This window comes from Carassius carassius, chromosome 6, assembly GCF_963082965.1.
Source record: "Carassius carassius chromosome 6, fCarCar2.1, whole genome shotgun sequence".
Classification (NCBI taxonomy): Eukaryota; Metazoa; Chordata; class Actinopteri; order Cypriniformes; family Cyprinidae; genus Carassius; species Carassius carassius.
Window position 1 is genome coordinate 25,256,707 of NC_081760.1, and position 71,492 is coordinate 25,328,198.

The 71,492-nt window shown below is 36.8% G+C and overlaps 5 protein-coding genes and 5 non-coding genes across 14 annotated transcripts; 2 read left to right on the forward strand and 8 right to left on the reverse strand.

Moving 5' to 3' along the window:
• The first annotated feature begins 313 nt into the window (after positions 1–313).
• LOC132142533 (general transcription factor IIF subunit 2-like) lies at positions 314–6,039 on the forward strand. 2 transcript variants are annotated; one of them, XM_059552474.1, is made up of 9 exons: positions 314–508; positions 677–750; positions 852–870; positions 962–1,106; positions 4,179–4,220; positions 4,523–4,604; positions 4,968–5,067; positions 5,171–5,314; positions 5,495–6,039. In XM_059552474.1, the coding sequence occupies exons 1-9, from the start codon at positions 443–445 to the stop codon at positions 5,612–5,614; spliced, it is 792 nt and encodes a 263-aa protein (XP_059408457.1). In that variant the 5' UTR covers positions 314–442; the 3' UTR covers positions 5,615–6,039. The 2 variants fall into 2 exon arrangements, with proteins under 2 accessions (XP_059408457.1, XP_059408458.1); XM_059552475.1 differs by lacking the exon at positions 4,179–4,220.
• A 1,232-nt stretch (positions 6,040–7,271) lies between these two features.
• On the reverse strand, positions 7,272–11,669 carry LOC132142534 (translationally-controlled tumor protein homolog). Its single transcript, XM_059552476.1, has 6 exons — positions 11,513–11,669; positions 9,965–10,038; positions 9,436–9,623; positions 9,018–9,123; positions 8,132–8,248; positions 7,272–7,726 (listed from the first exon to the last, which is right to left on the reverse strand). Exons 1-6 carry the CDS (start codon positions 11,538–11,540, stop codon positions 7,724–7,726), a joined length of 516 nt encoding a protein of 171 aa, XP_059408459.1. The 5' UTR covers positions 11,541–11,669; the 3' UTR covers positions 7,272–7,723.
• On the reverse strand, positions 7,876–8,007 carry LOC132142937 (small nucleolar RNA SNORA31). The gene has a single exon (XR_009434129.1). It is a non-coding gene; the product is annotated as a small nucleolar RNA SNORA31 (small nucleolar RNA).
• On the reverse strand, positions 8,514–8,584 carry LOC132142933 (small nucleolar RNA SNORD58). Its single transcript, XR_009434125.1, has one exon. It is a non-coding gene; the product is annotated as a small nucleolar RNA SNORD58 (small nucleolar RNA).
• On the reverse strand, positions 9,214–9,347 carry LOC132142938 (small nucleolar RNA SNORA31). Its single transcript, XR_009434130.1, has one exon. It is a non-coding gene; the product is annotated as a small nucleolar RNA SNORA31 (small nucleolar RNA).
• Positions 9,810–9,880, reverse strand: LOC132142935 (small nucleolar RNA SNORD58). Its single transcript, XR_009434127.1, has one exon. It is a non-coding gene; the product is annotated as a small nucleolar RNA SNORD58 (small nucleolar RNA).
• Positions 10,390–10,460, reverse strand: LOC132142934 (small nucleolar RNA SNORD58). The gene has a single exon (XR_009434126.1). It is a non-coding gene; the product is annotated as a small nucleolar RNA SNORD58 (small nucleolar RNA).
• An 8,548-nt stretch (positions 11,670–20,217) lies between the features above and the next one.
• Positions 20,218–32,264, forward strand: LOC132142535 (OX-2 membrane glycoprotein-like). Of its 4 annotated transcripts, XM_059552479.1 has the most exons (8): positions 20,218–20,385; positions 20,888–20,951; positions 21,411–21,486; positions 22,399–22,731; positions 23,469–23,798; positions 27,205–27,486; positions 27,605–27,710; positions 31,627–32,264. In XM_059552479.1, exons 2-7 carry the CDS (start codon positions 20,913–20,915, stop codon positions 27,691–27,693), a joined length of 1,149 nt encoding a protein of 382 aa, XP_059408462.1. In that variant the 5' UTR covers positions 20,218–20,385; positions 20,888–20,912; the 3' UTR covers positions 27,694–27,710; positions 31,627–32,264. The 4 variants fall into 4 exon arrangements, with proteins under 4 accessions (XP_059408462.1, XP_059408461.1, XP_059408463.1 ...); XM_059552478.1 differs by lacking the exon at positions 20,888–20,951; XM_059552480.1 differs by lacking the exons at positions 20,218–20,385; positions 20,888–20,951 and adding an exon at positions 21,266–21,336.
• An 801-nt stretch (positions 32,265–33,065) lies between these two features.
• On the reverse strand, positions 33,066–35,105 carry LOC132141943 (B- and T-lymphocyte attenuator-like). Its single transcript, XM_059551587.1, has 7 exons — positions 35,024–35,105; positions 34,821–34,878; positions 33,762–34,091; positions 33,630–33,671; positions 33,366–33,494; positions 33,236–33,276; positions 33,066–33,155 (listed from the first exon to the last, which is right to left on the reverse strand). Exons 1-7 carry the CDS (start codon positions 35,024–35,026, stop codon positions 33,066–33,068), a joined length of 693 nt encoding a protein of 230 aa, XP_059407570.1. The 5' UTR covers positions 35,027–35,105.
• Positions 35,106–48,895: 13,790 nt separating this feature from the next.
• Positions 48,896–51,656, reverse strand: LOC132141944 (B- and T-lymphocyte attenuator-like). The gene is made up of 6 exons (XM_059551588.1): positions 51,201–51,656; positions 50,014–50,340; positions 49,882–49,923; positions 49,614–49,739; positions 49,472–49,512; positions 48,896–49,384 (listed from the first exon to the last, which is right to left on the reverse strand). Exons 1-6 carry the CDS (start codon positions 51,283–51,285, stop codon positions 49,118–49,120), a joined length of 888 nt encoding a protein of 295 aa, XP_059407571.1. The 5' UTR covers positions 51,286–51,656; the 3' UTR covers positions 48,896–49,117.
• Positions 51,657–71,492: the final 19,836 nt, after the last annotated feature.

Consider the following 71,492-nt stretch of genomic DNA (forward strand, 5'->3'; position numbering starts at 1 on the left):
TTATTAATATTTATTTATACGTTTTTATGCTATCAAAATGTAAAGTGTCTTAATTCCTGTGAATAAATATCTCTAAAAAATAACTTCTAAATAAGTCGGTTGAATTTACCAGAAATAGCAGTGATCCAAAAAAAAGGCAAATAGACGTAGAGAAAATATCTCCTTAATATCTTAACATTTCCTACTCTAATTATACAATTACTGGATGAGCTAACAAAAAGAAAATACTTTTTTATTTATTGACTGCTCCGCTAAATCGCGGATTTTGTAACTACGTCACATCTGCATTAACCAACGCGCGTTTTATATTTTTTCCTAACGGGCCACCGTACAACCGGCTCTGCTGTTGATAGTGCGTAAGCTAACGAGTTTGTCGCGTGGAAGAGGTGCACTAAATCCACATGAAATAGCTAGAATATAAATATTTAAACTATTAATAATCATGTCAGACAAAGGTGAGGTGGATTTAACCGGGGCAAAGCAGAACACAGGTGTATGGCTGGTCAAAGTAAGTGCTCTAAACAGCTCAATGATGAACAGCTACAGTCAGTTGTACATGACTTTAGCATCTACAAACACTTCGCATGGCAATATGGTTTATATGTCCTGCAGTGTAATTATTAAAACCATATTAAATGCATTGTTTTAAAGCTATGTTTGCATACACTTTATAAAGGTCCCAAAGTATTTGTCCCAGCAGTGGACCAAAGCCACAGGGAGAGGAGAAGTTGGAAAGCTCCGGATATGCAAGTATGTGGCAAAAACAGGTCTCAGCTACATGTGATCGAGTACTACAAGCACAGCGTTAATTCAAAACATTAATATTCATACAATTGTTGTTGTTTGTGCAGGAATCAAGGCAAAGCGGAGGTAACTATTATGTATTTAGACATTCAGTGTTTTATATTTGAGACTGGTGTACAAAAAGTGGATTCAGTGTTGTTCTGATTTTGATTGACAGGTGTCTTTCACACTCAATGAGGAGCTGACCACCGTGGACACCATCGGGGAGAAATCGTCCATGGTACGAGCCCCTAGAGAGCACCCATTCACTCTGCAGACGGTCGGTGGACAGACTCTGGCTGTTTTCACTGAAAACTCTTCAGGTGAGAAGCAGGATGTCAATCAATACATGCAATGCTGTGATCTGCTGTGCTTTTAAATGATGTGAAGATAAAGTACTACAATTTGTTGTTAGTTGATGAGTACATTAGATAACCATTTTTAATAATACATAGTAATATCTTTCTTTATATTAAGTCAGCTTACAAAAAATGCTGACTAACTATTTGATTATTACTTTTATTTAATATTATGTTAATATCTTAAGATTTTGATTTTAAGAGCATTTTTACTTTTTTATGATAAAGAGTTTTAGTTCTTTTTGGGGACATCATTTGATGTCCAAGGTGAAATTATTTCAGAACCGCTCGATTATAATAGATAGAAGATGGTCACTTAAGAACAGTGAGCATTTACTTGAAATTGTAACGTATGTTTAGAACGTGCAGGATGAAGATGCAACAGACAGTGTGTAATAATAAGTAAATAGAATACATTTAGTTGTTATAGCACAAAATGTTAAATATTTAATAAAATGTTAAGGATCCCTTTCTGTGTAATCTTTTACAGAATTTATAAATGTCTTTTGATATTTTTATCTCTATCTTTCTTAATATAAAGAATCAGCTGTTCTATTTAGAATTGTATTTGGAGAGTTCAGTTGAATAATTAAATTACCGATGACAGATAAGGCAGAATTCATTTGAAAAAATGAATTTATTATACGACTTATGCACAGAATATGAATATACACATATTTAATTGCCCATATTTTAATTGAAAATATTAATAATAGCAACAACACTACGAAGTGAATGATTACACTCAACCTATATATGTTAATGAAAAGCAGAGATGTCTGAAATAGAAGACTATAATGTTAGTTATTTACATATTAATAAAAGTTATTATAAAGTTGTTGTTTTTTCCTGTTAACCGAACTTTTGCTTTCAAACAGCTCATTTGGTAAGTCATTCTGTGCCTTCTCTGGGATTTTCTGTACACACTTCAGTTTCCTCCAGTTCTGTTTAATTTCTCTTGGTACTCTTAGTCTGCTGTGTGTGAGATGAATCAGATATTAGGTTGTGATAGCTTTCATCTGGTCTCTCAAGCTTTTGCAGTTGCTAACCTCTGCCTCTCAATCAGTGTATGTGATTGTGGTGTTTTAATGGTTGAAGACATTAGAATGGGCCTTCAGATATCACTGATTTTGGAAACCTAATCTCCTGACTGCTTTAATTATTCCTTGATTAACGTGGAGTTGTGTTGTGAAGCTTGGGTGTCTGTGCATGATCAGCTCTGTATAGTTTCCATGCTAATTCTTGTTTTTCTGTTGTGAAAGTGAGGATTTCTTTAGGTGTTGTAAAGGTGCTTGAGTTCCACAGCCTGGTCACTTCTTCTGTTAAGTGACCAGTTGTTCAAAAATGGGGCTCAATGAAATATTTTTTTTTAGTCCTAATAAATTTATATATATATATATATATATATATATATATATATATATATATATATATATATATATAGTGAAATATTATACAATCTTTTTTTTATTAACTTTTATAATTTAATACATTTTAAATCGTATTTTATTCATTTGATGGCAAAGCTTAATTGTAGCTTATTTTATTTTTTATTTTTTTTTGTTCAAACAGTTATGATTTTTTGTTGTTGACTCTGGCTTCCTACACAGTTTGGAAAAGTATGGAATTTGATTTGAATAATTTGCAGGTCTGGAAGAGTATTGAAAAAAGAAGGCAGAATATGGAAAATTATAAATTGAATTTAAATAAATGTATTATACAGGAAGCGTGTTATCATGACAGCTGTTAACTCCTTCTTTAGTGACTGTCAAATACGACTGAATGAATTCAAGGTGCACTTCAATCATTATGCAAAAATACAGGTTGTATTGCAGTTTTTTTTTTTCTCTGGATATTCTTGGCACCATATTATAGAGCCTCTGAAAGGACCAAAAATTAAAAAAAAAAAACATACAGACTTTAATGTGTGCATGGTACACCATTAAACGTAGCATATAGGACAATGCACACTGATCCATCTATTGCACCATCAGTCCATTTTGCGGTGTGGTTTGGCTGCCACAGAAAAGGCTATGCATTATAGCAGAACTAAGGCCTTGAAATATGACGTACTGCCAGATTTGTAACACTTTTTTTTACACATGTACAATACCAGTGTTTTTATAGACCATTGAACTTGGCAAATAGGACAATGCACACAGCCATATTATCAGCTCATTTTGTGTCATGGTTTCCTCCTTGATATCACAGAGGATGCTAAAGTGCACATTGTCTTGCTATTAGAGGTTCTGCCCTAAGGAAAGCAAATAGATCTCTATTAATACATGTTCATCCATGCTTTCGTTTTATTCACAGTAAGATTTATAATTTATAAAACAAAACAAATGCAAGCAAGCAAAATATTCCAGTGTGCGTATGAATAGTTTCTCGAGGGCATGGAAAAATGTATTGTGTGCATGCAAGTCTGTATGCTTGTATGCTTGCAATAAAATCAATGAGAAAAAAAGAAGTAATATTTAAGACTACTATATGCAAAATATAAAGCTCAAATAATGCTCTATAAACTGTAAAATATGGTCTGAAAATCTATTGAGAGGTTTGGAAATTTGTATTATGAAATGGAAAATGTGTAGGAACCCTGTGTTGTTGTTTTCAGGATAATGAATATTTTTTTTTGTTTTTTTTATTACTGTCACTTTTGATTGCTTTAATGCATCCTTAAATAGTATTAATATTATTAGTATTAGTAAAAAATCCTGAGCCCAAACTATTTGGTAGTGAACAGAAGTTTGTACGTAATGATAAATCCACTGTTTTATATGAATCTCCACATCTTTGAAGACAAGGTAGGGACCTTTGGTTTGTGGTTTTTGGGTTAATTTAGATCAATTTCCTCAGTGGTTTCAGACTGATCAGAGGTTCTGTGTGGCTTATTGGTAACATCTGCGTTGTTTGTGTCTATTTGTGCGTTTGCTTTCGCTGACTGCTATATAAGAAGCTGCCGTGAGGCTTGGCCTGCCGTGATTATTTTGGCATGTACTCCCCCTCGTTCTCATGTTGCCATCCCTCTTGTAGGGCAGTCAGATGCCGAGGCCGGCGGCTCAGGTACAGGCCCAGGTGAGTGCTCACCGTCGCCCCCTGCTTGAGTGGAGGTCCAGGATATAATGATCTAATGGCCTTTGATTTGACAATCAGCCCAAAAAAAATAATAAAATCAATTTGAAATGCTTTCTGTGACTTAATTTAAATAATTGGTGTATTGAATATTTCACAGCCTGGAGCAGCGAATGTACAGAATGCACTGTTGGCCTCTCACTGCTGATGTAATGACTGAGCAGTAATGGGCTGTGTTGCAGCAGCGAGTGCATAGTTGCAACTGTCACAACTGTGAGTATTAATGTCTCTCATCTCTCACAAAGATAAAATTTCACTGGAAGGAGTGGTGGTGCAGAGAGCTGAATGCAGACCGGCCGTCAATGAAAACTACATGAAACTAAAGAAGTATGTTTAGAATATGCACACACTAGTTCTGTTTATTTAGTGAAATGCCTACACAGAAAGCATGATCAATTCTCATAGAAACTCATAAGGGATTCATTTATGGGCCAAAAGCTCTATATGTGCAGCCAAACAAATATACTGAACTCACAACACTAGCAAATGAGCACTAACCTAACTCTAAACCTTAAAGGACAACTTTTTTTGCATCCTTAAAAAGAGAAAGAAAATAGATTTCATTCATAAGTTTTTCATTAGGTCTATACAGGTCCACACACGATATATTTCAAGGCCTGTGATGTCTGATACATAAACTGCATTAGGTTAATGGCCAGAACTCATAAAGGATATTGTGTTATTTTGCAGACTGCAGATCGAGGAGTTATCCAAACCCATGAGGTTCTCTCAACAGCTCGACAAAGCAGTCACCACCAACTACAAACCGGTGGCTAATCACGCCTATAATGTACGGGAAGCTTTTGCATCATCCAAAAGATGTGGGAAGTATCTGATATGCAGTTGATTGTTGATGCACACTCTGTTTGTTCCTTTTTTTTTCCCTTTCTCAGCTGGACTATGAAAAGAAGAAGAAAGAAGAAGGGAAGAGGGCCCGAGCAGATAAACAGCAGGTGCTGGACATGTTGTTCTCTGCTTTTGAGAAGCATCAGTATTATAACATTAAGGATCTGGTGGACATCACAAAACAGCCAGTGGTGAGTTACATTACAGTAACACTACGCAACAGACTACTGTGCAGATGTTTGGGGTTGGTCATTGTATTTTTTAATTTTCTGCAAGTATTTACTGTAATTTTTTTTTATTTAATGCATGCTTGATGAACCTTAGTGTTCATTACAAGGCTGCCTATTAAGACTTACTTTCTTGTTCTCTAGATTTATTTGAAGGAGATTCTTCGAGACATTGGTATATACAATATCAAAGGCACCCACAAGAACACCTGGGAGCTCAAACCAGAGTACCGACACTACCAGAACGAAGAGAAGAGCGACTGATTACCATTGGACTCTGGGTGGCTATGAAAACCTGAAAAGCCATCTTCCCCAATAAGTTCAAAATGTTGTTTCTGGATAATTTCTTTAAGGATGATTCGGTTGTTTTTAGAGGTGCATCAGAAAACTAGGTGGCATTTTATAATGCTGAGCAGTTTTTTTAATGCTCGTTATATTGACTGATTCCCATGAAGAAAAAAAAAAAAATAGTAAGAGTTGTTCAAGTCTTCAGTCATCTGAAAATGAAAAGTCATCTTAATGTTGTCTATAAAAGGGTGATGTTGGATTTTTTCTTATTTAAAGAAACTGATAGAATAATGATAAACAATTGTTTTATTCAGATTTAGTTTTCTGATTGAAACACTTATTTTAGATAGTATTTTGTGTTCTTAAATGCTCTTGAAATAAAGGTTTTTGTACAAATAAATCATTTGTTTCATGTATGATTTTTTTATTCTTACAATTCACACAGAAGGACTGGGGCTAAATCTTTAAATAAAACATTTAAATGGTTAAGTGTAAATTATTTAAGTTCAGATAAACTATTTAATATCAGAAACACTTTAGTTTAAAAATGAAGTGTGACCATTGTTAAAGAAAAATTTATGGCAATTCGTTAATGAAAAAAAAAAAAAAAAAAAGCAGCTCATCAAAATTGGGGTCATTATTAAGGCTTTGCAGCCACAAGAACCAATTATATTTTGCACCAACAAATCTACTATATCTTAGAAAAGTATGTAGGTAGCTGATTGAGACCACTAATGATACCAACAATCTGGATAGGCATTATCCAGGAACGTCTGCAGGACATTAAAAATAAGCCTGAATAATTTCAAGCATAACACTACACTGCATTGTTATGGATTTGGCATTCTCTATACTGATGCTAAAGACACTTTAATGTGCTTATCAGTGACTTTAAAAGACAATTCACAACCACTTTCATATGGAAATGTCAGACACCCATCTTCACCCAAAAACCAGGGGCATTTGTGCTTTTAATACACATCTGAATAAGCCCCAACGGTTTGCTCGCACAAATGCACTCCTATCATAATCTGTAACTTAGCATAGCGTTTGCCTTAACTCCTAATTGTGGCATTTAAACATTTGCTTTTGTTGCAAAGTTTGGAATTACATTACTCCTGACAATTCAAAGGGCTATCTGAACATCAGACCTAAATCATAAAACTAGGTCTACATATAGACATAGCTTTCATAACTCTTGAGTCTACAACTACAGCAGAACGCCGTTTTTAAAACTTTTTCCAGGTTCAAAATACAACATGCAGCCATTCATGGTGATGGTGCTGATTTTGCCCACCATGCCATATAACTAGGTGAGAAAATTGGGGTGAAACTTTTCTAATCCATATTTTCTTATCTTTGTTTTTGTATTTAAAGTGGTTTTTATTTTCATTATTTCAAATTTAGTTTTTTTTTTTGTATAATTCATTGTACAGATATTTCAGTGAATTTGATTAAAACATCTTAAGTTGGGAGGAAATGTAAATATTTGGGAACCTCTGATGTAAGGCCTTCCAATTCACCCGGAAAAGAGGCTCATCTCCTCTACCCTTGATTGGAATGGTATGGTTTCCTTTATCACAGTTCAGGTTGATGACACAAGGTAAGTTACACAGTTAACACAAGCAAAAACTTCAATTTGCCAGCAGCTTGACTTTATTCAAATAATGGTGCCAAGAAATCCTATACAATCCTGTGATTCAATATGGAACGGGGAAAATTACAACTGTACATATGCTGAAACAGTAGCCGACATGCACAGCAAATGAGAAGCCTGCAGTCAACTTCACCTCAATGACGAAGAAATAACAGAAAACTCCGAAGTTACTGATTCTTTTACCACAACCTTTTAACATTGTGGCTTGGCTTGCTAAAAGTCCTGTTTTTAATTTCATGAAAGGAGAGTTCACATCTTCTCGTCGCAGACATAAGCCAATCAAGAAATAAAAACAGTGGCCTTGTGAAGTTAAAAGAGCCTCTGGTCCTGATGGAAAGGATGAGGAGGAATGATTGGTTTAATCCAGGGGCCCGATCCACCAAACAGAGGCCAGAGTTGGAGGAGTAACTTGTAGACACTTGGGAAGTTTACTATGGCGAGAAAGAGAAAAGCAAAACAATCAGTTTTGTTTCAAACTAATACCATCAAACACTTCAGCAAATCCTTAGAAAAAAGCTTGAAGATAACATTTAGCAAGTCACCAGATTTTGTTAGATGCTTTCAAAAGCAACTGAAATTGTCCTTTTCTCCTCAATTTAGTCTTTTCCAACCACCTTCCAGATGGCCAGACATTATGAGGAATATTACTGTTGCATCCTTGTGCAAACCCAGAGGCCACCAAGTATGGCAACAGGCCTATCAGTGGATGCTTTACGAGATGATTCTAGAAACACTATTTCTAAGCAATAATTTGAGCAAGACATACTAATCTTTATTATACAAGGCAACTCAATGCAAAAATAACACTTAAAAGAGACAAGACTTCATAAACTTACACATTTCTCAATCTCTAAGCCATCCTTAAAGAAAAGCATGAATGGGGTGACGCCATCCTCACGGAAGTCAAGGAGACCAATTACGCCATCTGGGTTCATGGATTCGCCAGTGAAAAACTGTAGGAGGTGGAGAATAGAAATACCCATTTAGCATTACATTTGATTGGTTCAGACCCCTAACTAAGAGTCCTGTTTTTAATTTCACAGACATTACAGTTTAGAAGTTTATGGCATTGACTTTAGCGGACCAATCACTCTTAGCACTAACATATTGAGTGGCAGCTGTATAAACAATGCTAAAATCTACAGAACGGACTAGAAAATTTGGTGTTGAAAGACAAATTTAGGTCTCAAATCAGTTTACTGAAGCCCATCCAGGGTATGTACTCAGAACATGGTTTGTTTTCATAGGTCGTAACCTACAAAGGTGTCCTAAGTTGGTCATCATTGTACACCCTTAACAGAGCTTTCACTTTAATGTTCAAATATTTGGAGTCAGTAAGAAAGAAATTACTCCTTTCGTTCAGAAAGGACGCATTTAATACTACTCTTTCGATTTTTGTATTCTTCAAAGGATCCGGAATTTTTTTTTCTTCAATTTCCACAAAAATATGAAACCACAGTTTAATGCATATTACAAAATGTTTCTTGAGCAGCAAATCAGCATATTGGAATGTTTTTGGAAGGATCAGGTGAATACTGAAGACTTTGCATCACAGGAATAAATTAAATTTTAAACTACATTAAAACTTTGTCGCAATATTTTATAATATCAGCATATTTTCAAGTAAAGAGACTTTTCAAAAACAATAATTTTACCAATCCCAAACTTTTGAGCCTATACAAATATGACAGAATGACCGTATCAGCCGTTACTGTATCCCACCTGATAGTTTTTGATGTTGCCTAAAATTTTCTTGACCTCAGCTGGTGCGTTAGCCATGAAGGGGTCTACCCTGTCAGGTGAAACTTCCTGTAGCTTGGCTTTCACTCTGTTATAAAAAAAAATAGCAATTATTAGCAAAATAATCAGGTTTCATTTAGTCTTGCAAACTGCCAAGTACAGCTGTTTTAGGTAAAAGATGTGTAGTCCCCAATTCAATCTTACATGCCACTCATAGGGCAGGCAGAAAGCGCAGGGACATTTAATTTTGCATCTCAAAATATTAAAACCCAGGTGGCCACAATGCAAGACTCTGAGCTGTCAATGATGCATAAACTCAAGTCAATACAATAGGAAAATTAACCTTCACATTGATATTTACAGTACTACATGCACATCTCAATGGTGATTTCAGACTTACGCCTTCATGTAGTCCTTGATGTAGGCTGTGTAAGACTTCTTGTCATAGGAGGTCTCCTGAAGTTTGTGGTTGAGGACGATATCTACACCGCTGACAGTGGTAGAATCACAGCCTTCATCCTGAACTTCGGCTGACGCATTGCCACCAATCAGTGAATCATCTATGTCTCCCTCCGACCTGCTGATCATCTGCAAAACAGAGACAATGACTGGACCTGATACCACACCAATCACTAAAGCTAAAAACCTCACTACCAAGAATGATTGGGAACTATTGTACAACTATTGTAAATATCTACAAAACTGATTTCAAATATATTCAGACTAATTTTGGTCTCAAAACTAATTTAGACTGATTTTCGCCCATCAAAGACATGTACTCGGAACATGGTTTGTTTTCATAGGTCTTAACCTACAAAGGTGTCCTAAGTTGGTCATCATTGTACATCCATGAGAGGGCTTTCACTTATAAAATCTATTTAGAAAAAGTTTTTGAAAAAGAAAAATTTGGTGTAAAATAACCCACATACCTTTCCCTCAACTTCAATCATCATTCCATTCTCAGACTCTTTGATTTTGTAGATGTCGGAGAACATCTCATCCCCTGTGAAAATAAAATGGATAAAAATGAGACCAAATAACATTCAGAATAACTGGAACCATCACAATAGGTCCCGGCTATTTTGGCTTGGAGAGAGTGATGCAAAAATGTTTTAAGTTACAATAGAAATACCCATTTAGCATTATATTTCATTGTTTAAGACCCCAATTAAAAGTTTGAGTCATTATGACATTGACCATAGCGGACCAATCACTCAGGGTAAAAATTTCAGCATTAACATATTGAGTGGCAGCTGTATAAACAATGCTAAAAATCTACAGAACTGACTAGAAAATTTGGTGTTGACAGACAAATTTAGGTCTCAATTCAGTTTGCCGAAGCCCATCCAGGGTATGTACTCAGAACATGGTTTGTTTTCATAGGTCGTAACCTACAAAGGTGTCCTAAGTTGGTCATCATTGTACACCCTTAAGAGAGGCTTACAGTACAAAAGTTTGGCGTCAGTGAGATTTTTCTTGGGTTAATGTAATCACATAAGACTAAAAATTACTTTAAGGCAGGGTACAACAACTAAATATATACCCCCGCCCCATTTTTTTTAGGGTTTTCAGATCGGGGTTAATTAACATAGAATGAACCGTTCCCTAAACGGCACCAACAATCTCTGGTTTACTCGCGAAAAACTCATTCACCTCTTTACGGTTTCCTCCTCCCTCTTTTCACATGGAAGCTTTAAAACTTAACGCATTTTCACTTCTAATCTCTGTTAGCAGTGTTCACTGGAATGTTCTGAGTCGAACATTCTTAAATGCGTTCCATCAGAACGACGGAGAGCTTCGAAATATCCGTCACTGTTCGAGATGATGGTTAACGTCCCACGTTTATTTAACGTTACACGAGCGTTTATGACATTTAAAGGGCGTGAGGAAAGCTGACGAAGTGAAGTAACGCCAAAGTTAAAGTGAAGTGACTCGACTAATAACACGCCCTGTTTGCGCTCATTTCATCATCTCGGAGATTTGTGAAATAAATTAGAAAAAAAACCTAATTTTCATACATTGCTTCCGATTTTGTCGTGAAAAAATATATATCAATAAAAAATACTTTTTCAACACAAACATTAATTGAAGATTATGGGTGTTAAAGTAACCAACAGCACAACTTCTATCGAGAACAAACTGGCTAACCGGCGTTTTTGTTCAGCTTCTAACACTCCCATAAACCGCCTGATTCGCGTGAATATAAACCCAACACTTTCATAAACTGAAGTAGTGTTGGCGTAACATAATTCGCAATAGTAAGGTTGGTAAAGTTATTTAGGAGCTCAGCAATGAAACGCGCGCCTACGCGGTATTGTAGCATGGTTAGCCACGAGGCTAACCGTTTGAGAGTTAGGCCGCAGGGAGTCGAGAGAGATCACCGGCTCTTTTTAACATGTTAACATCATCGGACGACAAAAATACTGGTAAAACCGTAAGATTCTGGACTGCGACGAGGTGTTAAACACTGTTCTTACCGGTGATGATGTCCTTATAGATGATCATTTTGTTGGATTGTATTTGGGGGTGTCAGGGAGCAGCGCTGGCCGTGATCTGATCGTGGACTCAGCTGAAAAGGCCGGCGCGTGGATTGAGCGTGTTATATATGCAGTGAAAAACACGGGCGCCCTCTAACGGTGAAACACCAAATCAACCGACAACACGTCATGAGAGTTTCACAGGCTAACATAACTTTTAGCATATTAGCATGTTTTGTCATACTTCTTTGGGATCATACTGATTTTCTTTTTCTCGATTGTGTTTAAGATGTTCCATTGAACAAAACAATGACATTTAAATACATATGTTTATTCATATGTCAGTTCTGTCTCTGTCTGGAAATATTCAAATTAGTCAAAAAGTACAGCCATTTCTGTCTTTAGTTGGTGTTGGATGAGTGGGGAGTTGGCAGAGGTGTAAAAAGTACTAAAAGATTTTACTAAAGTAAAAGTACAAGTATCTGGCCAAAAACAAACTTGAGTAAAAGTAAAAAAAAAAAAAAAAAGTACAACTCTAAATTGTACTCAAGAATTTAAAAAAGCAAAGTACTTTTTTTTCTTTCTAACTGATATACAGAAGTTTTGTTAAAGGGATAAAACTAAACAAAATGCACAGGTCAAACACATACATCTAGTGCAACAACAACATTTAAAATGCATCACAGTGGAACACACACACACACACTCACATACAGGGAAGGGGATTAAAATAAAAATCTATCCTTTCCATCCTCATGCCATCCAATATATATATATATATATATATATATATATATATATATATATATATATATATATATATATATATATAACTTTAATTTATCAGATGAACACAAACTAAGAGTTTTAGGGAAAAATGTTCAATGCAAGGGAATGGGACGTCCAAAAATGAATATGACAGACAGTAACTCATTCAACCCGTTAATAATTTTGTGTATTCTTAAGTTAAAGGATAAATACAAATAATAAAAACCAATATTTTAAACTTGACTGTCATGTTCACTTTGTGTGGTTTCTGAAGTGGTCCTGTCCCCTTGTAAATGCACAGACACTATGATGACATCACTGAATTCAATGATGAACTGCCTTTAACTGTCATTTTGCATTATTGACACACTGTTTTCTTAATTAATGTTGTTCAGTTGCTTTGACGCAATGTATTTTGTTTAAAGCACTATATAAATAAAGGTGACTTGACTTCACTTGACATAAGGGTGAGTCAGGGACGTAGACCATAGACATATATGTCTATGGCGTAGACAGGGGCGTAGATTACGCGGGGGACGTGTCCCCCCCACTTTTAATATCACGGAAAATCGTCCCCCGCACTTTTTCAGTCAAATGTGATCGCATAGAAGTTTTCAAGAAGTGGTGTGAATAAATAAAGATTTAAACTCAAAGAAACAGGATAGTCATGACCTGATATTTTATTCGGACCCAGAAGGCGAGATGAACATCACGGAGCGCTAAACTCTCCTGCAGTGTGTGTTTCATTCATACTCAAAGCCAGAGGGAGCTCTCGCGCAAAAAAGTCATAACAGGAAACTCCTAATATGGGCAACAGCGTCCAGCTATCGCTGTATGAAAACAGTTGTTTTGACAGAAGAACGTACTCGGTTACTAACGTAACCTCGGTTCTCTCTAGAAGAGGGAACGAGTACTGCGTCTTAGCTAAGACGCTACGGGAAAAGTCTCTTTTCACGAAATACTGAAGCAAAAAATTATCCTTAATTTTGAATTGTTGTAAAGCGCATTTGCAGCAGCACGCAGCCATAGGCGAGACGGCTCGCTCGCTCCGTACCCTCCATGCCACTTCCCGCCGAAATGGGTGTGGCCTAGCCCTATAAAGGGAGCTCGAAAAGGCTGACTCACCTGATTTATTTCATCGCCGAAGCGAACCAGAGTGAATCTTGCACACGGCAGAGAACGCAGTACTCGTTCCCTCTTCTAGAGAGAACCGAGGTTACGTTAGTAACTGAGTACGTTCTCTTACGAGAGTTCTCTCGTACTGCGTCTTAGCTAAGGCGCTACGGGAACCCCATGTAAAGCGCCGTGCGCACAGGGATCACACACCAATAAACCTGGAAGCAACGCCCAGGATTTACAGTGCACAGTCACCTGAGGGACTCACAGAGAGTCCAGAACAGGAGGGGGGGGGGGGACTCTGTCCCATATCTAGCAGCGTCCGTAGGCACGGCAATATGACATCACACAGTCAAGGCAAGGCCTGACCCATGTGGTAACGCGGGTCTTACGCAATACTGCCCATATAACAGTCGGCAGCGCATAGCGCTTGCGACCTCAGAGTTCCAATCAGGGCCCTGATTCGGCTATACCTTCAGCAGCCCTGCTTGGCGGGAACCTCCAGGTTATAGAACCTGATAAATGTAGACGGTGAGGCCCATCCTGCCGCCATACATATATCCTGTAAGGGGATCCCACTAGACCACGCCCACGACGAGGCGACGCCTCTTGTGGAGTGTGCTCTGACTCCCAGTGGGCACTGAAGGCCCCTGGAAGCGTAAGCTAACGCTATGGCGTCAACTATCCATCTGGACAGGCTCTGTTTCGAAACAGCCATTCCCTTGGAACGTCCACTGAACGAGACAAACAGCTGCTCAGTCTGTCTAAAGACAGCGGAGCGAGACACATAAGCTCTTAAAGCCCTAACAGGGCAAAGAAGACTCGAGTCTCCATCCTCTCCTGACACCGAAAGGGCAGACAGGGCAATAACCTGAGCCCGAAATGGCGTGTTGAGGGATTTTGGCACATAACCGTGCCTAGGTTTGAGTATGACCCCTCAGTCATTAGGCCCAAACTCCAAGCACATCGGGCTCACTGAGAGCGCGTGCAGGTCACCCACACGCTTCACTGAAGCGAGAGCCAACAAGAACACTGTCTTGAATGACAGATGCTTGAGGCTAATGGTTCGGATAGGCTCGAAAGGGGAACCTTTCATGGCCTCCAAAACCGTCGAGAGGTCCCATACAGGGACTGACGGAGGTCTGGGAGGATTCAGCCTCCTAGCTCCTCTAAGGAAGCAGATGACCAAATCGTTCCTTCTTATGGACTGACCGAGCGTTGTCTCAGAAAACGCTGCGATAGCCGCCACGTAAACTTTGAGCGTGGAGGGGGCTCTGCCCTTATCCAACAGCTCCTGTAGGAAGCAGAGAATCTCCGTCACCTCACAACTAAGGGGTGAACATCCCCGAGCTGTGCACCAGCTGGAGGACACCGACCACTTCGAGGCATACAGCCGTCGTGTCGACGGAGCTTTAGCCTGAGTGATGGTATTTAGCACTCCCACTGAGAGATCAGCGGGTAACTGTTGAGCGCCCACACATGGAGGGACCACAACTCCGGTTGAGGGTGCCAAATCGAGAAACTGGCCTGCAACAGGAGATCCCTCCTCAGCGGCACTGGCCACGGGGCAGTGTCTGCTAGCTGCATCAAATCTGGAAACCATGGTTGGTTCTTCCAAAGTGGTGCTACAAGCAGTACTGAGCATCTCGTTTCCCTCACCCGTTCTACCACCTGCGGAAGTAGGGAGACGGGGGGGGGGAGCATAGAGCGGGCAGCACGGCCACCTCCGTGACAGCGCGCTTTCGTTCTTGGAAAAGAACGCGGGGAAGTGAGCGTTTTCGTGGGACACGAAGAGGTCCACTTCCGCCCTGCCAAATCTCTCCTACAACAGCTGGACTGTCTGCGGGTGTAGAGACCATTCGCCCGTGGGAATGTTGCTTCTGGACAGCCTGTCTGGACCCAGATTCTGTAGCCCAGGCACATGAACTGCTCTCAGCGAGCGCAAGTTGCGCTGAGCCCAAACCAGGAGGCGTTCCGCCAACCTGTACAGGTTTCGGGACCTGAGACCGCCCTGGCGATTTATGTAGGACACTACAGACATTTTGTCCGAACGGACTAAGACGTGGTTGCCCTAGATTCGGGGACAAAAGCGCGTCAGCGCGTTCTCTACTGCCAGTATTTCCAGACAATTGATATGTTGGAGCTTTTCCCGTTCTGCCCACAGGCCAAAGAACGGTCTGCCCTCGAGCAGTGCTCCCCATCCCGAAGTGGAGGCGTCCGTCGACACCATTTTCACTTTCGAGGAAGTCCCCAGGCTTACACCTGATCGGTACCAGTCGTTCGCTGTCCAGGGTTTCAAGGCTGTAACACAGCTCTGATTGACCATGAGACGCAACTGACCGGATATCCACGCTCTGCGCGGTACTCGCGCTTTCAGCCAGAACTGCAAGGGGTGCATGCGGAGCAGGCCCAACTGAAGAACTGGTGATGCTGAGGCCATGAGACCTAGCATCTTCTGAAATTCTCTGAGCGAGAATGTCGCGCCGCAGCGGAGAGCGCCGTCATGGAGCGTGAGTCCAGAGCTATATCCAAAACCAGTATCGTCTGACTGGGGTTCAGCGAACCCTTCGTCCAGTTGACACTGAGACCAAGTTTCTCGAGGTGATCGAGTAAAATGGTCCTGTGCTCCACGAGCTCTGATCGTGACTGAGCCAGAATCAGCCAGTCGTCCAATTAGTTCAGCACTCGCATGCCTCTGAGTCTGAGAGGAGCGAGCGCTGCGTCCATGCACTTCGTAAACGTACGAGGAGCCATGGACAAGCCGAACGGCAGGACTGTATACTGGTATGTCTGGCCCTCGAAGGCGAATCTCAAGTATCGCCTGAGACGTGACGCTATCTGTATTTGAAAATACGTGTCCTTCAGATCTATCGACATGAACCAGTCTCCTCTGCGAATATGCGCGAGGAGTCTCCTGGTTGTAAGCATTTTGAAACTGCGTTTCGCTAATGCTTTGTTCAGCTGTCTTAGATCCAGTATGGGTCTGAGACCCCCGTCTTTCTTGGGCACTAGAAAGTATTTGCTGTACAGCCCCCCTTCGCTTTGAGCTTGAGATACAGGCTCCACAGCCCCTCTGCTCAACAGTTTTGATATTTCGGCTCGAAGTAGGTGTGCTACTTCTGTTTTGACCGTAGTTTCGACGCGTGCTAAAAGGTGCGGAGGGCGTCGAAAAAACTGTAGCAAGTAGCCTCCCTTTATAATGTCTAGCACCCAATCCGAAACCCCTGGAAGCGCTGACCATGCGTCTGCATGAATGGCTAGGGGTTGGATGCGAAGCGCGCTCTGTTGGCTGGGCAACGGCAGCGCTTCGATGTGCTCTAACATGGGCCTTAGCCTGTGACATTTGAGGTGGGGAGCCAGCTGATCACAGCGGGCAGATCGCTCGTCCTCGACCCCTCCACGGTGCTTAACCGAGTGAGGGAGGGCTGAGCGGGTCCCGTGGGACTCGTGCTGTCTGTGAGTAATTGTGGGCTGTAAGCGTGCACATTTACTGCCTTAGACTCGCTGTGTGCCTGGGCAGAACGAACGTGCACGGGTTTCGTTTTTACAGAAACCACATGACGTGTGTGACGTAGTGATTGTGGGCACTGAGGAGTGGGCACGTTTACTATGTAGTGCACGCGATCGACTTGAGTCGCTTTTATGGGCGCGAGCCCTATGTGAAGGGCTGTGCTTATATGTGGAGATGGGCACTGAGCAGTGGGCATCGTCACTACATTTATAGCACCATCGGCCGTGGCCGGGACACCAGAAATTACACCTTTTTCAGGAAATATCTGGGTAGCCGTGATAACGTTTTTTTTGTGTGCAGGCAAGCGGGCAACCGTACAGGCTTGCGCATTGCAAAAGACGCTGAGACAGTCACAATCCCTGGAACTGAAACAGCGGCGCGCTTGGGTGAGAGTTTGGCCGCGGCGACTCGTACACCGGCGCTTTCCTAGGAATGCTAGGATGGCTTCGGGGCTTCCGGCCTCACCGTAATCCTCTGCCGTGGTCCCCGCGACGCGGGGCGACGGCCGGTAGAGCGAGAACGGGGTCTCGAGCTGCGTTGCTGACGCTGCTGTGATAACGGCTTTTGTGTGCAGGCAAACGGGCAACTGTGCAGGCTTGCGCGTTGCAGAAAACGCTGAGACAGTCACAATTCCTGGAACTGAAACAGGGGCGCACTTGGGTGAGAGCTCAGCCACAGCGGAACTCGTACACCGGCGCTTCGATGAAGCAGCAGGAGGCGGGGGGTGTGGCTGAGAGCTTTGCGGGGCCGGTCTAGCACGACTCGCTGCAGAACCGGAGCGCTTGCCATGTCTGAGAGCGTCAGCCCTAGATGCCTCTCAGCCACCGTAGCGGAAGCCATAGCTCGTCCCATGGCCTGTGCAGCGGATCTAGTAGCGAAGCACTCCTAAAATCCGTGAGACAGATAGCCTCAGGTCCCATCTGTAGTGCAGACACAGCCTGCCCAGCAGCAGAAAGATTCGCGCGAGCAGAGATGACGTCATGCGGCAGGCTTTAGATGGCAACACCGCTTTCGTCCGCCGTCCAGCAGAGGGCGGGCAAAGGTGCGTCGCTATCGCCTGTTCCACCGGCGGAAGTGACTGGTAGTTCCTGTTTTTGATCACAGAAATACATAACATTTTAAAATATATTCAAATAGAAAATAGTCATTTAAAATAGTTAAACTATTTAAAAATTTTACTGCTTTTGTTGTACTTTGGATCAAATAAATGCAGGCTTGGTGAGCAGAAGAGACTTCTTTAAAATCATTAAAAATCTTACTGTTCAAAAACTGTTGACTGGTAGGCTATAGATTAGAGAAATGTTCTATTGTAATGTTTTATATTATATTGTAATGTTTAATATATATATAATTTCTGTCCCCCTCACTTATGAAAAGATGGCTACGTCCCTGGGGTGAGTAAATAATCTTTGGGTGAACTATTCCTTTGAGTAGCAAGATATGATGCAGAGGTTAAACATATTCCAGACAGAATACAAGAATGTGTTGCATTAATGAGGAGAGTCATAGAAATAAAACATATATTAACATTAACATTTTTAAAATGTCACTTTTTTGTGTCTATTCAACATCACTAAGGATAAGGTCTAAGGTCTAAGGATAATGAAACTTGAAATTTTTTATTTGGGGTATTTACAGTTTCTTTCTCGGCAAGTGACAAATAATTATTTGTGACTAATTAAATTAATTAATAAGCAAAACATATGATTATTAAGGATTAAAAAATACTCATTGACAGTCTTAATTGCTACTCAAAGTGTCATATAATGACATAATATCCACTACCTGGTAAGAACATCACTAAACATAAATTACAATTAATTTAACATAAAATGTTAATTTAAACACAACTTTGCTTCCTCAATATGCTTCCTCAGATTAGATAGTAAACTTCAAAGGCAGACGTTATCCTGATGTACCGGTAAGTCTCCACTGTGGGCTTGGTGCCTGAAAACAATTATCATTGTTTCTCACGTAAAGCACACATTGGACTTCTGTTTTCACTATTTATTGTGCATAAGTTAAAATAAAATTGTAATGTACTTTTTAAGATGAAATAAAATTGTAAGGAGTAAAAAGTACAGTTTTTTTCTCCCGACATGTAATCAAGTAAAAGTACAAGTAACCAGTTTAAATTGTACATGAATAAAGTACAAATCCCCCCAAATAATATTTAAGTAATCAAGTAAAATTACTCAAGTATTTTACACCGCTGGGAGTTTGGGAATATTATAATATTCACATATTAGTCATATTATTATGTCATATTAGTATAAGAAAAATGAAGATTCAGGTTTAGGCAACTTTTGGTATATGATGTAACCTAAAAATAAAATAAAGTTTTATTCCCAAAATACTTATTTTTCTTTGCCTATTTTTTTTTTTTGGCAAAAGTTAAAACTGTGCATCTTGACAAATTAATTTGAATAAGTTTTCTGAAGTGCAATGTTTCATAATGAGTTCATAATGAAGAATAGTTACAGTGAAATGCATCTGAACAGAAATTACATTCAACACTTTTTAAACCTGAAAACATCATAATTTAGCGACAGTTACAATGTCAGTGAGACAGAATTATTGCAGTTTTAGGTTGTGAATGATGACAAATTAAGTTTACAGTATTGTTAGGCTGTTAAATTATTAAATAACAAAATAAAAACAACTTAAATGACAGTGAATTTACTAAATATATATATACCTACCTGCAAAACTGCAGTATACTGTGAAAAGTTTTAGGCACTTGTGTCAGGATGCTTTCAAAATAAAAAGCTTTAACTTATTTAACGTTTATCGTTTAGCCTATAATAATAATAATACTAATAATAACAATAATAGTGTTAGAGGCCTTTTTTATTTTGTCAATTGTATAATAAATAAAAAAGAAAACAGATAGAATACAAAAAAAGATTTAAGAAGCTAGTGTTAGTTTATTTTCTTTAAAAAAAGGGGGAATGTTTTTGTTGTTGTTGTTGTTGTTTTAAGAATAGAATTAGAATAGAGAGTGCTAGAGTTAGAGCGTCAAATAAAGATGGAAGAGATGTGTATTTAGGCGATAACAAAGTATATATATTTTTAATTGGATATTAAAAATATCCAAAAAAAAATATTGGATATTTATTTTCATATTAATTTTTATTTTTAATTGGATCAGGCTGGCATTTAACTCCCAAGAGAGAGAGAGAGAGAGAGAGAGAGAGAGAGAGAGATGTTTTTGTTGATTTTGCATACAGAAGTCTCCCACCACTAGATGTCGCAGTTTCCTCAATTTAGTAATTGCACGCTTTCACACACTGAACGTCGCTGGGCCTCTCTAAACACTGATTGCTATGCTTTTCACGACTGCATGCCCGAACTTCCTCACTTCCTCTTCCATTCGTATCCCGAATATCCCACATGCCAGAATAACGCGGAGCCACTGGATTTGCCAAAGCCTGTGTTTTTTTTTACAATACTGTTGAACACAGCCATGCATTGCTGGGTAAGTCGATTAGTTTTTGCAACCATTTAATTTTCTTCTTAAATTACAGAAATAATAATCCAAATGTTATTAATCGACTCATTTCAAATGTTACTAGTTAAAGTAGACCCGAAATGTACTGAATTACACAAGGTGTTTCATGCCTATGTATGCATTCTGTTCATTATTTCTATAAATTACTTTAGTTGTGATACTTTGAGGGTTTTTTTTCATTAAGCTTGAGTAAATCGTCTATATCACATGTTTTGCGAAGACTTTATATTCAGAAAAAGATTTTTCAATCTGGATTACAGATTAACAAATATAATTACGTAATATATTTTTCAACAGATCATGATTTATAGACTGTCATTCGAATCATTATGTACACATAATACAAAACGTTTATATTTTTATAATAGTCCGTAGTATGATAGTTCAGCAGCACACAGAACAAAAACTTCTTATTTGTTCGATATTTCAAGCTATTTTATTAATGTCTTTAATATCTTTTATTACAAAGCAATGGCTGTTGAGGAGCTGAACTGATGTTGTGTGCACTGTCTGCTCTTTACAAATCTTTGGCTGTAAGTAACTTGAATTCTCTGACTTCGTTAGTGCTGTAGATTTCTTAGACGTTTCACACAATGTAGCAGTGCTCATTCGGGTGGTACTGCCTTGGGTTTTCATTGTAGTGAACTACGCCAGTGCTTCTCAAACCTCTTCATGAAGTACCCTCAGCACTGCACATTTTGCATGTCTCCTATATCTGACACACCAACTTCAGGTCTTGGGGTCTCCACCAATGAGCTGATGAGTTGAATCAGGTGCGACAGATGAGGGAGACATACAAAATGTGCAGGGCTGGGGGTACTCCGGGACAGGTTTGAGAACCACTGAACTATGCCATTGTTTATGTAGTAGAGCCTGCTTTAATGCACATGACTAGACAGGCTTCTGGAAATCTGTATGGTGAAACACTATTTGTCTTACTTTAATGTTTGTTTGGCCCATTTTATTGACCAACACTTAAAATGATCTTGCAGGTCAAGATGTGTGGATCTATCTTTGCAATATCTCTGCAAGTGTGGGTGACCCTGATGTTGTTCTCTCGACTACGAGGTGACTGTTTGGTTTCCTTTCTCAGCATTAGAATATCTAAGATCTAGAGCAGAATGTGTGTCAATGACGCATAAGAGTGTCCAAGATAAAGAAAAGGACCGATCTTAAAAGAAATATAGCAGATGGTTCTTTGAAATGCAAATTATTATATTTATTTATTTATTTTATTTTTTATGTATGGTTTAATGCCATTTTCCAGAAGAGATTACATTAGTTTAACCACTAAATCTAATAACTTGTTTTTTCTCACAATTCTGAGAAAAAAGTTAGAATTGCAAAATATAAACTTAAAGATTTCAGACTTTTTTGCATGCAATTCTGAGTCTACTTTAAACAAATCTGAGGTTATATCTTAAATCTCTTATCTTATGTCTTATATCTTGTATCTGTGTTATGAATTTACCTCTCGCAATTATGCTTTCCACCACAGAATACATTTCTGAGAAAAAAAAGTCAGAATTATGATATATAATCTTAGAAATGTGAGAAAAAGCCACGATTGGTTTTATTATTATTATTATTATTATTATTATCATCATGTTGCAGAAACAAGCTTTTTTGTCTGCATTATGACATAAATTTACTGTTTTATGTTTTTAGTGGTTGTGCCACATGACTTTTATCAGGCAGACAAGTTTATTTATAAACTATAAAAAAAATGAACAAGCAGTGAAGCATTTTTATTCTTTTTTTTTATTTTTTGATGATTATTATTTTTTTCTGATATTATGATATCAGGACTATTGTATCACTCTGACATTTTATACTGTACACTCCCTAAAAATAGCAAAATAAAATTTAATTAAAACGCAAAAATGCTAAATCTAAAATACGTATTTAAAAATTGATTCAAGGTATAAGTATTTGTTGTATGTCTTTTTAAATGATCTCAGATTTGTCAATATGTCCTAGGTAAGGTCCTTGCACCACCTCATCTGCAGGCGATGGCTGGACTTCCCTTCATGCTGGCCTGTAATATTACCATGAAGACAGGAGAGGAGCTAAAACAAGTTCTTTGGTTAGACATGGCAAATAAAACTATACTACACTATCAGCCTGATAAGAATGAAAATGTAAGCAAAGTGGATGGAGTCGAGCTTTTACAGGAAGCCACAGGTCAGCAGGCTCACACCAGCGTGATCTCCATCAGAAGAGCCACGCCAGCCAGCGAAGGCTGCTACCAGTGTCTTTTTGATGTGTATCCGTCCGGACAGCAGAGAGGAAGGACGTGTCTTTCACTTACAGGTGGGTCTTGGTAAAAATACCCACAGCATGTTTCTGTGCTCTTGGTATTTTTCACCACTGATGATTTGAAAATATGAATTTAGTAGTTAATATTAGTCATCAAAGAGACTGCAAAAATGTAGCATAGGAAGTGCTATTTTTTAGACCTACACTAAGATGGTTTGATGATGTTATTGGTGGTTATGACCTTGCACAACATTGACGATTGGTTATAAATAGTGCCCCAAAAGGAAGTGGTGAGAACCACCATCCTGCCTGACCTGTTTTACTTAAAAAAAAAAAAAAAAAAAAAAAAAAAAAAAAAACCTGACATCAATTTATCACAAAAAACCACATGACTCTACATCCGATAAAATCTGCCATTGGGTTTGTGATACGTTTCTTTTTATCAGCCTAAGTTAGTGGTGAAAACAAGTGAAGGCAATGAACGTATGCTAATATATAGTGTTGCACATTTTCCAAATATTAACCTGATCATAGTCTTAAAGGGATAGCTCACCTAAAAATGAAAATTCTTTCATGTCTTACCAGGCCTGTGTGAATTTCTTTCTCAGGTGGAACATAAGAGAAAATATTTTAAGAAATGTCTCCATACAGTGTCACCAAGGGACACCAAAACGTTTACCAGCATTCTGAGTAAACGATGACATGATTTTCATTTTTGGGTAAACATTCTTACCTAGTGGTTAAAGGGCATGTAAAATCTCTTCACTTTTCCTTTTCCTTTTTCCTTTCAGGAACGGTGGAAATGATGGACAATAGAACAGTTGTGAGTGGAAACCCTGTTACTCTTTCATGCAAGTATATTCTCAGTAAGCAAGTTCAGCAGGTTTTATGGAAAAAGACAGCTGAGCAAGGGGACACCACCACTGTTGCTTCTTATGTCAAGAATGACAAACCCATCATTGAGACCCCTTTCAAGGGTCGGATCATTCTAAACCCATCACTTGGGCAAACCAAGCTCTCCATACACCAGACTCAGACAGAGGATGAGGGCTGTTACACCTGCGAGTTTCACACATATCCAGATGGCATTAAGAGCAAGACCGCTTGTCTGTCTGTTTATGGTAAGTTCAAATGGCAGTAATGACAGAACTTATAGACATCTACATTTGCTTTAAAATGAAGGGTATGTATTTGAATGGTCTCTAAAATGTTTGGCAAAAAATCAAGGAAGCTCCAAAACAGCTGTCAGTTTTTAATAAACCTCAAAACCTTGTTTATCTGGTTCTGGTGTGATTTATATTAGGATTGAATTGATATGAAACTGAAATGTCTCCTCTGATAGATATATATAGATATTAGGCGTATTTGTAACAGTGATAGTGGAGGTGAGGAAGAGAGAAAGTATTTGTGTGTGTATGTGTTTATAAAACATACAAACACCTCAAAAATACAATTAACCCCCCCCCCCCAAAAAAGGATGCGCAACGAACTGACCAAAATTAGCATTGTTCAACATGCAACCTCAGAACCCCGTGATGAATTGTGTCAGTAACTGAGAGAGCTAAAGAGAACTAGGACGGAAGTCATTATGGACCGCTTATGTGACCCTGGACCACAAAACCTTAAATGTCATTTATACATCATCTGAAACCTGAATAAATAACCTTTGCACTGATGTATCAGTGGGGAAAATTTACAAATTATCTTTATGGAACATGGTCTTTACTTAATATCCTAATGATTTTTGGCATGAAAGAAAAATCTATAATTTTGACTCATACAATGTTTTTTTTTTTTTTTTGGCTATTGCTAAAAAATATACCCCAGCGAATTTAAGACTGGTTTTTTGGTCCAGGGTAACACACATGATACTTTTTTTATAGTACTATTGGGTAAATGACAGCATTTAATTTTTTGGTTCAACTGTTAGTTTAATTTGATGGATTTCTTCCTTGTTCACTCTGAAAATACACTTATATTTCTACAGCAATATCTATTGTTGTGGCATTTCCTGTTTTAATGAAGTTCCGGTGCAGTGTTGCAATAAATGACAAGAGAGATGATAAAATGTGCTACATTCTTTCTCATGCAACTGTTTTGCAATGGTGATGTTAGCGTTAAGATTTTCTGCTGAAAACATCCCTTTTATTTCAAGGTGAATTCTTCTTAGGGAGGAAGTTCACAATCAGTCAAAGTTGACACTGGTTATAATGCCTGTCTGCGACTGTAGTTTAGGGGATAGATTGGGATGAGGGCCAGTGTGATTACTGCCTTTCTGTTCCCCTAGAACAGAGCTCCATTGTGTTTGCTTTCCCTCTGTTGATATTCCCCAAACAGTCTGGCTGTTGTCGCCAAAAAGCTCACACAGTCACAAAAGTGGACAGAGCCTCACTCTCCCCTCGTCTTGTCGTGATTTGTCTCTTTCTCTTTTATCTGACTTATGTCACAGTGTCCCTCTTTGATGGAGTCTGCCGCAGACATGACCAACGTCTGACGGCTGTAATCAGCATAACAACACAAGTGCCTTCTTTTGTCTTCTGAATGAAGATGCCACTTACAATACAACAAAGAAAATTTCTACATGACCAGTACAGTATTTGTAATTGAGATATACAAAGTATATACACATATTTGCCACACTGTGGACTGTTGTGAGGGTTCCCAGCTGAACGTTATCTCAGCAACCAAAAGTCCACAAGATATTTCTATGGATTTTAAGTCTAAAGATTTAAAAAGGAAGTAAAATGTTGAATTAGGACTGCAAATTCAGTGGGTTAATTTACAGCCATTACCGGTGGAATTAGCAGATAATAAAAGTTTGAAAGCATCTGCAAAATAAAAATGTACTTCGATATGGAACAAGAAAAAATTAAAAGACATGGTCCTCGCTCGTCAGTACGCCAAGGCGAAATTATAAGTGCTAGTTTAGTATCATTAAGATAACATAGTATTTATTAATATTGTTAATTTGTTTATTTTTTATTTTCTGAAGTTGTGCTGCTTTATGTTAAAGTTTTAGTAAAATAAAATGTTTTTTGTCATTTTTAATAGCTTTTTTATGTCTATATAGTTTTTATTCATTTTCAGTTTTCATTTTAGTTATTTCAGTACATTGTTAAACTAATTGAAAATGAGAAACGTTGCTTTGGCAGTTAGCTTATATATTAGGGATTTGCTGGTATCAAATTTTCCTGTAGCGATTAATTGCTCATGCCTTTCTCACGGTATACAGTATTATCATGGTATGGTCATAATACAGTATAACAGGTTAAATAACTTTTTTCTTATAACAAAAATAACTTAACATTTAAATACAGTAAAGCAGTAAAGTTTGAAAATAAATGGCTATTAAGTCTAAAACGTAAATATTTGATCTGAATGGCTATTTAAATGTGTTTTAGTAAGTAGCGCAGCTGCTTTATTTATGGGGTTTCCAGGCAGCATTTTCTGCAGTTTAGCGCCATCTGCTGTCAGAGAGTGAATGTGCTTTCATTCAGCGTGTCTCTCACGTGTTCCCCCATGTGCTTCTCGTGCGCTTGTTTACATCAGGGTGCACACGTGTCTTTCAAGCAGCATACAGCTGTTGTGCATTTTGACTAGTTGATGGGAATAGTATTCTTAAAATGCATGCCAAATTTTGAATAATTTGTAATGTATAATTACTCAAGGTATTTAGAAGTGCCCATGATAACAATATCATGCATATTCATTACCGTGATATATCGCATTACCGAATAGGCTACCGGCACATGTCTAATTAATATTATGTTTATATATATATATATATATCTATATATATATCTATATATATATCTATATATATATATATATATATATATATATATATATATATATATATATAAATATAAATATATATATATATATAAATATATATATATATATATATATATATATAAATATATATAATATTATAAGCTAACTGCTAACTACCTTAGCAGTTAGCAAAGTAGTTAGCCTTAGCAGTTAACTAAGTTAGTAAAGTAGTTGATAAGTAAGAAATATAGAATATGGTCATGCAGATTAAGGCCTTAATATGTGCTTTATATGTATTATTAAACAGCCAATATGGTAATACTATGCATGCTAATTAGCACCTAGTTAAAAGTGAGCATTGGTCCCTAAACTAAATAAATAAATAATTCTGTATATTTATTATATTTTAAGCTAACATTAATTTTATTCATGAGTACCGGTAATATGTGGGTGTCATTCACCCTAGCCACACCACATTTGCTTAATTTTATTCAAGCTTTTATATTCAAGATATTTCACCTTTTATAATGTCTATTATAGTTCCAGTGTCTTTTAGTTAAATTGATTTGGGGGCTTTTCCCAGCAAATATACTGATATGTGATTTAATGTGAAAATAAGTGTCATATCATGAAATGAATGAAGTGAATTGTTTAACTGATTTACAGTCATATTTAAAAATCTTCAGTCTGTTAAAAAGAATATAATGTTAAATTTTATATAATTACATAATGAACTTCATGTCATTTTCCTAGTCCTACCTGAACCTGAGGCCAGTTATGTCACCGTATCAGAGGGCATTGTTGAGGCGAACTGCTCAGCTGTATCACGTCCTCCAGCAAATATCTCCTGGAACATTGAGGGTCAAAATCAAACACTGGGTCCTGCTGTCACATCATTTTACCAGCTAGGGGACGGCACCACAATGGTGGTCCGTTCCATTCAAATGCAGGCTGAGCTACTGGACGATAAACTTGTGAAGTGTGAAGTTCATCACCAAGGCCTTGAGTCTGCAATTTATGTGTTTCTGAATAAATGTGAGTGAAACATACTCAACTTGATCTTTTTGTACTGTTATGCCTTGATGGTGTTGTTTCTAGACTGTTGTGAATATTTGATGTTTTTTTTTATTTTTTATTTTTTTTTATATTGCAGATAGGAACATCCATGTCATTCTCATCTCAGCCAGCTGTGTGGTCCTTGTGCTGCTCGTATGTCTGTGTATCTGCCTGAAGAGGTGTTAACTTTACCTGCTGAGATGGTCAGTACCACCAAAAAATGTCTGTTCACTTTAATATTGTGTTTCGCATTAATGTAATGCTTAATCCTGGGGCATATTACATTTTTATAATAATTAACAAAGTCAATAGAGTTTAAATAAAAGCTTTCGTAAGTTTTCAGTATAAGGGTGTACACATGGAAGAATGTAGTTGTTTGTATGCAAGGAAAAGCAAGGAAGAAGAAAAAGGTTACTTTGGGTGAAACTAGATTGGCATTTGACACTAATTGAATAAATAATAATACATGTAGTAAATATAGCTTTTCATTTATTGTTGGGGACAGAAGTATGTCAGGTCACCACATTAAATGTAAAATGTGTACATAGATTAAATTTCCACATTTGAAATATCGTCATAGACATATAAACCAAATCTAGTCTGTACAAATGTGTAATACATTTGATCTTATATCATGTACATGTAGAAACCCATCAGTACATGTTGATATTATATAACTATATATAAAATATACACATGTATTTAAAAATATATATTACAAAAACATATATAAACATACATATTTCCATATGTTGTTTTAAAGAAGTTGCATATAATAAAAAATAATTATATAAATATTATTAACATATAGATGTTTTGCAATGAGGATTTTATATTTGTTGTTAACTTCCTCATCTACCCTGTAAATGTACATATGAACAAAATCATTATATAGGTGACCCTCGACCACAAAACTAGTCTTAAGTGTCAATTTTTCAAAACTGAGATTTATACACCATCTGAAAGCTGAATAAATAAGCGTTCCACTGATGTATGGTTTATTAGGATTAGACAATATTTGGCCTGGATACAGCTATTTGAAAATCTGTAATCTGAGCAGGGACGGACTGGGAGTGAAAAATGACCCTGGATTTTCTTCCAAACAGGCCCACCACAACTACAAACAGTCACAACTATTTCACAACCTCACAGCAATCCTGCATTCACGGCAAATAACATCACAAAACCCATGGTGACCCTCCTGACAAAAATAATAGAAAACATAATAGAAATTCTAATGATTTCAACTAAAAATACCACTACAAACCATCAACTTTAACCATTAAAACCATTAAATAATGGTATGTTGTGTATGGTGTGTTTTGGGACATTTTACCTTAGGTTTAGTGGTTTTAACAAAATCCACCACCGGAAGGCGACCAATTAACAGCAGAGACCAACAGGCACCATTATAGTTTCCTTTAAAACCAATACAGTTTTATTATATCCAGTAAAACAATTACAAATCATGTGATGGTTTCAATTTTTTTTTTCAGTTGGGAATTAAAATGTATTATTCTATGAACTTAAATACTTAAAATCTATAGAAAAGAGCAGAACGCAAAATGTATAAAATGACCATTATAAACATAAACCTTGAATCTACAGTAGAAACTTGAAACATCAGAGTTCTTGAGTATATGCAAAAATAGATTGCATTAGCGCCCCCCTTTTGTCGGCTGTCAACGTCCCTTTATCTGACACTTTTACTTTGATGGTGAATCAGTCAGGTCAACGGTCGTTCTGAGAACATCAGATGGCCAGTACGCCCCTGAGTCTGAGGGTGCAAAAAAAAAAAAGTCTAAATACTGTGAAAACCGCTTTTGAAGTTGTCCAAATAAATTCATACCAATGCATATTACTAATCAAATATTGTTTTTATATATTTATGGTAGGAAATTTACAAAATATCTTGATGAGGAACATGATCTTTACTTAACATCCTAAAGATTTTTGGCATAAAAGAAAAATCTATAATTTTGACCCATACAATGTTTTTTTTTTTTTTTTTTTTTTTTTTTTTTTTTTTTTTTTTTGGGCTATTGCTAAAATATACTCCAGCGATTTAAGACTGGTTTCATCGTCCAGGGTCACAAATTGCCTTGTATATGGCAACATCACTCTTGATATAGGCCAAATTTCATATTACATTTCCATATAGAAATTATTATAATTATGCAAATAGTTAAATATATCTATAATAATATTCAATGTAAATACTTTATACATTTAGATTTTTAGATGTGAGATATTGTGCTTCACCTTTTTAAAGTTAAAGACTGCACTGTTGTAAATAAATACCCCAGAACCCTTTTAGAGAGGAGATGATAAAAACAGCTACTGGAAAAATGTATAGCCGGAAACCGAGAGAGAGAGCGAGAGAGAGAGAGACGCCAGAATGACTCACTAACCTCTCACTTCACACAATCTGTCTTCTTTATTCAAGCCTTTCTTCCTGCTTCAATATCTTCCACTTTCCTCTCTTAGAATCTGCAGGTCACCCGAGAGGGTCAAATAAGCATTTCATATTTGTTTAAACCGAGGCAGCTAGATCTGCACAAGAGGCCTCGGACAGTGAAGAAAAAAAAAGTGTCCCAGGCCACACATACAGGAAGTGAAATCATTCTGTTCCCGTTGTGTTCATTGAGTCATCCTCTTAATGCTCTTTACTGCATTAAACACATGACTTCTAATCGGTGAAGTGGTCCGAAATTCCTTCTGCTCAGTCCTGATTTCTGCTTTGAATCTTGTTGCATCAGGAAGTTGCACTTAATTGTCTTGGTGTCCAAAAAAAAAAAAAGTATGATTATAGTGAAACCATAGCCAAGGGTGAAGTATGTTTTTACAGAGCCCCGTTTATGTGCTGAGCCACAAGAAGTCTAAGGTGTCACCACTTCCTGTCTCTTGCAGGAAGCCCATCTTATACCATGACCGTTTAATATTTAAAATACTTCTAGAGTGTCAAGGAACAGAAATTATGAGTGAAACTGGAAATAAATGGAAACAAGAAAAAAAAAGGGAAGGGACGTAATTTTATTCATTAGGATTGGTTTAAAATGTTTCATGTTTAATACACAGAATGGAGTAAAAGGGATGTCTACAGAGCTATTTGGCTGTTGTATTTTGAGATTTAATAATCATAAAGATTTTTTTTTCTTTGCAATAACAAGCTCAGATGAGTCGTTCACAATAAGACATGTAATGTCCTTGAAGAAAGAATGTAAATGTTATTATTGACTCTTAAGCCCTTTAGCCCCTCAGAAAGGAATGCTACATTCAATTTGGCCCAAAGCTGTGTCGCTGTTCCTTAAATGTTGAGGGTCACTTTTGTCTGAAGTTCCAAGAGGAGGATAAGGTCCCCATTTGAGCTGGTTTCCTCCCATTATTTTTCTCCCTCTTTATGTAAACATATATTAATCCAAAACTGTTTCTTATCTCAGTGTATTTTGCAGAGCTGTTCATTTTTTTTCTCTGAACAGTGGAAACATTGTGGCTTTGTGGTGTTTGTCAAAACGCAGCTCTGTGCGAGCGCTAAACCTCTGGCTCAGTCAGTTTGAGTTGGACTATTTGTAGGAACTAGTTGAGTTGAGAATTCACAAAAAAAATATTATGCTTTAAAGAAATATTTTCATTGTATAACAGACCAGTATTAGACTGGAATATTTGTTACAAATACATATTTTCATATTGGAAGCACTATGGGGACATGGGAAAATGGTCACATATTTTTGAACAAAATGAGTGAAATTATTTTTAATTCACCATCATGTTTTAAAAGTATGTGATATTATGATAAAAGACTGACTAACTTCCATGTTACCAATTATTACAAGAGTTATTTGGAGACATGAAGGTGTATCACAAAGCAGAAATGAGTCAGTTTCAGTATTGATGTAATCTCTGGAGGGACAGCAAATATCCTCAACTGGAATAATAAAGGAACATTGTTCACCGTTCAACCCAGCCTTGTTGACAACACAACTCAAGATGAAGAACATCAAGTAAAAAATTAACTGTAGGAGTTGGAGGACTAGATTGAACACTTTTTGGTGTTGAAGAAGGCTTTTGTTGCTTAATTCTAGGACGTTAACACATTTCCTTTTCTTTTTCTTTCTTCAGGCTGACTGAAATGAAAGTTAATGCTGCTGTGTCCAGATGTTCTCCCTGACCAAACAACGGTGTTCCCTCTGTCTGAGTCACAGACAAATCTGAGTCAACGTCTTCTAATATAACTGATATTCAGTGTAACAGTATAAAAACAAACATTTAATCACAACACTAAATGCCTTATTTATTATAGATGGTATATTTTAGTAAAGCATTTTTTTCTTAGCCAAACTCTAGTGATTCATACTCGTTAAAGTAACGTAAATCTAAGCAGACTTATCTGAAAGCTGACATTCTGTAACCACAGAGAAGTCAGAAGCCAGAAAAAAAGTTATTGTTAGCCTTACTGATGTTTTGATGTGTGTAATAAAAATAACCAAGTTTTATCAGGGGAAGCACTCTTTTAGACATGAGCAGCTATATGGCCTTTGGTGCCAAGTCATTGTCTTGATGTTTGGATTAAAGTGATTCAATTATTACAAACATTTTCCCTCTAGAGGGAAGTACACTCATAGCTTAAAACATTTAGTCCATCTGTGTCATTCTGAAATGAGGTGGTTTCATCCCCCTTCTACACCTTGTGTTTTATGTGTTTTGTAAGAAGTTCTCTGAAACCTCTCAAATAATAAAGGAAACATGAACTTTGTTAATCAGACTTTGACATTGTCGGGCTTGCGATGAAAAAAAAAATTTAAAAGATGAACATAAGGGGAGTCAGAGGTATGCGTGTTTCCATCCACCCACTTATAATAATAATAAAACTTACCAGGTCTACAGCAAATGTGATAACATGTTAAAAGTAGAAAGATATTTCACTAATAATTCCTTAAATCTATCAGTTATGTTATCTTAATACATATCTCTTTTTTATTTTTTTGCCAGTCCATCCCATTATATATGTTGTATGTTTTATGTCTAAATATATCTAAATATCTTATTGATCTAAAAGCAAAAAGGGTATATATATTGTGTTTGTGCAGGCACAATTTCTTTTCTTGGTGTTTTATGAGGCATTTATTAAAGAAAACCGTTATTAACAATCAGTGATTTACAAATATAAAAACCCAATTGTGGAGTAATATTTTCCACATTTGGTCATATTACCTCTTCAATGCAATATGAACTGAATTTTTTAAGTATTCTCATCACTTAATCATTTATTATACTAATGAGGATTTTAACAACTGAATGACAAAAAAAACAAAAAACAAATGAACATTCTGTTCTTCTGGTGTTGCTCATCATAGGTACACTGGTACAAATAAAGATTGTTACAGGAGCAGTACCCTTTATTAAGGTACTAATATGTATGCTTAAAGTACTAATTTGTACCTTTAAAGTATATACCATTTAGGGGTAAATAGGTCAAAAAGATGTAGATTTAAGCTTTTGTGTCTAAAGGGCACCACCCCAGTGAAAGATTTGTACTTTATTTCTGACAGTGAAGTTTCTTAAACACGGTATACAACGGATGTCAGCAGGTCTGAGTTAAGATAGAGACAGGGAGGAAGAAGCAGGTCTTTTCTTTGTGATTCCATGTACTGTGGAAGTGAAAACAGCATTTTAAAATGTATTTTTCAGCGAGCAATTAACAGTTCCACATATTTAAAACAAAGGATACCTGATTTTTATTTGCCTTATCTTTTCTTGTAGATTTTCTTCCTAAAATATTTCATAGGATTATGCAAGGAAACACAAAGCTGATTCTAAAGAAACTGTGATGCTTCGTTTTAAACACTCAAATCACTCACCTTGGTGTCTAATGACATAAAAAAATGTTACAGTCATAACTATGAAGACCAGCCCTGCTATTCCACTGCAGATGTACAGATACGGCCAGACCCACTGACGATAATCCTTTTGACCTAGATTCAGATCACCTAATATTGAAGGAATTGAATAAAATTATATTTTATAGTTGTCATTATCATAAGTTCAAATCAACATATGAATATGCATTTGTCCAAGCAAAATGTTACCAGTAATGTAATTAATTGTAATGTTCATGCCCTTACGTGTGTTGCTTTGATTGCTTGACACCTCGTTCTCATTTTTATCTAGTGAATATAATCAAGTATTTAAATATTTATATTCAACAATATGTCTGAATGCTTCCATTCAGTGAATCAAAAGATAATGTCTCTTACCTGTCACAGTGACATTAATAGCATGAGATATAGATGTGTCACCAACTTTACATCTGTAGGAACCTGTGTCCTCCATTGAGATGTTCAGGAAAAACAGGAAAGCCATCCATTCATGTTCTTTCATGCTCTTCAAATCAGTTTTTATGTGATGTGAGTAATTAAAAGCTTTACAGCTTTTACTTCCATTGAGTTTGCACCATGAGACTCTTGGGATCCTGTGACATCCTTCTAGAGTTATAGTACAGTTTATCTTCAACTTGGTCATAACTGGAGCTCTAAACACTGTGTTTCGTGGCACTCTGATCACTGAAATACAATTCATCTCAGACCCTAAAAGAATGAAGGAAAAAGAAATAGGAAGACAAAAAAAAAGAGAGAAAAAGAGTGTTGGAAGAGAATTTTTTGTGATTTATCCTTATCTACATTGACATTATCCGCTAAATAAAACTAAGACAATAATCAGATAATCAGATTTTTCACACAATACTGAAAAAGTATGTATTTTATTCTTCAGTAGAACTGAAACTGTTATTTAAACTGTTAAGACTGCTGGTGTAAACATGTAATACAACATTAGAGAACAAATAAAGAACAAATTTCAACTTGTTTCTGTAAACTGTGAAACACCTCACCCTATACCCATAGTAAATGATTTAGATTATTTATTATTATTTATTTATTTATTGATAGTAACCGTGCACCACACCCATTATTGCAATGCAGCACATTAATGTCTGAGGCTTTACTTTGGCTTCTTCTTTTTGGTTCTTCATCTAAATGAATAAGATGAATTAGATAATTATTCAAATTATTATAAGCAAATATTTACCAGCATGTGCTATATTATGAATACATTCATAATATATAATAATTCTATATAAAACTACTATTTGTCAGTGATTTACTCACAAAATCATTTTGTTATCTGGCAAATGGATTGCACATATATGTTGTAACATCGGTTTTAACAAATATACTGTAATACATCCCAAACATCACATTTAAAAAAATATTTCTGACTGACATAAATCAGTCTATAAGGCAGATCTTAATACTCACCGTTTGTGGTGCCAATGACACTGACACACATCAATATCAGAATAGTGGCCAGGATAATCTGGAAGACAAGTTGCTTTTTGTTGAAGTTCTTTTATCAGAAAATGTATTCATTAATATACATTTTAAAGCTGTGCACGTGCAAATATGTTGGAGTGACATGGAAATGTGTTGGAAGCTGTAAGTTCTTCAAAGACATCTCTTACCATCTCTGCGTCTCTTTTCTTGTACTTAACTTGTATCTTCGATTCCTTGAATCACAGGTGCTTTACACCTGCGTTGTTTCTATAAGGTGAATTTGTAACTCTGCTTGTGTCTTTGTCTGTTACTGATGGTTGTTCTTCATAGCCTTCTTTCATCATTGACATTGTCAAACCTCACTGTAGAGGTTTCCGGTTGTTTTTGCGTCCTGTTCTGTTTGTTTGAGCCTTGTCCAGGTTGGCTAAGCTTTCATGCATATGTTGAAGAAAAAAAAAGATTAAGAAACAGTAGACATTGTTGCCAACTTAACAATTATTTATTCATTTATTTATTTATTTTGCAAGTTCTGGCAACTCTGCATGCATATAGCAACAAATTTAGCTATTTAAAAAATGTATTTGGCAACTTTAAGCAACTTTTGAAAAATGGCTCAAATGATAAAAGGCGCATTTTAACCCTAAATTAAACAAAAAAAAGGAAACCAGCCAAGCAGCACCGCTTGCCAGCCAGGCAGCATATCAAGAGTTGGAGAGATGCTGCTAGTTGCAATTGTTCAATAATAATTTTAATTCTAGGGAGGTCGTGGCCTAATGGTTAGAGAGTTGGACTCCCAATCAAAAGGTTGTGAGTTTGAGTCCCAGGCCGGCAGGAATTGTGGGTGGGGGGAGTGCATGTACAGTTCTCTCTCCACCTTCAATACCACGACTTGGGTGCCCTTGAGCAAGGCATCGAACCCCCAACTGCTCCCCGGGCGCTGCAGCATAAATGGCTGCCCACTGCTCCGGGTGTGTGTTCACAGTGTGTGTGTGTGTTCACTGCTCTGTGTGTGTGCATTTCGGATGGGTTAAATGCAGAGCACAAATTCTGAGTATGGGTCACCATACTTGGCTGAATGTCACTTCACTTTCACTTTTTTTTTTATAATAGTCCTTGTTTTTAACTTGTACCAATGTCAATCAGTTAGGTACAGTGTAAGAAAGAACAAATATGTACAAAAATGGAAAAGGTACTGGTCATTTTCTGCCAGTACATTATCTTTTAAATTTACAGACATTTCATGTAACTATGCAACAAAATGCAAAGTATAATTAAAAATACAGTAAAACACCTGTGACAATAAATAAGGAATATTCTTTGATATTGACACCATTAATGTGCCATATTTTTACAAACCTTTCTTAGAGTAATAGTATATTTATTAACTACCAATATACTACTTAAAAAATTTTTAATTGATATATTTCAAATCTCATTTTTCTCTGAGATGGCCAGCCACTTTGGGTAATCCCATTATGTATTCTAAGCAATGACACATTTTAAGTTTTTGTTTGATAGTGACGACATCGCACAATGACATTTCAACGTCATTTAGCAACTCTTAACAACAAATCAACCTGCCTTTAGCAACTTCCTCTTAAAAATATAGATGCAAGCAGCAATTACCGGAGTTCAAGCATTTTAAGACACTTGAGATATTGTAGATATTTTATGCAGATTTTACCAAAAAAAAATAAAAATAAAAAATTCTCTAGAAATATAATTTAATGATTTATCACTTTACAGCAATAGGGGAAACTGCTCCCAAATTGATGCGGTGGGGTTAGCTAGGGGTGATGATCAGGGGCGTCATGCATTCATGATTTTTGAGGGGGCACGGTTTTTTTTTGGGGGGGGGGGGGTCGGAGGTATAAGTCATTCTACGAAAGCACTGTATAATTGATATAGGCTTATTTTTTTTTTTTTTTTTTTTAAGTTTCTATTAACTACACATAAAAACCTGACTTTTTACTTAAGTGCCATATCATGCCATAAAATATTTTTAATACGACTGAATTTGCATTTAATGTAGTTTGGTGAAAATATCACTGACAGTAGAACAATGAGTTCTAAAGAACTCAGTAACACCTTCTTGTGGATAATGACTGAACAGCAGAACAGGCAGAAAACTCAGATTTCTCTGTTTACTATGTTTTTCAAGATGTAATATGATTCAAACCACTTTCTGCCTTGAAAATATATATGAATGCATGACATCAACTGAGTCACCCCTTAGAATGGAAATATTATACATTTTGTTTAATTGATAACTGATTATTGCAATTATGACTTGACTAAGACTTGAGTTAATTATGAGCCTATAATGAAGGCCTAAATTAACCTGCAGACAGACACAATGTGCAGATTTTTATATTTTAAAAAAAATGTACATTAGTACATTTACATTAAACTCACTGCATCATATCATGTGCAACCAAAGCCAAAGGCGAAGTATGTTTTTACAAAGTTCCGTTTATGTACAGAACCACAGGAAGTCTAAGGAGTTACCACTTCCTGACTCTTGCAAGAAGCCCTCCTAAACGTACCTTATACCATGACTGATGGCTTTTTAGTTGCCACTAGTAACAGGAAATCACTGTTTAAAACATCATATAAAAGTAGAGTTAGTTTATAATAGTTATAGTAATAGTTTCAGAATGTGACCCATTTACAAATCATACAGGATATTCAACAAGGAAATCATTTTTTTTTCCCTGTGGGGGAAAAAAGTGTGTTAATGTGATGCTATCAAAACACTTCTCAGCCTGTATGTGTCTGTGGTGTACTCAACCACCTTATTGTGGTGAAAATACATCCATTCTATTTGCTATTTTCCCCATAAAACAAAAATGGTGTCTTAAAATGAGCCATTCAGGAATGTACTCCAAAGTGAGGTCAAATTAGAACAGGCCCTGCACATGACTGGCAACAGAATTGGCCCTATTACCTTAGTTCCTCCCCTGAGTGAGCAGTACACAGTTCACTAAATTAATTTTTTTCTAATGCTGCTTTTCTGTTTTTCTGATGTTGCTTGATTCATGTCAACAGCACAGATGGCAGTATGTGTATTACACTGCTGTCACTTAAATACACCAATCTAATATACACACACATTCACAGACATAACTGACTGCATGAACAGTGTTTTTGACATAACATTGTGTGTAACTGACAGTTTAAGCACAATTAGAAGCAAATGTGAACTTAAGTTGTGTCCCAAATGTTACACTATACACTATGTACTTATACACTATGTATTCAACCATGTAGTGTATGAACTATATAGGATTATTTTGCCATTCACAATCAGAATCTGATAGCCCTTGCCTCTCCCTCCTCTCCGTAATTGCAACGGTTGAGTGCATTAAGTGTCCAACAGCCCACACTTTCACTGTGTCCAAAATCAAATACTTCCATTCTAGTATGCAAAAAAACTGTATGCAAAAAGAGTAGTATATCCAAATTCATAGTATTCGAAAAACAGCTATAAGTATAAATACAAAAATGTAATCCCAACATAAGCAAACACTAAATGTCTTATTTATTAGAATGTATATTTTAGTAAACCATTACTTCTAGCCAAACTGTAATGGATCATAAAAAAGAGATCTAAATATAAGCAGACGTCTGTTATCTGGAGCTTCTGTCTCTAGCATACTCAATAACCAAAAGTCAATAACCATTGGCAAAATTCTTTACTGATGTTTTGATGTGTGTAGTACAAACAACGTTTTAACACTCTTTTTTAGACACGAGGGCCTTATGCCCTTTTGGTGCCAAGCTATTATTACATCATATTTATGTTTAAATTAAAGTGAAGTTTTACTTAAACTGTGTCTTATTTTCCTTCTAGGGGAAAGTGTACTCATAGCTTTAAATGTTTAGCTCACTCATGTCATTTGAGGGTTTCTATTCCTTTTCACACCTCCAAGGATTTCATAAGTTCTGTATAAAGTTCTCTGAAAAAAAAGTAAATATGCACCTTGTTAATCAAACTGTGCAACACTGTCAATCACACAATAGCTGCTGTGTGTAGTTTGCTTTGTCTTCTGAAAGAGAAACACAAGGTGATTTCGTGCAGAGGCATCCACCTTGTTTGTTTTCATCCACCTACTCATAAAGGAAATAAAAAAATTAAAAAAAGTCACACCACATTTCACAATTACCTCCCCTGGTCTACATTGATGTTCATAACATGTTAAATGATAGTATATACAGGCCTTTTGGAAGATTTTTTTATTATGCAAAATGAGTTTTATTTGCACATACTTATTTTTACACATTCCTTTGCTAATATCAGCACAATGTTTAGGCCAACTGTAATCCAATTAACATACATTTTTAAGCTGAGCCACAGTTGTCTAGATCTGAAAAAACAAAAAACACCTTGTGGAATTTCAGTCAGACTAAAGAGTTTACATGGCATTTTACCATGTGCTTTTTACTATGTGCAGAATTCATATGTATTTTATGAGGTAGCTAATAATAAAGTAATAAAGTAATGACCAAAACTTTATATGCGTGATTTATTTAAAGATAGTGACACATATCAAATATATATTTCCTGTAGATAAGGTTGCTACAATCATTATATCCGCACTGTTTACTTCTGTTACGAGCTGATGGTATGTGAATGAAGGCGCACGAGGAAGACGATATACAAAAGGGTACTTTTAATAATCGTGAATGTAACAGTTCACCCCCTCCCGGAACGGTGCGTCCTCGCACCTCAAGAGGAATACCAGCGGAGGGAGGGTGGGGGTTCTGGAGGTGGGCATAGGGCAGGCAAGGGGCTGGCAAAGGAGAGGACCCAGGATGGAGTAGGAGGGAGGAGCCAGGGAGGAGCCCAGAGCAGGAAGAGCCAAATGGTGCTCCAGAGACCAGCCAGGATGATGACCCACGGGGGAGTCGACAGTGGGAGGAGCCATGGTGGAGGAGGAGCCGACGAAACCAGGGGGCAGACAGACGGAGACTGTGCCGGTGGGTGAGGAGCCCATGATGGAGCAGAGCAGAGCCAGGGTGAAGCTGAGGGACCGGTGGGCCAAGGCGGAGCAGAAGGCTCAGGCGACCAAGGCGGAGGCGGGGCCCTGGAAGACCACTGCAGAGCCGGAGTGACTGAGGATGGAGGCGGAACCAGAGGGAAGGAGAAGCCTGACAGAGCCGGAGGGATGGAGTGACGAGGCGAAGCCAGAGGAATGGAGTCCCAAGGCGGCGGATGGTCAACGACTGACCAAGGTGGAGCCGGAGGGACGAGGGAGCCCGGTCGAGCTGGTGGGATGCCGGGCCACTGCGGAGACGAGGGAGCTGGGCGGAGCCGCTGGGTTGAAGGACCGAGGAGGAGTACAGGGCTTGGAGGCTGGAGGTGGAGACATGGATTCCACACGCCAAGGCGGAGTTGGAGACTGGAAGTCCCACGGCAAACCATCGCGCCCAGATAGCGCTGACTGAGGGTGAGCTGCGGGACTGACTGGCACCAGCAGAGATAAGGTCGAGGAACTGGCTGGTCTAGCAGAGAAACAGGAGATACGGGGCTGGACGGAACCAGCGGAAATGGAGGGGAGGAACTGACTTGTCTAGGAGGAGGCGGGAGAGGGAGGCTGGGAGGGAATACAGAAGGATCAGGGCTGGACAGAACCAGCGGAGACACAGGGGATTCAGGATTTACCTCCACAAACCAGTCTATAAGGTCCATTAATCCCTCCATATAATTCCTAGAAACCGAATGCAGCTCACCCTCAATCACAGAAGTGTGGGCAAGGCTGTCATCCACGCCCTCGATCTCCACCAATACTCCCACGACGCACGGTGTTGCCTGCTCACACACCTGGTCAGTCGTGCTCTTGAGTCTTTGCTCTCCGACAATGACAGGCTCGGGCTCTGCGGCTGCGGTGGGCTCTAGCTCTGTGCGGCGGGATGGCAGCTGGCTGGTCTCTGGTTCAGGAGTGGGGCTGGAGATATCCTCTTCAGCGGTGCAGATGGTAAACGAAGATCCATTTTTCTCCAGCACCCACTCCACGAAGGCAGCGAAATCCTCTCCGGGATCATTCGCTGGCAGTCGTGCCTTACGCTCAGTCCTGTGTAATGGAAGTTAGAGAGCGAGCGGTCAGGGAAGTGGGTAAGGCACGCCAGATCTAGAAAGTCCCTGGTATGGTCCTCCAGCGAACGGTCCAGTTGCTCCAGGCACAGTAGTTGGACTACTGGGATTGCCATTCCGGGAGAGGGAGGAAAACAAAAAGGAAAGAAAAACGCGGCTAAACTACACTTTTGGGTCCATGATTCTGTTACGAGCTGCTGGTATGTGAATTAAGGCGCACGAGGAAGACAATATACAAAAGGGTACTCTTAATAATCGTAGGAGAATAAGGGCACATCCAACATAATACAATATACAAACGTAGGATACAACATTAATCACGGACCAGGAGGAACTCAAAAGACAGGGTATTTAAACATGAGGGAGAAATCAGGTGAATGGATTGGTGAATGGTGAATGGTGGGGATTAATCAATTAACCAAACAAGAAAAGGAAGATGACCAAATAAGGAAACTGAAAGTTAATGAATGTAACAACTTCACTGGATTGCACTCTATCTACAATGTACTGCTTTACTTATCTTTCTTTTTACATTACCTATTTGTATAGTTGTATATTATATTTTATTATCTGTATTTAATGTTCTACTGTTAGTGTTATCTGTATGCACCAAGGGTCTGAGAGTAACGCAATTTAAATTCTCTGTATGTATACTGTACATGTGGAAGAATTGACAAAGCAGACTTGACTTGCCATGATATCTACATTATAGAGACCAGCGGAATTTCAAACAAACAAAAAGTCCTAAAAATTATTGAAAATAATTAAACTGTCAGTAATAAAAAAGCAAAGGAACAAATACAATAGAATAAAAAGATACAAATGAAACAAACTGTGCCTTAATTTTTTTATGCAAGTCCCAAGCAGTATGATTATTTCATTTATTCACTATACCATTTATTATTAATGTCTCATTTCAGTTTAAGTTTGGCTTTAATTTTGTATTTATTGCAGTTTATATGAAAAGGTTCATGTACTGTGGTACAGCCTACTGCAGAAATGACTTGAAATGACTTGTTCTAAAACACTCCACTTCACAAATATAGGTGCATCTCAAAAAATTAGAATGTCGTTGAAAAGTTTATTTCAGTAATTCAACTCAAATTGTGAAACTCATGTATTAAATAAATTAAATGCACACAGACTAAAGTAGTTTAAGTCTTTGGTTCTTTTAATTGTGATGATTTTGGCTCACATGTAACAAAAACGCCAGCAATTCACGATCTCAACAAATTAGAATATGGCAACATGCCAATCAGCTAATTAGCTCAAAACACCTGCAAAATTGTCTCTCGGTTTGGTTCACTGGGCTACACAATCATGGGGAAGACTGCTGATTTGACAGTTGTCCAGAAGACAATCATTGACATCCTTCACAAGGAGGGTAAGCCACGAACATTCATTGCCAAATAAGCTGGCTGTTCACAGAATGCTGTATCCAAGCATGTTGAAAGAAAGTTGAGTGGAAGGAAAAAAAGTGTGGAAGAAAAAGATGCTCAACCAACAAAGAGAACCGCAGTCTTACGAGGATTGTCAGGTAAAATCGATTCAAGAATTTGAGTGAATTCCAAGGAATGGACTGATGCTGGGGTCAAAACATCAAGAGCCATCACACACAGACGTGTCAAGGAATTTGGATACAGTTGTCAAATTCCTCTTGTTAAGCTACTCCTGAAGCGTCTTATCTGGGCTAAGGAGAAGAAGAACTGGACTGTTGCCCAGTGGTCCAAAGTCCTCTTTTCAGATAAGAGCAAGTTTTGTATTTCATTTGGAAACCAAGTGCAAGTAAAAATGTAATTAATAAATGACAGTAAATGAGAAAGGCTTCAGTTGACAGCGGGTGGCGCAGGGACCTTGATGGCAGCACGGGATGGGTGAGATGGTGAATTGAGTGCGCTGTTGAGGGATGATAAAAGATCCAGGTGATGACGATGTAATCCACAGAACACAGAACCGGAACAAACTCACGAGAAAGAATGCTGAGCAGGAGGAAAACAGAAATGTAGCACGAAGGATCCCACCTACGAGTCTTGGCAGGGGCAGGGGAGGGGGGGTGCAGGCGGATTAATCAGAGAATGAAACACAGGCTTTATCTTTGATACATGAAAGGCGGTATGAATTCTCCTGTACGCTGGAGGAAAATTAAGGTGGACTGTCACCGGGCTAATGATCCTGGTGACAGTGAACGGGCCAATGAATTTGAGAACAAGCTTATTGGAAACGGAACGGAGAGGAATGTTCTTGGTAGAACACCACCCTTTTTTTCATCAACGACGTATACGGGAGACTTAGACAGGTAGCGATCGGCTTTAGCCTTGGTGCGCGCCCCCACTTGTAGTAGAGTCTCGCGGGCTCTAGTCCATGTGCGGTGACACCTCTGGACAAAGGCATGAACAGAGGGGACCGCGACTTCAGATTACAGACTGGGAAAAATTGGTGGCTGGTATCTTAAACTACACTTGAACGGAGATAGGCTCGTTGCTGATACTGGTAATGTATTGTGGGCGTACTTCACCATTGATAGTTGTTGGCTCCATGAGGAAGGACCAGAGACCAGACATCGCAACACCCTTTCCAAATCTTGGTTGGCTCTCTCAGTTTGACCATTGTTCTGGGGATGAAACCTTGAGGACAGATTACAGTTGCTCCCAGCAATCTACAAAAATCTTGCCAAAATTTGGACACAAAGTGGGGTCCCCTGTCGGAAACCACGTCTGTCGGGAGGCTATGTATGTGAAAGACGTGATTTACGACAGTCAACGCTGTCTCCTTGGCTGAGGGTAATTTGGGCAAGAGAATAAAGTGGGCCGTTTTCGAGAACCAGTCCACCACGGTCAAAACTACCATGTTTCCCTGGGAGTAGGGTTGGGGATCGTTTGAATTTTATCGATTTTGATTCTGGTTCTGCTTATCAATTCCGATTCTTATCGATTCATAGTTTTGATTCCAATAAGATAAAAAATCCAATATATAAAAAAAATTATTAAGTCAAACATTTAGATGTCAAACATGTATTTTGTCTTTTTACAAAGCATTTATGTTTGATGTTTTTGGAACCCTGACGGTACAAGAGAGTAAAATCAAAATGACAGAAAAATGTGCCCACCAAGCCTGCCTGGAGTTCAACCTTTTGGTGGTTCTAATGTATTCTAGATTCTTATGGTCAGTCCATACTATAAAGGGTACCCCCGGGCCTACTAACCAGTGGCGCCATTCCTCCAATGCCATCTTGACTGCCAACAACTCTCGGTTACCAATATCATAATTACGTTCGGCAGGGGATAACCGATGTGAAAAAAAAAATGTGCATGGGTGCATCTTGTTGTTCGTGGGAGAATGTTGGGATAGCACTGCACCTACCCCTACCTCAGACACGTCGACTTCCACCACAAACTGATGTGATGGATCAGGGGTAATTAAGATGGGGGTTGAAACAAAGCAACCCTTCAGTTTGGCAAACACAGCCTCGGCTGTGTCTGACCACCTGAACGTGGTTCTGGGGGAGGTCAAGGCGGTCAGAGGTGTGGCTAGTTGGCTGAAGTTGCAAATAAAACGCTGGTAGAAGTTGGCGAACCCCAGAAACCTCTGTAGGGCCTTACGAGAATCTGGACTTGGCCAATCTACCACAGCCTTAACCTTCTCAGGATCCATATGCATTCCCTCAGTTGACACAATGTACCCCAGAAAAGGAACAGACGCGTTTCTCCACCTTGACAAAAAGCCCATTCTCTAGCAACCTCTGAAACACTCATCGGACATGCTGCACCTGTTCCTGGAGAGAAGAGGAAAAAATCGATATGTCATCCAGGTAGACATATATGAAATTATCGACCATATCTTGCAGCACGTTGTTGACAAATGCCTGGAAAATGGACTTTTATTTTAGAGACTTGGACTCTCACTTTGTTTTAAAAGTGGTTTCATGAGTTCTGTTTTCTCAATTCTCTATAACCTGTTGTTGGTGTTATTTTGAAAAGCAGAAGTGATTCAAGCCAAAGTAAATCTATACTTGTGTAAGATTGCCATTACAATCCAAACCATGAGAAGTAAAACCTATGACATGGAACTGAGAAAAGATTTCTGCTTTCTGACAGAATTGGAAAGGTCTTACACAGTGGCCCCAAAAGTATATGGATGCATTGTTAATGCATTATAAAAAAAAGTGGTATTTATTCTACAAATATACATGCAGAGATATGTGCATATATATATATATATATATATATATATATATATATATATATATATATAAACGCACACATAAATTTATACTAGATTATAAAATAATATAATTTTTATTGTTCAAAATGAAGGAAATTTCTGGTTGTTAAACTTGTGTTTATGCTACTATGGTAAACTACACCTGTGGTTACACTGCTAGGTGAACTCATCTTCATACATCCGTTATAAAATAACCGTGACAACAGCTTGACAAGCGAAGAAAGCCTCATAGCATCACTTGTTTGCAGATGCCACTTAGTTTGATATTTTCTTATCTAATACAGTGACATCACACTTTTAAAGTGTGAATTGAATGTCTTTTCTTGGGGGTTTTTTGTGAATTTATGATGGAAATTTATTAACATTTATTAATGGTTGCTTGTATAATTTTGAATGATTACAGCCGTTTAGTGATTCACAGTCAGCAATCTACAACAAACATACATATTCACATTAATTCCATACATTTTTTTATTTTATTTTATTTTTTTTATCTCGGAGCAAAGGGAAGAGAGAAGAGAGTCTTGATCATATATTCTGAAACTGTACTTCTAGTATGTAAATGCAGTGTTGAGATTAAGGAAAAATCTTTTGTGGAAGGTCCCTTCAATGGAAAGTCACAGTCTTAGGTGAAACCAGACACACCAACACAAAGAGTAGAACAGAAGCAAACTGATTTATGCACTTGCAAATAAGCACTGAGCTTGTTAAGGAATAGGATGTTGGGTTAACTTATTCACTCACACACACACACACACACACACACACACACCCACACACAGTATGTACAGTATAAATAGCATGTTACTCATTGACCTTTAATATATAAAAAGGAGGTCGTAGGTACTACTCTTTACTGTGGCTGCTAAAGAATCCCACCCTCGTGTCTGGTAAATTGCACTCTCCCCTTTGCTTTGAACAGGAAATGTGCTTGCATGCTTTTGCTCTTGTGGGCTTCTTAGTTTGTACTCTTTCAAAAGATCACAACTTGAAAAATACTTATGCTTGGTGATCTATTAGAAAAAGAACAATACATTTCTGAGTAGAAAAAGTTAGGCATTTACAGTAAATATTTTACTTCACTTCATTCCTTTTAGAAATAAATATATAAATATATATATATATTTCTAAAGGAATGAAGTGAAGTAAAATATTTACTGTAAAGGCCTGTAACTTTGATGATAAACACAACTATACATTTTTATAATAATATGGAATTTTACATCACCACTATTAACTATAATGGCACAAAGGAATCTTTATTCTCATCGCTTAAGGCCTCTCCAAACAACCCAAATGTTCAGCATGTAAATGTTTTCAAACCAGTGTGTAAAAAATGGAAAATGGGTTGAATTAAAATGCAGATTCATTTTCTGACAGTTGGTTCCTTATTCCTAGTTACTCCAACAGGCAGTCAGACAGTTTACTTAATTTTCTTTTATTTAATTATTTTCAAATTCTGTATTCACTATGGTGTTTATCAAACAACACCAACTCATTTCGCATAACAGCAGTGTTGGGGAGTAACTAGTTACATGTAACGGCGTTACGTAATTTAATTACAAAATTATTGTAACTGTAATTAGTTACAGTTACTATGAAAAAAATGAGTAATTAAATTACAGTTACTTATGAAATTTTTAACGATTACAAAGGGGATTACATTTGAATATTTACACACGTCCACATACAGATTTAACTGATTTCTTTCCCAAATTGCACTGACTATTCTGAGACATGCCGCCCTGATAATTTCCGGGATGCGGAAATACAGTCTGGTTCATAGAATCCAGTCATAAAAACGAAATGCCACAAACGCGGACGGAATATGCCACATTTTGGATGACTAAATCAAAAGTAGGTCAGTACACTTGAATCAAAACATGACATGGACTAGTGTCTGTGAATATTAAGCCCCAAAAATGCAATATATGACTGGCACATTCTGCGTGTCTGTGGAAATCAGGCGCGGACTGGACACCGGGAGAACCGGGACAATTCCCGGTGGCCTGGCAGCCGATTTTGCCCGCTATTTAATATCATTATTGTATAATTGCCTGCCGAATGTACTAAAGCGATCATTTGCGAATCCGCCACTTGATAATTAAATCTCTAATAAATCATGAAGTGTTAGTCATGACTCGCGTGCTCTCCGCGCCTCGGCCAAACGGTTTGGATCAGACTCCGATTAATCAATGCGAGAGAGAGAGAGAATAGAGTGGACTGCTGGAGCAGAGAAGCAGAACTACTGTTCAGGGTTTCAGGTCAGTTTCATCTGTAAAGATGATTTTTTTGTGTTTGTTTTTTTATATATTTAATCAAGCAGCAGCACGTTGCTCATCAGTCATCACTCAAAATACTATATAAAGCACATCATTATTATCTGTTGTAATGTTACACTAGTAAAGTAGTAGTAAAAACAACAACACAACCCTTACGAAAATTTACATTTTAATATTTAACTATAAATCCATTGTGTTAACCAAAAATTTACAATTATTTTACAAATGTATTTATTTAAAAATAAATACAAATCCATTTGCAAAAATACAATACAAAACAAGGTTATTTTACTTATATTTGTATTATACTTATATTAATTATATATTTACTTATATACTTATATAGGCTAATAAAAGCATGGTTAATTTTTGTAAGGGAAAAACATGACTCGTGTACAGTATTAGGATTTTTCTATAAAGATATTGTAGTATTGTAGAGTATTGTAAAGTATAGTTTTGTTCAATCTTGAGTATTAAAGTCATGAGAGAGATGGATAACAGGACAAAATAAAGAGACTGAAGAGAAAAATGGAAGTGAAGGTGCAGTACAGGAGAGATTTAATTATTTTGCATGTCCCCAAATTAAAGATTTAAACCTTTTTTATCTCAGGTCCATACAAAAAATAGATTTGTCCATGAATTTGTTTGTATGAGTTTGAATTTTCCAGTCTGAATTTTTTCCCAGTCCGCCCCTCCTGTAAATTAATGGCAAAGACATGGCTTCATTTACTACACATAGGCCTACTGAAGCTCGCAGTGTTTTTAACCTCTGCTGCCTCAATATAGGAGTACACGAGCACATAAACATAATTTCTAGAACTGCTCTGTGTCACTTCATGTGCATTTTACTTATTTTGAGAAAACGATCATCATATACAAAGAGACAGCAGTTTAAAAAAAACACCAATGTTTCAGGAGTTTATTACACAGAATACGTCACATGCTTATTAGATAACTGTATTTAAGTTGATGTATATGCTTTTATTTATTATTCTTTAATTTTCACAAATTTAGAAAAGTAATCAAAAAGTACTCAAAAGTAATTAGTTACATTACTTTAATAAAGTAATTGAAAAAGTTACACTACTATTACATTGTAAACAGGGTAACTTGTAATCTGTAACCCATTACATTTCCAAAGTAACCTTCCCAACACTGCATAACAGTAGCGACACTGGACATGTGAGATGATGTGACCAAAAGAGCAAATCTTATTAGTTGGTCGGTTTTCTTTTGCAATGCAATGAGCAGACATATTAACAGCTGCTCATTCAAATGAAAATGTTAAGTCATTCAGTAGCTGTTAATTATATGAACCACAAACCCACAGAGAAATAATAAATAAAAGTTCAGCCTCAAAAATGTTGCCAAAGACAATTTTCAAAACTGCTTCTTTTGTATAACAAAATAGCACATTGGTTATAGGAATAACAATTGTAGAAGAGATAAGATTACCCATTCAATTGTTTTTGTAAATTTAAGAACACTAGTAATTCTTGCTGGACTCTTGAGATAGCAAACATTTGCACTATGCGACACAGAGGTGTCCAAAAGCTGGGACTACAGCTCACAGACAGTATTTTAAACTGATTTCTAAATACAGAATGACAAATGAGTCACCATTTTCTCATTGGTCATTTCTTAGTATTCTTTTTTAAACTTTTTTAAGTAAATGATTCATTGAATCACCGGAACCGGATTGCCGCATATTCTGAATGTTCTGGTTCTTGTCGTGCTGTTCTTCTCGGCACTCTCGACATAGCCTGGTGATTCAAAGAAGCATACACCAGAGCATTTTCTTCTTCGCCTCTTTCTGTGCCAGCGGTGTTGTGGCTACCATCTGAAACTCTTCCAGCTGATGTTGCTCCTCTGACAGCTGGAGTTTCACAGCCATGATATAAAGCAGAGGTCAGCTGATCAGAGGGGGAAGGGGTGTTGTGATGAGCTCTGCTCTGTGGAAGAGAAATCATAAAACCAAAACATTGTTTTCAACAGATCAAATAAACTGTTTTACAGAGCAAAATTAAAATAAAAGATACCTGATTTTTAGTTGTCATATCTTTTCTTGTTGATTTTGTCCCTATGAGAAATTTCACAGGATCATCCAAGGAAACAAGAACTAATAGTCAGAATTTTATTGTAGCCAAATAGAACAGTAAAGTTAAGTTAGAATTACCATACCTTTGCATCTGATGATAAGCAATGTTACAGTCGTAACTATGACCACCAGACCTGCTATTCCACTGCAGATGTACACATATGGCCAGAGCCATTTAAGATCATCCTTTTGACCTGAATTTGGATCACCTAATATTGATGGGATTGAAACAAAATATATCAGAGTTGTTGTCATAGGTCTCTTCATAGGTTCATATCAACATATGAAGATGCATATGTCCAAGCAAAATGTTACCAGTAATGTAATTAATTGTAATGTTCATGCCCTTACGTGTGTTGCTTTGATTGCTTGACACCTCGTTCTCATTTTTATCTAGTGAATATAATCAAGTATTTAAATATTTATATTCAACAATATGTCTGAATGCTTCCATTCAGTGAATCAAAAGATAATGTCTCTTACCTGTCACAGTGACATTAATAGCATGAGATATAGATGTGTCACCAACTTTACATCTGTAGGAACCTGTGTCCTCCATTGAGATGTTCAGGAAAAACAGGAAAGCCATCCATTCATGTTCTTTCATGCTCTTCAAATCAGTTTTTATGTGATGTGAGTAATTAAAAGCTTTACAGTCACTTCCATTGAGTTTGCACCATGAGACTCTTGGGATCCTGTGACATCCTTCTAGAGTTATAGTACAGTTTATCTTCAACTTGGTCATAACTGGAGCTCTAAACACTGTGTTTCGTGGCACTCTGATCACTGAAATACAATTCATCTCAGACCCTAAAAGAATGAAGGAAAACCGGGGGGGGGGGGATGGGGGGGAAGAGATTTCAAGGACATGTGATATCATCACTGACATCAGCCACTGAAAATCAATCAGTCAATCAAATCAATGAATCAATAAACAAAACATAACACTATAAGAATTTTCAATCATAGAAAAGGTCAAGTGAAATCATCTGATTTTCATTACAAAGTTTTGAAACGTATAATAAAGTTTACTGGTGTAAAAAAAAACCACTTCACCTATTTGACCCATAATGTTTGTTTTTATGTTAATTAGAATTAGATCCACTGTACTATAACCAGACATCCCAACCCAATCCGTAAGTATAATGCAGCGCATGAGCTCTATTATTATTTTTTTTAGAACATACTTGCTGATATTGGTATAAGTCAATGGAATTTCAGATAAAATCATATAATGTAAGATGAGTTAATGATTCAGGTATTATTACTACTAAGAATAATATAACATTACATTAAAATTATATTCTATCACTGATTGTTTTTTTACTATTCCAAAAACGGTATTCATTTGTCTAAAAAATTTAACAATTTTATAAAAAATTTGTATCAAATGACACAATGACACAGTTCTTATTTTAATTCAAGCTGAACCAAGGCATATCAAACCAGACATTAAATGTGTTTCATATTACTGAGTGGGATAATAAATAAATAATCTACTTGAAAAGAAAACAGTTTGTCAGGTGAGAGGTTAAATAGCCATGCACAAAACCATGAACATACCACAACTTTTGACATACACATACCACAATGTTCACTAGAAACCACAATTAACAAAATATTATTAACTGACATTAGTATGTAATAGAGCATCAGATCTTGATACTCACCATTTTCTGTACCGCTGATGCCAAGTGATATCAGTAGGAGAGAAACGGCAAGGATACAAATGATCTGGAAGACATAGTAGCACATGATTGAAAGTTTTTATCAGACAATGTGCGTTTTAAAAACGAATGTCCAAAATGATAGCTGTGCACATTGTTTGCCATGAGTGTGTGAGTGAATGTGTGTATTGGAAAGTACACGTATACTGTAAGATGTTCCTCTGTGACGTCTCTCACCATCTCTGTTTCTCTTTTTTTTTGTACCTCTTAACTTGTATTTTCACCTCCTTGAATCATGGGTGTTTTTCACCTGTGTTGTTTCTCAGCATTTCTTTGTATCTGATAGTCGTCTTTGTGTCTGTATCCGTATCTGATGGTTGTTCTTCTTCTTTTGTCTCTGACAGTGTCAAACCTCATCTAGTGTGCTTGTAGTGGTTTCAGGTTGTCTGAATCTTGTCCAAATTGGTTGAACCACTTCAAATGTTGAAGAGAAATAGAATGAAGAAACAGAAAGATCAGTTTTAAATGAACTCAGTGACACCTCCTTGTGGAAAATGACTGAACACTATTAACTACATCTGCTTGCTTTACTTTCTGTTCAATACAAGGAGGTCTAAACCTGAATTAAGCTATGTTTAAGCGTTGCCATTTATTTCAATAACAGCAGTAAAACTGTTACAATTATTCATCAGAAATACGCTATTAGAAATCTGCCATTTTTGCTCATGAGTCTTGATAATTTAGCAGGCAGTGTCTTTTGAGCCATTCACCTTGGACTAGTCTTAAAGTAGGAATTATTTGTAGTTTCCTCTTGTAATACAAAATAAAACTGCTCATACTTCCCTAGTGTAAGCAATGTGTCCTCTATTTTTTTTTCTTGTGGAGAAATGTCCACCCACTCTGTTGGGTGGATTTTTCAGTAACTTGAGCAAAAACATTCTTTCATACCAGACCTACACAGCACACACACACAAAAAAAGTGTGTAACTTTTAACCAGTGTTGGGGGTAATGCATTACAAGTAACGCGAGTTACGTAATCAGATTACTTTTTTCAAGTAACTAGTAAAGTAAAGCATTACTTTTTAATTTACAAGAAAATATCTGAGTTACTTTTTCAAAAAAGTAACGCCAGTTACTTTGTATTCCCATTTTTTGACTGACAAGCCTCCTGTTCCCATATTGGGAGAAATCGGAAGTATGGAGGCGTTGTGTGCGCTGTGTGAACATGTTACTGTAGTTCTAGACTAAATGTGAATGTGCATTAATTCATCCCACTCACAAAAAAACAAAAAACAAAACAGATTTGGTATTCATCAAAATTAATCAAAACAGTGAAATGCAAACTCAGAATATGACGCAAACCTGCAATAACTAAATATATTAAATAACACAAATGTATCTATTCCCATTTTATTAACAGTGTCTTTACTGCTGACCTTTAATGATCCAGTTCAACCATGCTAATAATTAAAAAATGACTTTAGATAAACTAACAATTGTGCTTCATTGTTTTTTTTTTTATTGCTGAAGAGTGTTGAACCTTCTTCTCCTGTGTTCTACTGTACAGACGTGAATTTACTTTTCCTTCAGCCTGAGGTTTATTCATTACACTTTTTGGTGTGAAAGGGCTTTTACATTTGCTATAAATAGAACTTCTTATATTAAAAACAATCAAGCCCTGCTCATATTTAAAAAGTAACGTGAAAGTAATGTAACACATTACTTTCCTTAAAAAGTAACTAAGTAACGTATTTAGTTACTTTTTTAGGGAGTAACGCAATATTGTAAGGCATTACTTTTAAAAGTAACTTTCCCCAACACTGCTTTTAACTTTAATGTTCAGTTGATTTGACCTTTAATGTAATTAAATAATCAACATTTTAGGTTTCCTGACAAAATGTTACTATTATTATTATTATTATTATTTGAATTACTTTGCTCAAGTTCTTGTCCAGGCCCTTGTCATTTCTAGGCTGGACTTTTGCAATGCTCTTTTCGTTGGACTTCCGTCAAGCACAATCAAACCTCTACAAATGATTCGGAATAGAGCGGCATCACTGGTCTTCATCCAGCCCAAAAGAGCCCATGTTACACCTCTCTTTATCTCCTCACACTGGCTACCGGTTGTGGCTCACATCAAGTTCAAGACAGCATCCGCCTACTTCCACTCACTATAGATCCCTTCCAGAAGTCTGAAATCCGCTAGTGAGGAATACCTCGTGGTACCATCACAGAGAGGCTCAAAATCACTTTCCAAAACATTCTCGTTCACCATTCCTGGCTGGTGGAATGATCTTCCCAACCCTACCTGGGATGCTGAATCCCTGACAATTTTCAAGTGACAGCTGAAAACGTATCTCTTTCGAAACTACTTAATCGCAAGAAAAACAAACAAAAAACATATTTATTCCTTATTTTCTAGCTTGTACTTATTTGAACAATGTCTAAAACTTGGTATTACAAGCACTTCCTATGTCTGTTTTTCTCTTTAACCCTTAATCAGCCCCTGTGGTCTATTTGACCCCAAAGCCATTTTCCTTTTTTCTTTTAAAACATTTTCTCTTCATCTCAGGAGCATGAAATTACGTTTTTAAAATTACCTTTTTTTTTACCGTTAAATTACCGTTTGAAATTACCTTTTCCTAAATAATCTATCTAAAAACACACACAAAAAATGGACTTGATTTTGTTGTTCTAAAGGTGTGTGAAGAAAAAAAAATTTTATGGTCCGTTTATGGGAAAATTTATGAGAAAAGTGAAAATCATATATTTTTTAGATTGATTTGTCCAAAAAAATTAGTAAACCCAGTATAAATCTGAAATGTTTTACATTTTTTATAAAGGTCTGAATCTAGAGCACAAATGCACACACACACACACACACACACACACACACACACATGTGATTATATATATATATATATATATATATATATATATATATATATATATATATATATATATATATATATATATATATATATATATATATATATATATATATATATATATATATCCCTTATGCGTTGTTGGGGACATTTTCGTCCACTAGGGGGTAAAGTTGAGTCTTATTTTGGCCACAACTTTCTCTGTGTTTGAGCTAATGGAATGATTTTTGGTGACAAATCTTATTTTGACCCATATGCAGTGTTGGGAAGGTTACTTTGGAAATGTAATGGGTTACAGATTACAAGTTACCCTGTTTAAAATGCAATAGTAGTGTAACTTTTTCAATTACTTTATTAAAGTAATGTAACTAATTACTTTTGAGTACTTTTTGATTACTTTTCTAAATTTGTGAAAATTAAAGAATAATTAATAAAAGCATATACATCAACTCAAATACAGTTATCTAATAAGCATGTGACGTATTCTGTGTAATAAACTCCTGAAACATTGGTGTTTTTTTAAACTGCTGTCTCTTTGTATATGATATGATGATAGTTTTCTCAAAATAAGTAAAATGCACATGAAGTGACACAGAACAGTTCTAGAAATTATGTTTATGTGCTCGTGTACTCCTATATTGAGGCAGCAGAGGTTGAAAACACTGCGAGCTTCAGTAGGCCTATGTGTAGTAAATGAAACCATGTCTTTGCCATTAATTTACAGGAGGGGCGGACTGGGAAAAATATTCAGACTGGAAAATTCAAACTCATACAAACAAATTCATGGACAAAACTATTTTTGGAATGGACCTGAGATAAAAAAAGGTTTAAATCTTTAATTTGGGGACATGCTAAATAATTTAAAGTTCTCTCCTGAACTGCACCTTCACTTCCATTTTTCTCTTCAGTCTCTTTATTTTGCCCTGTTATCAATCTCTCTCATGACTTTAATACTCAAGATTGAACAAAACTATACTTTACAATACTCTACAATACTACAATATCTTTATAGAAAAATCCTAATACTGTACAAGAGTCATGTTTTTCCCTTACAAAAATTAACCATGCTTTTTTTTAGCCTATATACAATAACCTTGTTTTGTTTTTTGCAAATGGATTTGTAAACCTATAAAAAAAAATCTGATTGTTTTTCAGCTAAATTACTACTGTAACATTACTACAGATAATAATGATGTCCTTTATATAGTAGCCTATTTTGAGTGATGACTGATGAGCAACGTGCTGCTGCTTGATTAAATAAATAAAAAAACAAAGACAAAAAAGCATCTTTACAGATGAAACTGACCTGAAACCCTGAACAGGAGTTCTGCTTCTCTGCTCCAGCAGTCCACTTTATTCTCTCTCTCTCTCTCTCTCTCTCGATTACTCTGAGTCTGATCCAAACCGTTTGGCGGAGGCGCGGAGAGCGCGCGAGTCATGTCTAACACTTCATGATTTATTAGAGATTTAATTATCAAATGGCGGATTCGCAAATGATCGCTTTAGTACATTCGGCAGGCAATTAAACAATAATGATATTAAAATAGCGGGCAAAATCGGCTGCCAGGCCACCGGGAATTGTCCCGGTTCTCCCGGTGTCCTGTCCGCGCCTGATTTCCACAGACACGCGCAGAACGTGCAGGAGTCATATATTGCATTTTTGGGGCTTAATATTCACAGACACTAGTCGATGTCATGTTTTGATTCAAGTATACTGACCTACTTTTGATTTAGTCATCCAAAATGTGGCATATTCTGTCAGCGTTAGGCATTCCGTTTTATGAATGGATTCTACGAACCAGACTGTATTTCCGCATCCCGGAAATTATTAGGGCGGTATGTCTCAGAATAGTTAGTGCAATTTGGTAAAGAAATCAGTTAAATCTGTATGTGGATGTGTGTAAATATTCAAATGTAATCCACTTTGTAATCGTTAAAAATTTCATAAGTAACTGTAATTTAATTACTCATTTTTTCTTAGTAACTGTGACTAATTACAGTTACAATAATTTTGTAATTAAATTACGTAACGCCGTTACATGTAACTAGTTACTCCCCAACACTGCCCATATGTTGGGAAAATGCTTTGAAATGTTTCAAAAACTTAACGGTACACTCTGGGCAAATTCACTACCCTTTCGATATGTTCGTGGATGAAAACATCAACTAAATTAAACTGCTGTAAAAATGTATCAGATAAATATTTTTTTCAATTTTTTTTTGCATAAATCAATTAATCAACCTCAGTCCTGATCAAAACTACCAAATGTTTAAAAAAAATCCAAGATTTTAACTCTTTTATTATCAAGTTCATAAATGATGTCACTGATTTGGGAAAAAAACACACAAAATTACATATTTTCAATTTAAAAAGTGATTGTGGACTAGATATTTTTTTTTACCTTTTATTACAGTCTTGGGCATGTCAAAGATTAGTAACAAGATTGGCTTTGATGCATTGTTAGTTTTTGTGCAGCATTAGATTTTAATTTTTTCTCCCTAATTTGTTGTTGGTGGCTGTTTTTGCCACATTGACTTCCATTATAATGACATTTTTTGATTGCAAAGCCATGACACCATATAATCATGCATTCTTGATTGTTTGTGGTTTTCCCTTTTGGGAAGAGGTAAAATTTGTTATGTTTACAGTTGATCACTAGGTGGGACCATTAATCCTTTAGATAGGCCTGTGCAAAAAAAGGCTTAGTTTCTGGCTTGTATATGGAGTTATATGGAGTATAACAGCAAATTATAGTGTTTGTGTGTGTGTGTGAGATTCTTGATTGTTGGTGGTTTTCCCTGTTGGGAAGAGGTAACATTTGTTATTTTTTACAGCTGATCACTAGGTGGGACCGTTAACCCTTTAGATAGGCCTGTGTAAAAAAAGGCTTAGTTTCTGGCTTGTATATGGAGTTATATGGAGTATAACAGCAAAGAGAGACCTTTGTGCACTTACCTTGATGTATCTGAAAAAAAATACAAATATGCACCTCAGCTCTCAGGAGTAAACAATATAAAATGAAGTGTGTTTATGCACCTGCTGCCTTTTGATGGTGAAAAGTACGGATGGTCTATGTGTGAAATGCTTGACTTTTCTTGATGGTAAAGCCAGTTTAAAACCTTAAAATCCTGTAAAAATATCTACTTTGCATCAAATTTGTGAACATTAGCTGAAATTTGTGAACATTCAAATAAGCTGCAGCTCGCTGGAGGGGTCAAGCTACATAATCATTTCTAAAACTTTGGTACAAGTCAAGCCCTTTCTCGTGTTGCTTGCTGCTCTTCTCACCATTAAATGACCAGCACGATGGCATGCAAGTGTTTAATTCCACGTACTTTGCTTTTGTTTAGTCTATACTTATCACCACCATCAAAAGGCAGCAGGTGCATAAATACACTTTTGTTTACTCCATGTAGTTCTGAGAGCAGAGGTGTACATTTAGATTTTCTCAAATACATCAAGGTAAGTGCGCAAAGGTCTCTCTCACACACACTCTCTCTCTCTCTTTCTCACACACACACACACATACACACACACAATATAATATGCTGTTATACTCCATATAACTCCATATACAGTGTAGTGATTTCCCCCAAATCAGTGACATCATTTATGAACTTGGCAATTAAAGAGTTAAAATCTTGGATTTCTTAAAAACATTTGGTAGTTTTGATCAGGACTGAAGTTGATTAACAGATTTATGCAAATATTTTTTAGAAAAAATATGAATCTGACACATTTTTACAGCAATTTAATTGAGTGGATGTTTTCATCCCGAACATAACGAAAGGGTAGTGAATTTGAACAATGCACAAGGGATATATATATATATATATATATATATATATACACACACACACACACTGTGTCTGTCACACCACTCTGTTCCCCTTTCGGGATTGAACTGATGGTAAAATTAAGGACATTATTGTCTTTACTTTATTTTGAAAGATGAAGCTTGCAATTATGGAAAGGGTTGCGGTGTTCAGCCAATCACGATGCACTGGTTCAGTTGGCCAATCAGAGCAGACTGCACTAGTCGGAAGGAGGGAATTTGTAGAAAACAATGCGTTTGAGAGAGACGGGGCATAGAGGACCTACAATAATGTACAGTATTTGAAAAATAATATGTTTTTTGAACATTAAAGCATGTCAACATACACAAAATAACAATACACAAAATAACAATCTTTAGAAAAGCATCATATGAGCCCTTTAAATAAATACATAAATAAATAAAGTCGTATAATTATAGAGTAAAAATCTTTATTTATGAATCATGGAGAGGATACATGTCATTTTCTAATCTAATATTTTTTTTTTATTTAAGCTATATATTGCAGATCAAGCCATATTGCAGAACATTGTCATACCAGTTAAGATATACAAACTCTATTTTAACAATCTTATTTTATATAAAATAAATAAAATAAACGTGTAATGCATGTATTTCATTGCTGTGTATTTTAATTATTCATTTTTTTTTTTTTTGAACTATAGTTGTGGTACACATGAAGTCTTCGCCATCAAAAAAGTTCTTACAACAGTTTTACAGTAAGAAGACAAAAATTAGTAGAGACAAAACCTTCTGGATCTTGGGGATGCAGTATAATGAATCTTATGAACCTGAAAGAAAAAAAGCCTTTTGGTAAAAAAAAATCTGAAACGTTCATAACTCAGTCCATGGTATAGTACAATTAATCATTAGGAAAAATACAAAGATAAAATATTAAGATCTGTATCTACTTTGATTCTTTAACTCATGTACACTGTAAAATGTTTGTAATTTTAACAGTAAAAGACAGAAAAAAATGAAACAGAAAAAAAACTGTTCATTGGCTATTGGTAAATTTCCTTACTATATACGATGGAAATCTAACAAGACATTTACTGTAAAATACTGTTAAATTGACAGTTTTTGAAAAGTGAAAAAGAATAATTTCTGGGGGTGTCAATGTAAACTAAAATTTCCTGAATTATTTGTGTGACACTTCACATTTGTGACCCTGGACCACAAAACCAGACTTAAATCGCTGGGGTATATTTGTAGCAATAGCCTAAAGTACATTGTATGGGTCAAAAAAAAATTTCAATCGATTTTTCTTTTATGCCAAAAATCATTAGGATATTGAGTAAAGATCATGTGCCATGAAAATATTTTGTAAATTTCCTACCATAAATATATCAAACCTTCCTGTTTGCTCTGTAATATACATTGCCAAGGATTTCATTTGGACAACTTTAAAAGAGATTTTCTCAATATTTTGATTTTTTTTTTTTGGACCCTCAGATTCCAGATTTTCTAATAGTTGTATCTCGGCCAAATATTAATATAATATAATAAAACATACACCAATGCAAAGCTTATTTATTCAGCTTTCATATGATGTATACATTTCATTTTTTAAAAACTGACACTTAATGAGATACTCAAGCCACAAGGATGCGCTGTTTCTACGTGTATTTATGCTTTGATTTGAAAGAAAACAGTGGATCCTTGTGGAGCGGCTGATACAGAAGAGAATACGCAGCATACTGTGATATGGAGAGACACAGAGGAGACTGCTGACAAAGGAGATGTCGAATAAAGTGATTATTTTTGTTTTATTTGCGTACAAAAAGTATTTTCGTCGCTTCGTTACGTCACTACACTGATGGCAGATGGACTATTCTGACAATGCTTTTAATACTTTTCTGGACCTTGAAAGTGTTATTTACTTCAGTCTATGAGACAGTCTCAAGCCTCCCAGTTTTGATCCAAAATATCTTAAATTGTGTTCCGAAGATGAACAAAGCTTTTACGTGTTTGGAACACCATGGGGGTAAATGATTAATGGCAAAATTTTCATTTTGGGGTGGAGTATCCCTTTAAGACTAGTTTTGTGGTCCATGGTCACATATGTGTTTGTGTTGTTTCATTTAAAGAACTATTTTCTTCTAAATTTTTCATATCAACAATTTACACAATGGTTTCATTACATTTTGTTTAGTGAAATTATTGTTTTTACTATGACTGACTTTCTTTTTCTTTTCTTTTTTTAAACAGTGTATTCACACTGGTTTATGAAACAACAATCATAGTGCCAAAACTTGATCACTTAAATTTGCACAAAAAATATAAAATGTTTATACTATGCAACTGTTGAATGCTTGAATCTGATTGATTGTGAAATGTTCTAAGGCAGGGCTTCAGTTGGTGGCCTGCAAGCCTAATTCGGCCCACCAATCATCTACATTCCGCCCGTGGGAAGAGTACATGTGGGTCGCACAAACACCTGCAATTGTCGTTGCAAGGTCCTTGTTTCACATCCAAAAAAGAAAAAGGAAGGAATGCAACAACGACCTACTGGAGTCGGCAACATCATTAGAAGGCAGTATTATAGGTCACAACTGCTCGTGAGAAATAGCGCAGACACTGGAAGAAGATGATTATCACATGGATGTATTTGAAAGGCTACGCATTCAGCAATACACAGACGTTGAGCCGCTTTAGACACTGCACCAGTAGCGCTTCAACAACAAAAACACACAATTAGGCCTATGTCAAAACTATAATAACTATTTATTTATTTTAATCGATTGACAGACAGCACTAGTGTTAGCCTTTAATAGATGTTGGTGTTGGTAATGTAATGTAAGTTCATTTTACTGATTTTACCCTTAGTTACTAGGTCTAAAATGACAAAATTATGCAGACCCGAGGTATAATGATAATATCATCACCTCAGGTGTGCATTATATTATAATTAGTGATGCACCAATAGGTTTATAATATATATATATATATATATATATATATATATATATATATATATATATATATATATACCGATATTGGTCAATTGCATAAAGCAGGGGTTAAAATAAATAAATAATAAATGAATTGGTGCAGTATTTGAATGTTTCTGTTCCTGCATTCTTCTGTATTATTTGAGCAAAAATATTTTAAAAACTTTTTATTTGCCTATAATAATAATAGTAATAATTATAATAATTAAGATGGATAAAAAAAACACTGATCATATAACTGCTTTGAGAGGAAAAACAGCCTAAAGTAGTAGTAGTCACATTTAATTATTAATATATTACTATTATTAATTTATTATTATCATTCAGAAATAATGTAGGCTAAAACACCTTATTACAAAATATTATATTATATTAATACACAATATTTACAAACATTGAAAACACAATTAGGCTATTTAGTTCCCTTCTTTCCACAACAAATCATCTAAAGTTGTAACCCTACCTCTCTCATTCTGCACGAATCAAAATGTTTCCATATTCACGTCATATCTTGTTGCTAAAATATTATTCATTATGCAAACTTTGTTCTTCACTCGCATTTTCAACATAAAACATCATCCTTATATAGGCTATAACCGCAAAGTGAGGCGGTTGCACTGATCCAAACTTATCAATACAAATTTATTTAGTTTTGTTAATCTGTTAATGATTTAAGTGAAATACAATATATTTTGCATATAGGCCTATATAATCCTATTTATGTACTCTATATAGTTTTATTCCATTTTCTCTGTTCACAGAAATGCTGCAGGTGCTTGATCTACACGATTCTGCCATTTTTGCTGGTTTCAGACACACAAATAGCTCCATATTTCCTGCCATTCCTTTTCACTTAAATGTAGCCCTAATGCTTAATTGGCGGTTCATAACATAACCTCAGATAAACTAACTCTGGGGGATTGCCTTTGTGACTTAGCGTGACCTATGATGAATTTACAGCTGAGCGCGGGCGTTTCACTCATTGGATGCATCAGTGTTTGAATAGTCCATACTATGCAAGCTGACAAACTATATTTTGTACAGATTGTATTTTGGCAAGTATTTTATTATGTTGCCCAGATAAAAATATTGGATTATGCAACAGACATGCAACTCATTATCTTCATGCAGTTAATTAATAAACCATCGTTTTCAGCCCTTTTCATGATAATTCCTATATTAAAATAATAAAAAATTGGTCTATAAATTATTGCATCCCTATAATAATTCAATGGCCCATCATTAATTATTCCTTATTTAAAATTCATATTTAAAATAATAACAAATTTTGGCACATGTACCTCCATCACTCATCGTCAATTCTAGTAACAGAGGAAGTGGAGCTTTTCTTCACAGTCTCTGTTCTGCCACTGCATAGTCATTATATTGAGGGCCCCACAGCGATAGGGTTCTTCTGGGCACTCCGGCAGTGACATTTTGATCTCAAAAGATTTTGAGTTCAACCAGTACCACTGTCCAGCGAAAAAGCGCAGACCCACCCAGATACTTGTTTCACCCATTAGATTATATTTAACCTGTAGCAGTTGCTCATTAGTGGTCAGACTGGCTAAATCAGTGTAGTGATCTCTGCAGTGCTCCACAGCTTCCTCCCATGTCTTGTTGTCTCTCTCCAAAGTTATATAGCAAAAGAAAGGCAGAACTTGTTCACATCCATAATCAGCCCATCCTGTTCCATCAACTTCTACACAGTGTTGACTAATGCTTAACCCATCAGGTTGTCCTCCTTTCCATTGATAGAAGTTTGTTTGCAAGTCCCCATCAGACCATATAAACTGGTCCAGGACTGTACTATTCCTGTACATCCCAATCCAAGCATGATTATTGATGCCCCCCAACATTGTTTTGAGACGCAGATTTTCCTCTGTATTAGAGATGGTGGAAAGGTCTTTGTAATTTTTCCTGCAATACATCTGTGCTTCTCCCCATGATTTTCTTTCGTTCACATGGATATGCACTCTTGTAACTGCTGAGAATCCACCATGGAAAATTAGAAGAAAAAACAGAAAAATCTTTTCCATTTCTACTTTGATGGATTGCTTGGGAGTGGAATGTCGCTGAATAAATGATAGTAGTTCTTGCATGAAGCGCACAGGTCCCTTGTTAACTATTCACTGATCCTTCAGTATTCAGTTAAAATGTGAACTCATTCAAAACACATGCAAATGAACACTATTGCAGCATTTGCTTCATCTTGGAAAACAAATCTCACTCAGTAGACTTGTTTTATTAGTTAAATCTTAATACAGCCTAATATGTTTTTTGGTTTTAGATAATCTCCCAGCCTGCTCAGGCTGGTGTTTGGCTTGTTTTAGGCGAGTTTGGTGTTCTTTTTAGCTGATCTGGCTAGGAGACCAGCCAGAAGAGCTGAAGACTAGCTTGACCAAGACCAATTGAAACCAGTTTGAAGTGTACAAGAGAAACAGATTTTTTATGTTGGGAAAACTTCAAAATACTACCTTACCGAACAGGGAAAAGTTATGATTTGCAATGCATTGCAGATTTACATTGAGTTCGATGTTTGCAAATACATTGAAAAATGCAAAAATTCTACTCTGCTTAGATAATGTAAATCTTAACACAACAAGTTTTTGCAGGTCTCGTTCAAGTGTAGCCTTATTTAAAAATGATTCAAATAAACAGGGCTGGATTTACCTCTTTTCATAACATAGGCAAAACTCATTTTAGGGCTCCCCTTTCCTATAGGCCTAATATTAGCTACCACCCAAGCAAACAAAATATTTCTTAATCAGTGGAAAGCATTACAGTGTTTTCGATCACAAAACCTTCCATTGCAATTTCCTAAATGTCATTTTAGAGCTAATAACAGTGGCTTGAGCCATCGATATGCAGACTAATGAAGTTATTAATGCAGTCTAACTCAACTCACAGAGAGAGAGAGAGAGAGAGAGAGAGAGAGAGAGAAAGAGAGAGAGAGAGAGATTAAGCACATGTGAATATGTGCATCTGTGCGTCTCTCAGCAGTATTCAGCAGCAGCACATCTAGCGAATCTTTAAGTTAAACTGCTTCTAGAACCTCTCTACTGAGAAGTGTCATGTAGCTTTTCAGCTGCAAAACTATTTTATTGATAAATTCTCGGGGCATAGCTGAAGTAGTTTCTGGTCATGTCTCCGCATTGGTGAGTGCGTCTGTGAGAGAGAACGGGAGAAAGAAAGCATTATTTCTGTAGCCCAAATAAAAAAGGTGGAAGACATGGAAATACTTTGTCACCGTATTGTTTGTTATATCTATTTCCTCGATGTCTTCTGGGGTTTTGGTTCTTTTACTGTTGTAGGTAGCTCATAGTATAGGCTAACAAAAATATTTTATAACTGTTCATTGTGTTTGGAACCCCCTGGATAAGCAAAGCATATAGGCACATGCCTAGAATACCTATCCGGCCCTTCAAATAAATACCATAATACAGGGCTAACATCCAGAATGAGTCGCTTGAGAAACCAACATAACATTCATTAGGGCCCGAGCACCAATGGTGTGAGGATCCTCTTGGAATTGCTCTGTTTATTATTATGGCCTGAGCACCGATGGTGCATGGACCTTATTGGAATTGCTCGGTTTATAATTATTATTTGGGCCAGAGTAGCAATGGTGCAAGGATGCTCTTTGAATTGCTATGTTTATTCTTCTTTTTCTTCATCTTCTTCTCCAAAGTGAATCACATTTTTGAGGACCTAAACATACTCTGCATGCACATCAGAACTGGTTATTAAAAATACATCTGATATGGGTTTCAGAATTGGGTTTGGCAAAATGGCTCAATAGCATCACCTATAAAATTTAAATGAAGCACCCCTCCCAGTACATTTTATCTGCATGTACAAAATTCAGTACATGCATGTAATGTCCCAATACCTAAAAAAAAAAGTATCTTGGAATGAAGTCCTAAATGCAACAGGAAGTCAGCTATTTTGAATTTCCTCTACAATTTTTGTGCAGTTTTTGCCATGTTCAGGCTATTGTCTTAATTGGTTTCAATTAGTCATGACATCCCCTATACACTATCAAGTATTCAAGACAGGCATAAAAAAAGTAGCCTCATTGTTCAGTGGATGAATTGTCACTCACATCCAATTAAACCAATTAATGGTGCAGTTTCAAAGCAGGTCCTGCCTTCTAAATGTTTGCTGAAAGGAACGTCAGCATCGGTATAGCTGATTAGCAAAATAATTCCAAAAGTAAAAGCAAAGAAGTTTTTATTAAATGTCAAAAAGCAAATAGGGTAGAACATTTTTTAATGTTCCAAAAAAAGGACCTCAGATGTGTGTATCTTCTAAATTCTGCTGATGAAATTATATTACTGCTCTAACATAACACTTCATTCCGGTTTTAACTAACTAGAAATTAACTTCTTTTTTGCTTAGTAGTGATCGTCTATTTCAGTGTTTTCAAATGCTGATGATCTCAATCAGGTGTAACTGGAATTGAGAACCAGTGATTTAAGATAACAATGCAATACATAATTCATATTATTGCAAAATAACAATTATAATAATAATAATAATAATAATAATAATAATAATAATAATATCACAGCTATAATAGCATCTTCAACAACCAAAAAAGAGATTACCTTAGATAAGGTTTAATTAATATGAACAATCAGTTCTGGTTAGAAGTATGGACACATTACTGTTTTTCATGTTTATGAAAGAAGTATCTTTTACTCATCAAGCCTGCATTTATTTTTATCAAAAATACAGAAAAAAAATAAACATTTTTTTTTTTTAGCAATGATGTGTTAAACTGATAAACAGTGAAGTAAAAGCTTATATTGTTATAAAAGTTTTAATCTTAAACTTTTTTTATCATCATAAAATACTGAAAAAAGCATAACAGGTTATAAAATAAATATAAAGCAGCACAACTGTTTGCAACATTGATAATAAATCAGTATATCAGAATGATTTCTGAAGGATCATGTGACACAGAGGACTGGAGCATTGATCCTGAAAATTCAGCTTTGCATCACTGAGATAGATTAGTATACGAAAATACAAAACCATTATTTTAAATTGATATAATATTTCACAATATTATTGTCTGATTTTCTTCTGTATTTTTTATCAAATAAATGCCAGTTTGATAAGCATAAGATGCTATTTTAAAAAAACTATAAAAATAGTAATGTTTCCAAACTTTTGATTGGTACTAGTAAAAATATGCGAAATTTAAATGTCATAGGAATAAGAAGGTTAAGAATCATATTTATTTCAAGTGTTTTTTAATAGGGGGTGGGGGGCCTCCAATATGTAAATCACTCTAGTCCTCCTGCTCATGAATTCATTCCCCTGTCTGAAGCACTTCCTGTATTTATGGTGTATCTGGCGGCAGCACCGGCTACAAGATCATCAGAGGTGGTGGCTTACCATGCAGAACCATCCAAGGTAGCGGTGTCTGTTACTGTGCTTCCAGTGGCCATGGTGTGCACTGCAGTCTCTTCAGAGGTGGGGTGCAGGCTGCAGAACCTTCTGAGACGGTGGCACTTGCCTCAGTTCCTTGCGTGGTGATGCCCAGTGATAATCTCCGTGAACTCCGTGTCTGGTCTGGCTGAGGGGGCCATTATTGAACTCTCTTCCTGTCCTGTCACAGCTAAGGTGGCCGTCTGTGAACTCTCTGCCTCTTCTGTACTAGCCAAGGAGGCTGTCTGTGAACTCTCTGCCCATTCTGTTTTGGCCAAGGAGGCCATCTGTGAACTCTCTGTCTGTCCTGTAACGGCTATGGAGTTACATCATGGTGGATGGCAGCAGGCTCCGGCCTCAGGCGAATGGCGGCGACTCCTCTGCTCCCACACGGACAGCAGCTGTCCCTCCACAATCCGCAGCGGACGGCAGTGAGGTTCGTCCGTTCCCCCTGTCAACTTACTTCTGCCATTACTGCTCCGCCATGCTCAATGGCACCTTCTGCAGCATGTGCCTTCTTCTTCTTCTGCAGCATGTGCCTTCTTCCTCCCGGGTTTCAGCACCAATGTAACAATGTCAACGTTCATGGTCACGGCAAAAAGAAGGCAGGGAGCGGCGAACATTTAAATAAAACTTTAATAAAATAAACACAAAACAGCACGACAGCCCCTAATAATAATACATTTTTATTATAAGTTCACATCATGCTTTGTTTCTGTTTTTACTTTGAATAAAACATATTTTGTTGAATGTGGTTATTTTGCATGGATTATTAGATTTATGGGATTTGCTTTTTGTATTTGATTGTCATTTATAGGGTACTATTTGTTGGAAACTCCTCTAGCTTATTCAGGATTTATACTGGCAGGTTACAGCCTATGATCACTACCTGAATGACAATATCAACACCTGTAGATATTCTCCATCATACAGGATTTATGCTACTTGATTGCATAAATACTTTCCTGGACCAGCACTTATCTTTTATCAGTGTAAATAGCAATTATGCTGTCTATACCTTATATTGCCAGATACAAATTGAACTTCAGTATTTTTGTACATTAACAGGATGCGATAATAACACAGTGTAAATGATTATTCATAGCTTGGCAAAAGGCAGATTTGAACCTGGGTTAATCATGTCAAAAGCCAATTCATACTCTCATACACATTCATACTGCTGCTCCACTGAATATGTTGAACCAAATGTGTCTTTTATTAATTCTGATTATTAATCATAAAGCTGATCTACATTATTTAAGATTTTGTCTAAATAAGTTTAATATACTCTTCACAGTGCAATAGAGCAATGTCAGCCAGACAGCCAATAGAGCAGCCAGAGAAACGGAGGTGCGACTGTAGTAAGGCGTTTGTGCAAAACTACGGAAAACGTGCGGGTGTTGAACTCTCTCACCGGTAAAAGTGTGGGTGTTAAAACACCCACATCCCCCACGGGTGCGACGCCCCTGCTTACACTCACTCACATACAGAAATACATACAGAATTATACATATTAAAATGAATTGGTATGCTATAACCATGTAGCGTATCAGACCCCAACCAGACAAATTAAAAGGGTCGATCACGACTGTGGTTGAAACACGAGCCGAATTCCTCAGAAAGGCTACAGGAGGTTGTAAATCATTCCTAGTGCCAGAGTCAGAAGGAAGATAACCAACCAAGCAACTCTTTAACAAAACAGCTTTCAACATTAACACCACTAGAACAATTATTGACAATTTCAATTCGGATATCAAGAGATTGTCAAATTTGGGGCAAGTAATCAAGATGCAACGCCGGCCAGCACATGTAAACCCAAGAGAGTAATAAACAAGATGCTTGGATTGACTTCCCCCCACCTAGCAGAACCAGACTGAAATTCCTAAGGGGACCTCTTAACCTCTGGTCCCTACAGAACACCTTTATGTCAGAGAATGGCACAAGACATGTCTTTTAATGAACTCAAAAGGACTTATAAATGAATATCAGTTCATTGCTTAACTCCATATTAATTTATATGTAACCCACACATTTGACTTGTTTTAATAACTTATTGTGTATGTCTTTTAATAACTATGGGATAGCTTAAGGATTCATATTCATGTTTAGTATGTTTGTGTTTCAATCTGCTTGCTTGAGAAATTCCTGACCATCAGTTATTTGTCAAATATATCATATTCTTGTTATAGGAATTATGTCCAAAATTAGACCCTGCAAGAGCGGGAAAATTCCCGGAGTCCCGGAGTAATTCATGTACTCAAACAGTACACTGACTGAACATCTGTGAAGAGAGAACTGAAGATGAACACCGAGCTGAGCAAGATAATGAACAAATTATAGACTCATCAGTTTTTCGGATTACCAGTAGTTCTTTCGGACAGTTTGATTCAATAAACCGGTTGAAGAAAACGGTTCACCGGTTCTTTTGCGCTCGACGTAATGACGTCATCGGCGATGATTGCCCTTCATTAAAGCCTTTGGTTTTGCCTTTGGCGGTCATAACATTAGCACAGAATCAGTTCAGAATCAATCACCAAAAGAACCAGTTAGGTTCAGACGCTCAGTGTGTCAGTCTGCTTTACGCTAGATCACACATGCGCAGTATCATCAGCCCCTCGGTTCTCGAATTGGACGCGTCTGACAGAAACGATTTTTGACTCAAGAAGAATCAATCTTTTGTTCGTTATCTGGCTCGGCTCAGTGTTCATCTTCAGTTCTCTCTTCACAGCAGTTCAGTCAGTGTACTGTTTGAGTGCATGTATTACTCCGGGATATTGGTTTGTTTTAACTCAGAGGGAGTGTCAGCCACATTAAACAAGTTAACAGCTTAAGTCATTTGTGGATTAATGCGCATTTGAGACGCGAACCGTTTAAAACGATTCAGTTTGATTTGCTGAACTGGTTCAAAAAGATCCGGTTACATCGAATGATTCATTCACGAACCAGATATCACAAACTGCTTTGTTTTGAACTCTCTCTCTCACAACAGACACGGAAGAGAAGACAATAATAAACCTTTAAGTGATTGATGGCTGTTCATGTCTATACAATTTCACGTATTGCTGTAAACTTGGTATTCCACATTTTCATTCTCTTAAACCCTAAATTTTTATCTTCCTGCAACTTGTGTGAATGTGTGAGTGCGTGTGCTCATGTGTTAAATTAGTTTATATGTTTTAGATTTATCTAATAAAGCCTTATTCATATTGAAAAGAGAAGTATCTTGTGTTTTGTGCTTACAAGTTAATGTCTTATACTGCCGATCTTGTTACTGTGCTAATTAATAGTGTTTTCACCATAGTTTGGATATTAATATCCAGCGCAGATTTGATGTTAAACGGCTCGTTCAGTGAATCGCAGGGCGCCTCGGTGATCAGCCGTGAAACAGTGATTCTGTTCAAATTCCCTTTAAAATCTTAAATGATTCCCTTTGAGCTAAATTGACCTGTTTCCCTTACAACCATATAGCCAAAATGAGTCAGAAGACTGAAATAAGTGGTCAGATCAGACCCAGAAGGATTAAGCTCTGATAAAGCACTCCTGTTCATTTTGTTACATTTTTATAGAATTGTAATGTTTTGTAAAACTAAATGTTTTCTGTGTTCAGATTTGAATGTAGTAATAATAATAAGGGTGCTCTTATCAGGATTTTTGAAGTTGATCAAATTATAGGCAAATTATAGGCCCATTTCAAATCTTCCATTTATGTCAAAAATTGTATCTGTATGAAGAATTTTAGTCATGTTACAGGCCCCACCATGGCACGGAAACTGCACTTTGCTAAATTACAAATGACTTGCTTCTTGTGTCAGATCAAACCCGCATCTCATTGCTAGTTTTACTTGATCTTAGTGCTGCGTTCGACACCATAGATCATGACATACTCATAGATCGATTACAAAACTATACAGGTATTCAAGAGCAGGCTCTAAGATGGTTTAGATCCTACCTGTCCGATCGCTACCATTTTGTTCATTTAAATGGGGAGTCATCTCATTTATCATCAGTAAAATATGGAGTGTTACAAGGATCCGTCCTAGGTCTCCTTCTATTTTCAATATACATGTTGCCCCTTTGTAATATTATTAGAAAATATGGGATTAGTTACCACTGTTATGCTGATAATACTAAGCTATATATCTCATTGAGACCAGATGAAACTTCTAAACTATCTAAGCATCTTTAACAGATCTCTAACATCTAACTATCTTTAACAGAGTGTGTTAAAAATATAAAAGCCAATAATGACCAATAATTTTCTCCTATTAAATTCGGATGAGACAGAGATATTAATTATTGGACCAAAAAACAGTACAGAATCTAGTAGACTACAGTTTGCAACTAGACAGATGTACTGTTACTTCCTCTACAGTCAAAAATCTGGGTGTTATATTAGACAGCAACTTGTCTTTTGAAAAGAATATTTCCCAAGTTACAAAAACAGCATTCTTCCATCTTAGAAACATTGCCAAGCTACGAAACATGTTACCTGTTTCTGATGCAAAAAAGCTAGTTCATGCATTTCATGACCTCTAGACTGGACTATTGTAATGCACTTTTAGGTGGATGTCCTGCATTTTCAATAAACAAGCTACAGGTAGTCCAAAATGCAGCAGCTAGAGTCCTCGCCAGGTCAAGAAAATATGATCATATTACCCCAATTCTACAGTCTCTGCACTGGCTACCTTTTAAGTTCCGTATCAGTTACAGATGATCATTACTTACCTATAAGGCCCTAAATGGTTTAGCTCCTGCGTACCTAACTAGCCTTAAACCACACTACAACCCAACACGCTCCCTAAGGTCACAAAACACTGGACTTTTGGTAGTTCCTAGGACAGCAAAGTCCACTAAAGGAGGTAGAGCTTTTTCACATTTGGCTCCCAAACTCTGGAATAGCCTTCCTGATAATGTCCGGGGTTCAGACACACTCTCTCTGTTTAATTCTAGATTAAAAACAAATCTCTTTCGCCAAGCATTCGAATAATGCATCTCATAAATTGTGACTGCAGTTGCATCTGATCAAATGCGCATTCTTACTCTTTATCTTTGGTTAAACTAATTCATTTTACTTTGTTGGAACAGCAGCTACGCTAATTATGTCTCTATTTGTTTCTCTGTTTTGCCACAGGATTTACATTAATTAATTAATTTTTCTGAAAAATCCTGTCATATGC

Bases quoted from the DNA above. Each gene is read 5' to 3' on its own strand.
- LOC132142533 (XM_059552474.1), top strand. From the start codon at position 443: ATGTCAGACAAAGGTGAGGTGGATTTAACCGGGGCAAAGCAGAACACA. The intron at 5,068-5,170 runs GTACGGGAAGCT...TCCCTTTCTCAG, and splicing joins TGGCTAATCACGCCTATAAT to CTGGACTATGAAAAGAAGAA. The intron at 5,315-5,494 runs GTGAGTTACATT...CTTGTTCTCTAG, and splicing joins ACATCACAAAACAGCCAGTG to ATTTATTTGAAGGAGATTCT.
- LOC132142534 (XM_059552476.1), bottom strand. From the start codon at position 11,540: ATGATCATCTATAAGGACATCATCACCG. The intron at 10,039-11,512 runs GTAAGAACAGTG...TTATTTTCACAG, and splicing joins CTATAAGGACATCATCACCG to GGGATGAGATGTTCTCCGAC. The intron at 9,124-9,435 runs GTAAGTCTGAAA...TTTTTATAACAG, and splicing joins ATCAAGGACTACATGAAGGC to AGTGAAAGCCAAGCTACAGG.
- LOC132142535 (XM_059552478.1), top strand. From the start codon at position 20,251: ATGCCCGAACTTCCTCACTTCCTCTTCCATTCGTATCCCGAATATCCC. The intron at 21,487-22,398 runs GTGACTGTTTGG...AATATGTCCTAG, and splicing joins GTTGTTCTCTCGACTACGAG to GTAAGGTCCTTGCACCACCT. The intron at 23,799-27,204 runs GTAAGTTCAAAT...TCATTTTCCTAG, and splicing joins CGCTTGTCTGTCTGTTTATG to TCCTACCTGAACCTGAGGCC.
- LOC132141943 (XM_059551587.1), bottom strand. The intron at 33,672-33,761 runs GTAAGAGACATT...TATATTCACTAG, and splicing joins TATTAATGTCACTGTGACAG to ATAAAAATGAGAACGAGGTG. The intron at 33,495-33,629 runs GTAAGGGCATGA...CTTCAATATTAG, and splicing joins AAGCAATCAAAGCAACACAC to GTGATCTGAATCTAGGTCAA.
- LOC132141944 (XM_059551588.1), bottom strand. From the start codon at position 51,285: ATGTGCTACTATGTCTTCCAGATCATTTGTATCCTTGCCGTTTCTCTC. The intron at 49,740-49,881 runs GTAAGGGCATGA...CATCAATATTAG, and splicing joins AAGCAATCAAAGCAACACAC to GTGATCCAAATTCAGGTCAA. The intron at 49,385-49,471 runs GTATCTTTTATT...TCTCTTCCACAG, and splicing joins ATATGACAACTAAAAATCAG to AGCAGAGCTCATCACAACAC.